Raw genomic sequence first — 72,089 nt, 5'->3', positions numbered from 1 at the left:
ATTCAAGAAAAAATTGTGATAGAAAGCCCCCAAAAGAAGACACTACGAACATAGACTATATTCTTTCATTGAGAAGGCATTTTTGCCTGATTGCAACTGATCCAGATTAAATTCCTTCTCAGTTAGGCTGTTGCTTGAAACTGTTCACAACTAATAATAACCAGATAATAGTAAAACAGTGTAAAATGATTCTTTGAACTATGTGTGGGCTTTAGTTAAACAATATCTTGATGAAATACCTCAATATTTTTATGATAATGCTACTATTATCATTATTATTATTATTATTATTATCGATTCTTCTGAGAAGTCCAAAATATGCATTTGCTCAATAACTTACCCTTGAGAAAGATTGAAAGGATCTCTATTTTCTCCTATTTAGGGACAAATAAGCTTGAACAAGAAGAGATCAAACAACTCTCTTTACTCTTTGTTATTTAACTCAGATCGGAATCTAGACATTCCAGAGCTGGATAACAATTACAGCTGATCTCTAAGGTTCAAGTGTTTTTTTTTTTCCTTCCTCTTTTGGAAATAAAGAATTGCTACCTGTTCTTTTCTTAGAACCATTAAATAATGCATATGATGTAGCCACATATATAAAGGTATCCCAAGAGTAAAAATCTGAATTTTATGACCATAAACAAAAACAGTAATATAATTTATGAATAGATGTGAAATAATGTCTCTGCTTATTTGGTATAAAGTGAACATAAGACAAAAATTCTGAAATATTAGTAAATATTTTTAGGTCAAAGAGAAATATTTTTTTCAATATAAAAATTCATTAAATATAAGGAAAAAAAGAGAAGAAACATGAAGTAAGGTAAGGAAAACGAAAGGGAAGACAGAGAAGGGGCAAAGGATAGGATTGGAAATAATCACCTGTAACTCGATCTTGATGTAGAGATGTGTCCTCCCACAAATTACAGGAATTAACTAACTGGTCATTCTTAACGTGTTCATTCACTCAGTGGATATTAATTAAAGGTATTCACTCCCCTGGCCCCATGCTAAATGCACAGCCTCTCCAAATAACAACACAAGTAATTTCTTGGATTCCCTTTCAATTATTCTTGAATCTGAGTTAAAACTAGTGCATCTAATCAGTGATTCCCAATAGCAAATCCCTGAATCTGTACTAGTCAATGAAACAAACATTAATCAAAATTTTATCCAGATTATTAATATACATAATATTATATACATATTATTTTATACATAATATTATGAATTTTTACTAAGTGTATGTTCTTCCAACTTTTAGTATAAAAACAATCTTCTTTTTATAACATAATGGCTATAATAAGTGGTAGAATTTTTTAAATTTTCCTTTCCAGAAGAAATTAAAATTTGATAACCTTATAGGAAAAATACATTAAAAAACAGACAAAAATCCATCTTAATACAGCTTCTAATTTAATGGTGGAAAAGTAAAAACAATTTTCAATACAATGTAATAAATCCTAGAAGTGAGGATATGGCACTGTGTTGGGATAGAGGAAGAAGGAATGGTCTCTCTTGGGATGTCATGGGAGAATCTGAAAAGGAGATGACACTAATCTGGTTCATGAAAGATGAGTAGAATCCATTATTTAACAAAAGGAAGAATATGCCAGGTAGAAGGAACAGTGCAAAAGCATAAAGCCACAGAAGGAAATGGGTGCATCCCAAGAATGGCTAACAGTTTGATATGGCAGGAGGGAAGGGGAGGGGAGGGGAGGAGAGTGAAGCCAAAATGAGGTCGCACAAAGCTCCTTACAAAATGTTGATTTATTGCAAGTTTGCAGTTAGAGAAGTCATTCTGATGGTGTGTAGAACGAACAAGAGAACTAGACCAAAGATAGAGAACAAGTGGTGAACTATCATATAAAGGATGATAGGGGCCTGAACCAAGGCATCAGAAATGAACTAAAAAGTATTCAAGAGCTGTTCAGAAGGTAGAACAGACAGGAACATGTGAGGAAGTACATGCGAAGATTGAAACCCTGGCAGATGAAACGTATTCAAGAGTAATTGCTGAAGATAATTTTGAAGTTTTAAATCTACTATAAGCAATATAGTAAATAAACTTCAAAGAAGAAAGTTTGTAAGGGCAGTTTTAGACATAGTGAGGTTAAGGCCTGTGGAATATCTGTAGTGTATCACTATATGTCCTTTAGTTAGAGTGGAAGACAATAACAGAAAGACCTCGAATGGCCTACAAAGGCTCTATAAAAGGTAAAAGTAGTAAACATCATTCTGTTTTATACACTTGCACTTCTCAGATATTCTAAAACACAGTTGCCACCTCTTGCTATCTCCTTTATAGTAAATTAATTGCTATAATTCATTAAGCATTATGTTTATGAATGATCTTTGCCTTTGAAAGACTGATTCAAGTTCAAAGTCATGAAACATTTTTATTATGTTCAGTTAGCTAACACACAGTACATCATTAAAACATTTTTAATATCTGATAATATCATGAATTAGATAAAGAAGTACTTGGGAAATTACAAGGAGATTTTATACGTTTTATCTCCTGAATCATCAAAAACCCATGAAATATGAAACAAAAGCAATATCATCAATTACTAATAAGTAGCACTGAGCATATGCAGCACCTGACACATTAAATAATTTAATCTCACATATTTGTCAGGTAGGTGTTAATATTATGTTATTATTTACAGATGAGCAAAGTGTGGCACAGATAGCTTAAGAAAGTTGTTTGGGTCACACAGCTTTTAAATGGCATGTTTTGACCCAGACCCTCTATGTTTGTAACCACTTTGCATTCTATAGTGACTACACATACACACACACACACACACACACACACACACACATTTTTTCCCATTTTAAGGATATGGAACTCAAGTCCAAATTTTTTCTGTTGCTTTTCTATAGTTTTAGACAAAACACTCAAGTTCTGCATAAAAATCTATGCAAAGCAAGTGGTATTAAGAACAGTTTTTAATAAAATTATTAGAATAAGGACAGTAATGATTTACCATTTCCATCATATAATTTTGCTCTAGCCATTTTTAAATGGGAAATTAGTTAACATTGATGGTGATACTTGATTTAATATTATAAGTTAATACATTCCTTAGTACCATTAAATTAACTTTTTGAGAACAAATGCACATACTGTTTTTTAATATGTGTTTTCATGTCTGAATGTATGTGATTATTTTCTTCCCAAGGCATTCAATACAAATCATACCTTCTAGCATGGACTCAGTCTTTGTTATAAAACAATGTGATAAATCCTCCATTCATTTTAGAAATGTAAAATTTAGTGACAGAAAGTTTAATTATGATGCAATAATTTTAATTGTTTTGAAATGTTTAACAAATGTTTATTTTTGGAAATCTAAAAGACTGTGTTTGAAGGAACTATCCTGAGGAAAAAAATGATCAGTTGGAATGTTTAGAAGTAGTATAAAGGTATTTTCACCATGATTATTTGTTTCTGAATGGAAAAAGAATTTGTCTTTTACATTTTCTATCATTTATAACCCAAATCTTGATGAATACGAGTCTAATCAGCAATTGTAGACATTTCACAGTATCATTAATGATCAAATTTGTGTAAAACATAATTTACTTTTGCTCCCTTAAGAAGAAAAGAACAGACTCTTAATATTGATGAATAAAGTACAAACTAATCAGATATTTATTGTATCAGGAACTTTTAGTCTTAGTGTTCACACATATCAACTAAATACATTTTCATCACAATCACTCATTCACAAAAATGCACCTGTATTGTAAATACCAGACTGGTAGAAAAACTTCTGTTTAATCTTGGGTGGTCTCTTTGCCCAGGTTTGATTAAATATGTCTTTTCACAACAGGTGACTTTTTAATTGTTTTCTTATGGCAACCCATTTATTCCTCAGGCTTTGTTTGGCTTGCATTAGTTTTCAGAGTTAATGACCATGTGTGAGAACATGCTGAGTACAGGTGGCCAATGGCTTTGCAGAGAATGTGGGTGTTATAGCAAATGCAGCGGGCAAGTGATTTAACTTTACCAATTAATACAGTGGTGAATAGTTCCCTAACCCTCAAGGCCTTTCAAACAGAAAACAAGCTCAGAATAGGCACTTGGTAATGCAAGTATGAAATAAAGAATAAAGCAGCTTGTTCTTTGTATTTATTAGGCTTCCTTTCTTTAGTGGGCTCTGAGTCTTTTCCCTTGTGCGGCTTAAGGGCTCAAATCAACTTTTTCAGAGTGGCTTCTTTTCTGTGTGGGCAGTTCTATTAGTAAACTGGGCATTTTCCTCCCTCTGACTTTTTGTATCCTATTATTCTTCTGGAAGCCTGTCAGGCAGGACAGCAGCTTGAGTTCCTGGGGCTGCCTTGTATTTCCTCTTAAGCAATAGACACGGGAATAACAATAATGAAGAGCATTATGATCCCTGGTACCCAAGATAAATTCTAGTTATTAGCTATCCTCAAGATAAATTCAGTTGAAGTTGAATTAGTAGCAAAATAATTATGCATAGGCCATCCCGACTGAGAAGAACCAAAAGGAATGCTGAGATCTTTGGACTACTTTGGTTGCGAGAAACTAACACCAAACACAGATTTTTTTTTTTTTCCACTGGGTTTAACATTTTCCCCCCTTTCTGACAAAAGGAACATTTGTTTGCAATTAGCTTAGGTAAAGGAAATAGCATCTGAAGTTTTGTTTTCCAACTGGAATGACCCCAATGACCAGCTATGAAGACACTTGGAGTATTTGTTCAGTCTTGGTTAGGTATGCATGGGGGCGGGGCTACTTTAACAAACGCAAGTGTCTTTGCCAAGGATTTGTAAATTTCAAAATTATGCCAAGTACGAATAATGAAAAATATATATATACTTAAAAATGTTTTACGTGAAATTTACTGAATTCAACTACAGTGCCATCTCAGGATTGTAAAAACCCTTTGTGTTTTGTGATGTGTGATAAGTACCAATAAAGATAGCACATTTCTACAAATGTCAGTGTGATGACCTGCCAAAAATTGGGGAGAGAGGAAGTTGTAGACAATGCCTACACATAGTTGAGCTTCATTTTAAACCAATAAGAAAATAATCAAAAACCATGTAATCTACTAGGAAATCTATGTAGTTGTACTGCATCTCATTTCCTTTCAGCGCATCAACTAATTCCTCTATTATCAGTGATAAAGAAGGGGTTGGAATTTTATTGGCCTTTTTAATAAGTAATTACATATCTTCAAAATGATTTCAAATGTTGGATTTTCAGATGTAACCGTTCAGATTCTTTATTTGTGACCAAACATTGAAACTTTGAATACAAATAGTATTTATACTATTTTAAAAAAATTTTTAAATATATAGCCTTGGGGCATCTGGGTGGCTCAGTCAGTTAAGTATCTGCCTTCCGCTCAGGTCGTGATGCCAGGGGTTCTGGGATTGAGCCCACGTTGGGTTCTTGCTTCAGAGGGAAGCCTGCTTCTCTCTCTCCCCCTGTTGTGTGCTCTCTCTCTCAAATAAATAAATAATTTAAAAATTATATATGTAGCCTTGAATTCTGACTTATATCAGTTAACTTTAGTTGTTACTTCTTTAAACTTGAATCAGTATGACTTAATGGGGAAAAGAAGGCTTTAATACTAAAATACTCTAAGAAAAACCAAATCTGTTTCCCACCTTCTACTTCCTCCCCTCTTAATTCAGGGTTACATGGACTATATCTGTGCTTCTGAGTATATTCATTTTCTAAACAAAGGAGTAAACAATAAGTTGAGAACAGGAAGGGGTGATTCTTCTCTCCCAGTTGTCTGATAAGAGCATTTCTATAAAGGCTAAGTTAGAACACTGTAGCATTGGGGCAGAAGCCAAGATCTCTCCTTCAAGCTTGGAAATGTTTACTAATGTGACCTCACATGTTCAAAGTCAAAAAATGTTTTTCTTCTACCTTGTTCATAATAGCTATGTGTACCTCTCAGTGACCTCGAGTATTCCCTGCAGTAAATTGGTAGCCAAAACACTCTTGTCTTGAAAAACAACTAATAGAAATTTAGGTTCTACCAGAAATTAAATGAGAGCAGTGTGTGAATCAGGGACAGCAGAGATTTAGTGGCTGAATTGAACACCTGAGACAAACACATTTTAAGTGTATTATACCAACTCTGTTCTAGATCTTCCTTCCTCAGTTCTACAGTTTCTTTGATTTTTTTCATTAGCCTTATTAAAAAGTCACCACTTTTTCCAAGTCGAGTGAGAAGACCTCCAAAACTTCTCCTTCTTTTGCAGGAATGAATTAGTCTTTTTTTTCCTTAAGATTGATTTATTTAATAAAGTAGGGAGGGGCATAGGGAGAGGGAGAGAGAAACTAGAAGACTCCACTGTTAGTGTGGAGCCTAACTTGGGCCTCGATCCTACGACCCTGAGATCACCATCTCAGCTGAAACCAAGTGTTGGAAGCTCAATCAACTGAGCCACCCAGATGCCCCCCTTTTTAAATTTCTTATTGGTCTTTCATTTTTATTATAGAATTTACTAAGCAATTTCCACTAAAAACTTTAAGTATTTTGATGGGGGATTTTAGTAATTCCCTGTAGGTTGAAAAAATTGGTAACTTTAGGATACTGTGTTTTCACAGTTAATAATATATTTGTCCATCAATTAAGTCTTTGTTATTAACTTTCAGTAAAGTTTTAATTTTTTTTATAAAAAAGCTTATATATCTTTTGTTAGATTTATCTGAATGCTCTTTATGTTTGTTACTATTTTAAAGAATATTTTCTAGTCACATTTTCTTATTACAGTTGATAAATAGAACTTCATTGATTTTCTGTATTAATTTGTATCCAGCAATTTTACCAAACTCTTTTTATAATTCTAGAAACGTACCTTTTATATTGGTATTTTGGTTGTTTATGGCTTCATAACAAACTCCTCTAAAACATGGTGGCTTAAAACAGTATTTTGTTATATCTCACAATTTTGTAGGCCACTTTAACTTATAGGTTTCATTCCTCATACTGTGCTACACTGCTTTGATGTCAAAATTATGCTGTCTTCAAAAATGCTAACTGGGGGGATTTCTAGTATCAGCTCCAACATGGAAAGAGCTTGGAAGTCATAATTCTCATTGTCACAATAAGGAAAAAAATGAACAGAGTAGAAATCAATGATTTTTCATAGGCCCCTCAGAGAATTGAGTTCACAAGGCAAACTACCACTTCAAGATCTGGAGTGGTAAATATATATAGTCAGAGCTAAGACCAGCTTACCAAAACCTGAGCACATTGGAGACCATAATCAGACTATAGAATAATAACAGTGGATTATAGCTTAGAGTGTATAAAACACAGACCCTATTTTAGAAGGGTTTCTTAAGGAACCCCAAGGACAACAGGGCAGGAAAAGCAAAGCAAAACAAACAAACAAACAAAACAATAAATCATAAGAAACCAAAGCCTCTGGCACATATAGCAATATCATGCATGAAATACAGCTTAGTTCCCAGCCATAGTCACATAAAGCCTGACAAAAAGCCCTAATTATTCCAGGTCCTATTCCTTGCTACTTCATATCCAGCTTTCAACAAAAATGTACATAATATGTTAAAAGTCAAATAAAAACAGTCTGAGGAGACAAAGTAAACATCTCTGAATCTGTTAAAACTGTTTTTCTTGAATTCTCACATAGGAATTTTAAAATAACTATGATTAACATATTAAGAACCCTCAAGAAAAGTTATGCTGCATGTAAGAAGAGATTTAATGAAAGCAGAAAAAAGAATAAAAAATAAAAAGTAGACATAAAAATTGTTATAACAGTAACAAAAAATACCTTTGTTAGTCTTGTCAGTAGACTGGGCACAGATGAATAAAGAATAAATTTGCTGAACTGTATGTCTGTCCATAGACACTTTCCAAGCTGACATGTATATAAAAAGATGGAAAAAAAGAATATCCAAGAACTATGTGACAATTACAAAAGTATAATATACTTATATATACAAGTAGCAGAAAGAAAAGAAAGAGAGAAGGAGCACAAAAAATATTTGAGGCAATAATGGATGACAATTTTTCAAAATTAATGACAGACACTAAACCACAGATCTGAGACTCTAAATAAACACCAAGCACAATAAATACCAAAACATCTGCATCTAGACACATACATTCAAAGTGAAAAAAATCCTGAGTCAGAGGAGGGCTGGGGGGATACTTTACTTAGAAAAAAATATATATCAGCCTTCTCATCAGAAATGATGCCAGCAAGAAGAGGATTCAGTAAAATAAAATCTTGAAAAAAAAAAAAAGTGAATCCAGAATTCTGCACCCAGTGAAATTATTCTTCAAAAGTGAAAGAGAAGTAAAGACTTTCTCAAGCAACAACTAAGAGAATTTTTTTCTAGCAGAACTGCCTGGCAATAAATAGTAAAATAAATTCTTCAGGGAGAAGGAAAATTACATACGTCAGAAACTTGGATCCATGTAAATGAAAGCATCAGAGAAGGAATGAATAAAGTTAAAATGTTTATGTTTCTTATTCTTATTCTAGACAACTGTTGAGAGAAATAATAACAATTCTGTTAGGGAATTGTGATGTATGTATAAAATTAAATAACACCAATGTGTTAAGAAAGGGGAGAGAGGATTGGGAATACTATATTATAAAGTGACTACTTTGCAATGGGTGACATAAGATTAGTTATATATGGAAAACCTAGAGCACCTACTTAAAAATTTTAAAAGAAGTACAATTGATAAACTAAGGGATGAAAGAAAATGGAATCATGAAAGTTGCAACCAACGAAGGCTAACAGTAGCAGATGCTGGAGAAAGGATGTGAAGGAACAAGAACTCTTATTCATTGTTAAATGTGATGCAAAATGGTACAGCCACTTGTAAGACAGTTTGTCAGTTTCTTACAAAACTGAAAATACTCTTACCATATAATCCAGCAATCATGCTCTTTGGTATTACTCAAAATAGCCTGATTTTTATTTATTTATTTTTTTTTTTGAATGTCATTGACACATAATGTTACATTAGTTTCAGGTATACATTTTAATGATTTGACAAGTTTATACACTATGCTATGTTCAGCACAAGTGTAGCTACTATCTGTCCCATTACATCACTATTACAGTATCATTGACTGTCCTTTTCTCCTTAACCTGTTTTGCCCAACCCCTTCACCCCCTGTGCTCTAGCAAACATCAGTTTGTTCTCTGTATTTATAGTTCTGATTCTGCTTTTGTTTATTCATTTTCTTAGATTTTATCTATGAGTTGAATCATAGGTATTTGTCTTTCTCAGTCTGATTTATTTCACTATACCTCCTAGATCCATCCATGTTGCCTCAAATGGCACAATCTCCTTTTCGTAGCATTGTAATATTCCATGACATATATATATATATATATATATATATATATATATATATATATATATGCGCCACAGTTTCCTTATCCATTTGTCTATTGATGGACACTTAGGTTGCTTCCACATCTTGGCTATTGTAAATAATGCTGCCAAAAAATAAATAAAAATAATCCTGCATATATCTTTCTGGGTTAGTGGTTTCATTTTCCCTGGATAAAAACCCAATAGTGGAATTACTATTTCTATTTTTAGTTTTTTGGGGGAACACTGTACTATTTTCCACAGTGGCTACAATGGTTTACATTCCTGCCAACAGTGCACAAGTGTTCCTTTTTTTTTCCACATCTTCATAAACACTTTTTTCTTGTGGTTTTGATACTAGTCATTTTGACAGGTGATATTTCATTGTGTTTTTATTTGCATTTCCATGATAATTAGTGATGTTGAACATCTTTTCATGTGTCTGAAAGCCACCTGTAGGTATTCTTTGGAGAAATATCTATTCAGGTCCTCTGCCCATTTTTAATTGGATTATTTGGTTTTTTGGTGTTGAGTTTTGTAAGTTGTTTATATATTTTGGATATTAACCCCTTATTGGATATATCATTTGCAAATATTTCCTCCCATTCAGTTAGTTGTCTTTTTTTCTTGATGGATTCCTTCTCTGTGCAAAACCTTTTTATTTTTAATTTTGTTTCCTATAGTTTATTTTTTTTATTTTTAGTTTATTTTTAATTTTGTTTATTTTTTAATAGTTTATTTTTAATTTTGTTATTTTTATTTTTAATAGTTTATTTTTAATTTTGTTTCCTTTGCCTTATGAGACATATCTAGAAAAATACTGCTATTACTGATGTCAGAGAAATTACTTCCTGCATTCTCTTCTGCAATTTTTATGGTTCCAGGTCTCATATTTAGGTCTTTAATCCATTTCCAGTATATTTTTGTGTATGGTGTTACAAAGTAGTCCATTTTCATTCTTTTCCATGTAGCTGTCCAGTTTTTCCAACACTAATTATGGTTTAAAAGACTGTCTTTTCTCCATTGTATATTCTTTTATCTTTTGATATAGATTAATTAATCATATAAATGTGGGTTTGGGGCCTCTATTATGTTGCATTGATCTGTGTGTCTGTTTTTGTGCCAGTATCAGACTGCTTTGATTACTGTAGCTTGGTAATATATTTGAAATCTGGAATTGTGATACCTCCAGCTATTCTTCTTTCTCAAGATTGCTTTGATTATCTAGGTCTTTGTGGTTCCACACAAATTTTAGTATTATTTGGTCTAGTTTTATGAAAAATGTTCTTGGTATTTTGATAGGGATTGCATTGAATCTGTAGATTGTTTTAGGTAATATGGACATTTTAATAATATTAATTCTTCAAGTCCATGAGCATGGAATAAATTCTATTTGTTTGTTCTGTCTTTAATTTCTTTCATCAGTGTTTCATAGTTTTCAGAGTACAAGTCTTTCATCTCTTTGGTAAACTTTATTCCCAGGTATTTTGTGATTTTTGGTGTAATTATAAATTGGGCAGGGTTTTGTTTTTTTTTTAATTTCTCTTTCTTCGTCATTGTTGTTAGTGCATAAAAACACTACCAACTTCTGGGTATTAATTTTGTATCCTTTACTGAATTTATTTATTACTTTACTAAATTTGTTTATTACCACTTTACTGAATTTGTTTATTACTTTCACTAGTTTTTTTGGTGGAGTTTTAGGATTTTCCAATAAATAATACCATATCATCTATAAATAGTGAGCTTAAAGTCATCTTTACTACTATGAATGCCTCTTTTTAATATTTCTGTTCTTTTTCAGTTTTTCACCATTGAGGATGATGTTATGCTGTGGATTTTTCATATATGGCCTCTATTACATTGAAGTATGTTCCCTCCAAACCCATTTTGTTGAGAAATTTTATCATGAAGGATGTTGAATCTTTTCAAATGATTTTTCTGCATCTTGAGATGATTATATGATTTTAACCTTTGTTTTGTTGATGTGGTGTATGACATAGATTGACAAATATTGAACCATTCTTTCATCCCAGGAATAAATCCCACCTGATCATGGTGAATGATCTTTTTAATATTGTTGCATGTGGTTCGCTAATATTTTATTGAGGACTTTTGCATTATGTTTATCAGAGACATTGGCCTGTAGTTTACATTTTTTTGTGGAGTCTTTGGTTTTGGTATCAGGGTAATGCTGGCCTCATAGAATGTATTTAAGCTTTCCTTCCTCTTAAATTTTTTTTGGAATATTGAGGAAAATAGACTTCAGCTCTTTTAATTGTCTGGTAGAATTCACTTGTGAATCCATTGAGTCTTTTAGGGTTTGTTTTTTTTTTTTTTTTTTTTTTTTGGTTTTTGGCTTTTTCGTTTTTTGGTTTTTTGATTACCAGTTTAATTTTGTTACTTGTTATCAGCTTGTTCAGATTTTCTATTTCTTTCTGGTTCAGTTTTGGAAGAATGTATGTTTCTAGGAATTTATCCATTTATTCTAGTTTGTCCAGTTTGTTGGCATATAATTATTCATAGTGTCTGGAGCTGTGATTGCATATGCTTGTTACTCTTTTAAGCCATGGCATGTCTTCATCTCTCTGACTATTCTCTTGCCATTCTCTCTATCTTTGGTTGTTCAGTAACTGTTCAGTCAGCTCTCAGTTCTTCAGGAGAAGTTGTTCTATTAATAGGTGTAATTTTGTGTGTTCCATGGAGGAGTTGAATTCAGAGTCTTCCTATATCAGGCGTGTCTTGAACCCAAAGTGGGCATTTTAGATGACATGGACAAATTTATCAATAATTTCATAATTTTTTCATTCTTCCTCCCATGCTCTCTGTCAGTATATTCTCAGCACAGCAGCCAAAGTGATCCTATCTTGGATGTTCTCTGAGAACAAAAAATATTTCATTTCCACTGGATTTGACATACAGATGTTCAGTGCCATGTGTTGGTTGAAAAAATTATGCCCTCTTGAGTTTAACTTCATGCAGCCTATGCTTTCCACCTATGAGTCTCCAGTATTGAGCTGCAAGTCTCCAAAGTAGCCTGAGTTTTATATAAGCAAAGACAATTCAGTGGGGGAAAGGATTGTCTTTTTAACAAATGGTGTTAGAACAATAGGAATCTACATCAAAAGAATAGGAGAAAAAAGAATCTGGACACAGATTTTATACCTTCACAAAAATTAATTCAGAATGGACCATAGAGTGAAATGTAAATTAACAAGTTGGACTTTATAAAATTAATTTTTTTCCTATAAAGGGAGATACTATTCAGAGAATAAAGAGGCAAGCTGAAGGCTGGGAAAAGTGTTTGCAAAACATATCAATAAAAGCCATGCATCCACAATTTATAAATAATTCTTACAATTTAAGAAAATAAACAACCACATTTAAATATGGGGAAAATAAACACCTCCTCACAGAAGATATACAATGCAGATGGCAAACAGATCTATGAAAAGATACTGAACATCATATGTCATTAGGGAATTTTAAATTAAAAAAAAAAAAAGAGATGTCACTACACAGCTATTAGAATGGCAAATTCCAAAACACTGAAAACAAAAACAAAAACAAAACTAACCTCTCCAAATTTTGGTGAAGATGCAGAGCAACAGGAACCATTATGCATTAGTGGTGAGAATTCACAATGGTTCAGTCTTGCAACTCATACCTTGGCGGTTTCTTTCAAAACTAAATATAATCATACCATATGTACCAACAATTACATCCTAGGAATTTACCCTAAGATGTATCGAATTAAAAACTTTTTTTCTACATGAAAACTTTCACATAATGTTTATAGCAGATTTATTTATAATCACCAAAATCTGGAATCAAAGAAAACGTCCTTCAGTACGTGAGTGGAAAATTATGGTATATCCATACAACTCAATATTCAGTGATTAAAAAAAATGAGTTATTAATTCATGAAAAGACCTTAAATGCATATTGCTAAATAAAAGAAGCAAGTCTTGGGGCGCCTGGGTGGCTCAGTGGGTTAAAGCCTCTGCCTTCGGCTCGGGTCGTGATCCCAGGGTTCTGGGATGAAGCCCCACATCGGGCTCTCTGCTCAGCGGGGAGCCTGCTTCCTCCTCTCTCTCTGCCTGCCTCACTGCCTACTTGTGATCTCTATCTGTCAAATAAATAAACAAAATCTTATCAAAAAAAAAAAAAAGAAGCAAGTCTGAAAATGCCATGTATTCTATTACTCCAACGATACGACATTCTGGAAAAGGCAAAACTATAGAGGCAGGAATAAGAATAGTGGTTTCCAGGGATTGGAGGGTGACAGGATAAATAGAAAAAAATGCAGGAGATTTTTTGGGCTGTGAAACTATGATATTTTAATAGTGGAACACGGCATTATGCATTTGTCAAGACCTATAAACTATACAACACAAAACGTGAGCCTTAATATAAACTATGAACATTAGCTAATGATGGGCTCATTTATTAATTGTAACAAACACCACAATAAAGCATAATGTTACTAATAGGGGAAATTCTATGGGGTGGGGGATGGTGGTGTATAGGAACTCTCCATATTATCTGCTCAAGTTTTTGGTGAACCTTAAACTGTCCTAGAGACTAAAGTCTGTTTTTGTTTTTGTTTTTGTTTTTTATTAGAGAATAAAACCACTTTTTCTGTTATTCTTAAGAATATATTAAGAGCTTGGCTGAGCAATTCCTTGCTCCATATATTTTAACTATGGCCATGTATTAATGTTCTGCTGGCACAGGGGCTGGTTGGAAATGTCCAAAATGGCTTTGCTCCCATGTCTGGAGTCTTGACAAGAATGAATGAGCAGCTGAGCTTATGTGTGACTACCCATCTGAATGGGGATATATGGCCTCCCCAGCAAGCTGTTCTCAGTGTAATTCAACTTATGTGGTGACCAGAGCACCCAGAGAGAGGATTGCACAGTAGTGGAAATGGAAGCTATTGGTTTTTTAAAGCCTGGGCCCAGAAACTGGTGTATCCTCACTTCTGCCATATTCTTCACAGAGCCTACCAAGATTTAAAGATAGGAGACATAGAACCTAGCTCTTGACAGGAAGGGTGTCAAGCAATTTATGACCTTCTTTAATCTACCACATTGTTAATGAGAATGTTAACATTATTTCATCTTAATTATAATATTTACTTCAGATATTATAAATGATTTTATGCCTTTTACTAACTTAATGAAATTTTCTTCCATTCCTAATTTGATATTTAATGAATCGATGTTGAACATTTTTAAATGCTTTTCCCTTATCTACTAAGATGATCATATGGTTTTTCTTCTTTATGATATTAATGTGGTGTATTACTCAGTATATAGATTCAGTAACTGTAAGTGAATCTCAAGTAAGAATTGCTTAAAGAAAATAAAAGTTTATTTTTTTCATATTTAGTAGACCAGGCATGAGGAATGCCTTTTGCCTCCATTCTTCATTGTGTTTACAAGAGTATTGTATTGATATCAACATTTTTCAAGCAAAAAAGGAAAAAAAAAAAGTTGAAATTAGGTATGCTGCTGCTCCTTTTTATTTAAGAGGACTGAAGGGAAGTTAAATGCATCACACCATCTGGCATCCTTTTGGCCAGAATTTAGACCTAAGACAGCATGTATTTGCAAAGAAGCCTGGGAAATTAGTGTGCTGTTCTGGGAAAGTACATGCTCACACTAAAAAAATTAAAAATAAATTAAAAAAAAAAACACTGTATTTCTAGAAATGCATATTTCTTGGAAAAATTTCCATTTATATGGAAGAAGGGGAAAATAAATACTGGGACAATAACTAGTCTTGACACATATGGTGACCTACAGGAATCAGTTTCCTAACATTAATCCAAGGTTGCAATTCTGTGATAAATGCAATTAACTCATGCTGAATCATTTTTTAATAGTGCTGATTTGATTTATTGCTGTTTGATTTAAGACTTTTTTAATATGAGAAACTGGCCTATATGTTTCCTTTCTTATAGAATTCTAGTCTGTTTTAATATCAAAGTTATGGCACTCTTAAAAAAATTAATTTTGGACTAAAAAGATTTTTTTTTAATTTCTCTTTTTCATATACATTGGTATTAATTCATTGAAGTTGGGTCTCTTTATTTCATGGTTGTACTACCAACCTAAAATCACTTTTTTTTCTGAGTATAGAGATAGCCTATATGAACACAACCTGAAATGAGAATTAGTTGTTTCTCTTCTCCTCCAGATACCAAGTTGAAGACAGATTTTCTTTGCTTTGTTAGTTTTTCTGTCACTTTCTGTTTGGCAGCTTTGTTTGCCTCTTATCCTTCCAATGCCAATGAAATCCCTTTTTTTCCTAGCTTTATAGTGGGAGTCCCTTATATGGCTCTCTCTCTCAAATAAATAGATAAATTTTTTAAAAATCTCAAAAATGGCCTCAGTGCATGTTTCTCATGCATATAGTTTGAGCTACTACACAGAACAGTCCACATTGTTTCATGAAAATACCTTCACTGACTTGCCTTGCTGCCTGTGATACTGAGATACTCTCTACCTGGATTGAGTTTTAATCTTACATACACCTATTAAAATCTTACTTTCTATTAATGCCTCAGTCATGTTGCAGATCCATTAGCCATATGTAATAACTCCTCATACATATTTCCAAAACTAATTTTCAAAAAATTTTCAAAATGAACTAATCTTATGATTCATATTATAATCTTTATTCAGTATTGCCTACCTGTCTCTCTAAACCATATCACTTCTGAGGACAGAGATCATGTGTCGATCACATTGTGATCTCCCTAAGGAATCTAGAACTCCACTCATTAGTGTACTTGTCACTTACTGAATTCAGTTGTCTTTCCTTCTTTCTGCTTCTGTGAAATAACAGTGCAATAAATATAGATTCCTAAAGTTATCTGTGTCAAACATTGGAGATATTTTCCACTGACAAACTTAAATAAAACAGAATAAAACAAAAAAATAAATAAATAAAATAGCAAGCAGAGAGGACACTCTCACAAGACAATAAGGGGAGTTTCATGAGTGGAAGGATTTAACCTGAAAGGCAGGCGTCTCTGTGGGCCTCTTGGAACTCTGCAGCTGTACTTCTGGCTACAGTCTACAGTTCACGAGATATTTTCTAAGTCTGTTGTTTTTATTAATTTGAGGAGAAGAGGTCTCTGTAGAGGAAAAAAATCCAAGATTTTTTGTTTCCTTTTCCATCACTCACAGTCACTGTAATGTCAACACCATTTAGGTCAAATTTCAGGCATTCAAAATGTGCAGCTTCATCCAGCTGCAAGAACTAAAACTTTGCAAGAGCACTACAGCCTGACCAATAAAATATGTCTGAAGGTGTTAGTAACAATTAGCAGGTGTGTACCTTCCCCAGAAAGTTTTCATATGACATGAAATGTATAAAGTAGTATACTTAGATTTTATAAGAATTACATATAAACAAATATATATCTGTTTTTACTAAAGGATCTCAAAGAACTGGAGTTATTCAACCATATGTGTTACAAAGAGGCACCTCAACCCTCATCAAAGATTCCTTCTTGGATAAGGTCACTGGGCTCTGCTGCCCAACAACGTGCCCTTGAATCCCTTCTCTTCCATTACCAGAAGGATTAAAATCCTCTTCAAGTTACTTAATTTATACAGCTTTTGGTTTCTTCACGTATAAACTGGAGGTAATGATATCAAACTGATGGTGTTATTATGAGAATTCAACACAGTAACACAAGTATTGGTTCTACGCCAAGATGAGCAATCACTAAATGTTAGCAATTCTTTTTTAAATCATGTTATCATTATTAAACTACAGACAGACTGTTGTCCTTCTGCCTCTCTCATGTCTTCTCTTCTGTCTTCATCTTCACCATTCTGTCTAGTAGCTTCAGCATGCACACTCCTTCTGGGCCATGAACCACACCCTTGCTCTCTATTCTGCCAACACCCACACAATTAATCAGGTCCATAATGCACTTACAACCCGCTTACCTCTCCCCCTTCTTTGTTCTCCAACTATTTCCACCTTACTAATCCCCACATTTCACTAACCCCTACTGCCCAATTTCTCTTTCCATGTTTGTAAACTAGACAATAGTGACCAAGCCAAGTGACCTCAACTGGGCTCTCATTGTATCTCAGCAAATCTTTTATTTATCACTTGTTGACTCCCTATTGCATTCCTCGCCACAGCTGTTCCAAATGTTTCCGCTGCACTCAAGTCTCTAATCCCAGTGCTCCTCCCTGGCTTCTTAGCAGCACATAACCTCACCTCCTACTGAGAAAATTGAAACCATCCCAACCTAAGCTTACCCAATTGCCTCTGCTTCAACTCAAAAAATCTGTGCATCTCTCCCTCTTTGCTTTTACATTATCTTGAGGAAATCATTTCCTTTGCAAGAAAACAGCATCATGCTGTGGTGGAATGTGTTGTGTTGGAGTCAGACAAAGTTAAATACTCTTTGTTGACATGCTGTGACCCTGACAAGTTTTCCAGCTTCACAGCCTCAATGTCATGATCTCCAAAATGGATGTGCAATTTTCTACCTCACAGGGTAATAAAGGGTGATTAACAGATTTTTGGCAGATTGTAAACATTTAACAAATTATGGCTATTATTATTATTTGAGAAGCTGAAGCTCTTCACCTGCATTCTTGAGTCTATTCTAAGAAATATAGCAATGATAATAATGATGGATGATGGTGATAAAGGTAAATAGTAATCTCCATGCCTTTTGTAGTTAAGTTTCTTCCTCAATTAATCTCTATTCTTTCTTAATTCTGTAACTCAACCCAGTTCACTGAATATTTCTTTCTACTTTATATGTGGTCAAATCTTCCTTTTCCTTTGAAAGAAAAATTAAAAGCCTGCCTTCCTTTCAAGTTAAAATTCCATTTTTCAAACTTTTTTAAAAAAAGATTTTATTTACTTATTTGACAGAGAGAGTGAGACAGCACAAGCACAGGGAGCCGCAGAGGAAGAGGTGGGGAGCCTGATGGGGGCTCTATTCCAGGACCCTGGGATCATGACCTGAGCCCAAAGTAGACATTAACCAACTGAGCCACACAGGCACCCCTCATTTTTCAAGCTTTGGCCAAAATCCTTGAAAAAAGTTTGTGCCCTAGCTCCCATTTTGTCTTTTCCAAATAGTTCTTAAAACTCTTTAATGTAACTCCCCTATCCTACTCCAACTGCTCCTTGAAAAACACTGTTGAACTCATACTCCTACATACTGAACACCATCATTTCCTCAGCTGCCAACCTCAGACTCTTTTGTAGCTCTTGTTCTGACTCATGCGCTCCCTTCTGTGGCTTCTATAACTTTGTACAAACATTGCTCTCTTCTTTCTCTCTAGCCTTTATATGCTATTATTGTTCATTCTACTGCCAAAATTTAGCCGTTCTTCAACGTTCAGTCCTTGGTTTTATTCCTGTATTTTTCTTGAGCAATCATATTAATTCTAATAGCCTTAATGATTGGATTCTCATAGTGGATGCTTATGGTTAGGCAATTTTGTGTTCTCTGCCACATGTTTTTTTTTTCTCCTTATCAATGTAAGACTACTTGTATTTTAAGTTTGTATTCGTTTTAATGTTCCCTTTTCTACTTTTTTAAAGCTTCATGCTTATAACTGCTTGGAAGTCCTATCTAAATTAAAACTGAGCATGAAAATATATTTATCTTATTTCCTGGAAAAATTGTCTTTTCCTTTTAGATACTTATTACTATCAATAATTATTTCATATTCTAAGTCAGCCAAGTTTGAAATAGTGAAGATATTAAATTGACAGCAATTAATCATTGATCTCTACTTTGTGGCAGATCTGGGCACACAGCAGTGAGCATGACAGAATAGTTCCCAAACAGTCTAATATGAGGATACACACTGAGCAATTAATACAAGTGTTACCAATATCAGAAAGGGAAGTAAAAGATGCAGTAAAATTTTAGATAGGAGTGAGACTTAATTAGTCTGGAAAGCTAGCAAAAAGGTGTCACTGAAGGTTACCTGAAGGTAGAGCTATGCATAGTGAAGAAGCAGAGAAAGTTGAAGAATGAAAGCAGAAAGAAGGCTATCGTGAATCCCTTAGTTTCTTTTTTAGATATTCGGTTGCTATGTATAGAGATGAAACTGATTTCTGAATATTGATTTTATATCCTTCAACTTCACTGGATAGTATTAATTAGTCCTAACTTTTTGGTGGAGTCTCAGGCTTTCCATATAAAAAATCATGTTATCTGAAGACAGAGACAATTTTACTTTTTCTTTTCCAATATGGATGCCTTTTATTTCTTTTTCGTGCTTTATTGCTCTGGCTAGGACTTCCGTTACTGTACTGAATAAAAATTGGTGAGAGTGGGTACCCTTGTCTTGTTCCTGATCATATAACAAAAGTTTTGACCCTTCAGAGTTAAGTATGACACTAGCTGTGGGTTTGTCATATAGGAACTTTATTATGTTGAGGTACATTCTTTCTATACCCAATTTGTTACAAGTTTTTATCATGAAAAGATGTATTTGTCAAATGCTTTTTCTGCATCTATCAAGATGACTATACAGATTTTATCTTACATTCTATTAATGTGATGTATTTTTTTTTATTTTCTTGGGTTGAATCATCCTTGTATCCCAGGGGTAAATTCCACTTGGTCATAAAGTATAGTCCTTCTGTTGTGCTGTTGAATTCAGTGAGCTAATATTTTATTGAGTACTTTTTCATCTATAATCCTTCAGGGACATTGACCTATAGTTTTCTTTTCTTAGAGTATCCCTATCTGGCTTTGGAATCAGGATAATGCTAGGTTTGTAAAATGAGTTTAGGAGTGTTTTTCCCTCTTCACATTTTGGGGAGAGTTTGAGAATTAGCATTTACTCTTCTTTAAATGTGCAGTAGAATTAATGTAAGAAACCTTCTGATCATGCGTTTTTGTTTGGTGAGAGGTTTTTGATTATTGGTTTAATCTCCTTACTTGTTATTGGTTTGTTCAGATTTTCTATTTCCTCCTGATTCAGCCTCTCTCTTTTTTTCTTGGTTAGTCTGGCTAAAAGTTTGCCAACTTTGTTTATATTTTCAAAGAACCAACTCTTGGTTCTTTAGTCTTTGGTTTTCATTAATATTTCCTGTTCTTTATTCCATTTATTTCTGCTTTAATCTTTATTATTTCCTCCCTTCTGTTAACTTTGGGCTTAATTTGTTCATTTTCTACATTTTGAGATATAATGTTGGGTAGTAAATTGAGGTGTTTCTTTTTTCTTAATGTATTTGTTAATAGCTATAAACTTTTCTCTTTGAACTCCTTTTGTTGCATCTCTTAAGTTTTGATATATTGTGTTTAAATTTTCACTGGAGAATGGGGAGGAAGCTGATGACAGAAAGCATTTTTTTAATGGAGAAAACCATAAATTGTAACATTATGAATGTATGGGTATGTGATTAGTATTCCTACCAGCACTCAATAGGTAATGTATAGATTTGAGGAGGAAGGCACAAGGAGAGATTTTGCAGATCCATGTTTTATTGTTGTTGGTCTAAACTGGGTGCAATATAAGAGAGAAACGAAACAGCCTAAAGGTAGTTACTATGAACATATAAAATGAGAAGAAAAAAAATGAAAGGATATTTGATATATAACTGGATTAAACATGTTCAAATGAGAATGGGATTTGAATGGAGAGAAGGAGAATAATGAACTGGAAGAGGTTTGGAGATCATGAGTACCTCTGACTATATTACCAACTCTGATGTATTGAAATATGATACAGCAAGCAGTTTCCACTGTAGAAAAAGAATGACATCATGAGTGATACAGTTTCATGTAAGGCAAGTAGAAGGATGAAATACTCAGAGAAGATTATAATAATACTTCATTTTGCTCTGATGTCTTAATTGGTGTATAGCAGAAGACACTTGTGAGAATGAAGGAGTTATCAAACTTAGATCAATCATAAATTATTGACAATAATTTTTAAAAATTTATTTCTGATTATTTTTAATTGAGGTAGCATCAGAAGTTGTTATAGTATTGTGCCTTTAGATAATAGTAAAAAAGTGGGGAAAAAATCAAGAACCCTCAGATCTCCATGCTTCTTTTCTTTTATTCTAGAATTTAGATAAACATACAAACAGATGTTTATCTTGATAAAGTTGAAAATTATGAATTCTCTTCCAGATCTCAAGTTCAGAAATTTCAAAAATTTGAGCCACAGGAAACTGATGGAAGATTCACATCAGGATAAAATTGCTGAATTACATATGTATGAGTAGATCATTCCAAAATGCTAAAAGAAAGTCAGGAATAAAATTATTATTCACTATATTGTTAAACTGTGAAGAATTATAAAATACAAATTTGTAGTAATATTTAATATTTTTCTTCTAAATCTTGCCTTTATGGCAAGTGCTTTTGAGATCCACTTTATTGAAAAAATAATAGTTTTAATAATAGTTATAACTTTAAAAAAAGCACATTATACAATTTTTGAGACAAATGATGTTTGAAAATATAAACAGTTCTAGTTTGTGCTTTATTGGAAAGCAATAGATCCTGATCTATTGATGTAATTTGTATTAACATGGATTAGGTGTGCTCATTATAGCTGGACTTATCCTAGTGTCCAAGTCTATATGGGCTCTTCACTATGGCAATAATGAGAAGACAGTAGTTAGGATGATCATTTTCACAATATGTCTGTGTTTTTTTTTAAGATTTTATGTATTTATTTGACAGAGAGAGATCACAAGTAGGCAGAGGCAGGGAGAGAGAGGGGGGAAGCAGGCTCCCCGCTGAGCAGAGAGCCTGATGCAGGGCTTGATCCCAGGACCCTGAGACCATGACCTAAGCTGAAGGCAGAGGCTTAACCCGCTGAGCCACCCAGGCACTTCATGTCTGTGTAACATTGATAAGGAGGAGGTACTTCTCTGAACTTTGCTGAACTTTGATGCACTTAGCCTATAGTGTTTTTTTTTTTCTGTAAAATAATAGTTCTTCCCAGTTAGATTAAAGGGTAGAACTGGAAATCAGATGACTTGCTGAAATTCTCTTCTTTTGTGATGAGCATTAGTCAGTGTCCTTTGTTAGGAAGCAGCTTAATAAGTGACTATTGTGAAAAGCACATTACCTGTGTCATCAAAACCCAGATTTCATCCACTTCTGCCATTTATTATATGTATGACCTTGGACAAGTCATTGAAATTGCTAAATTTCAGCTTCTTACATATAAAATGAAGATTCTATTAGTGTAAAAGTTGAGATGAGTTTTAGAATTAATCCAATTATTTACTTATTTACTTATTTATTTTGACAGATGGAGATCAAAGTAGGCAGAGAAACAGGCAGAGAGAGAGGAGGAAGCAGGCTCCCTGCTGAGCAGAGAGCCCGATGCAGGGCTCAATCCCAGGACCCTGGGATCATGACCTGAGCCGAAGGCAGAGGCTTTAACCCACTGAGCCACCCGGTGCCCCATCCAATTATCTTATACTATTTTTTCTATCATAAATATAAAAAAGTAAAAACAAATAACACTTTAAAATCTCATATTTCCAGAAAGAGAGAGAATAAAATAAATTTATCTTCACTGAGGCTGCAGTTTGGCAGTACTCAAGAACACTAATTCCAGAAATTCTAAAAACAAAATGCAAAGCAGTAGATGGTATATACTATGCAAACAGTACTTCCCATGACTGAACTTTCTAAAACATTACACAATACTTCAGGACTGTCTCCAACTAGCACAAAAGCTCAATATGGTAAAATGAACAGATCTGCTACATTGGATAACCAGCCTTCCACTTAACTGCCTTTAGCTTTGTGCTTAGGCAATACCAAACACTAGTTCTCCTTTTCTTCCCAATAAGAGGACTAATGGAGTATAGTTGTCTATCTGTTGCACTGGTTTTGTGTCCCTTTTCACACATCTACTCCCAAAACACACAAAGTGATCACATGGTAACTTTTGCAAGAGCAAACGAGTTATATTGATTTGAGGTTATACATTGAGTCATTTGATTCATGTAAACATCCAATTTAATAAAATATTTATTTCACACCTAAGGAAATGCAAACTAAATTATGAAGCCTGAAAACTACTATAGGAAGGAGTGATTTTTAATTCTGAATTCCTGGACTAGTAAAATGCTCGTAAGTCCAATTTTGGCAATGCCTGAAATGGCCTCTTCCTTAATAATAAATACTTACCTAGGATATCTCTGTGCATTATTCAAGCCAGTTTATATACATCAACTTATTAAATCTTCATAAAAACCCAATGATGACATTCCCTGCTGTGATCAACAAAATCTCAACTCCATCTCTGCCACTGTAAATAATCTCTCTCTTTGCAGCACTCTCAAATTTCAAAGTCCCTCTGGGAATCTATGATTGACTTAGCCTAAATTATGTGTCTAAAAGCTTAGCTGCAGGGAGTGAGAGATTATCTGCTCCCCATTCACCGAAACTAACATAATAGTTTTCCCTAAATAGGATGGTAGTTCAGAACTAGGTGGCCAAAACATGACAGATATCCTGAATAGATACCATCTTTTTGATTACTCAATAGGTACATGCCTCTTTCATAGTCATTTTACTGTAAAGACTCTCATATAATACTTTAAAGTTTCAGACAGTTGAAAATACCTTCTCACACTGTCAAAAGTGAAGCAAAACAGAGTCCAATCGTATATTATCTCTAACTCAGACTACAGAATCTGTAGGTGATAATCAATCCCCTATTTTTGTCATGGCCCTATATCCTACAGTGTATGTACTAAATTAGGAATATAAATATGATAAATAAATCCTACTTACACATGGAGAAATAGATAAAGCAAACTAACTGTTGGGAAAATATGGCGTATTCTTGGGCACCAATCATCTTTGAATAACTTCCTTGTGTTTTAAAAAAATCAACACATTGTGAGTCATGCTATACCAAGTAGAACTGAAATTTTGAATTTCAGACTCGAGGAATGGTAGTAGTAGCAAGATTATATTTCTCATGCTGAGGTGGCATCAGTATTGGGATTAATAAGAGACAATAAGCATTGTAGTAAAGTTGATTTTTTTTTCCATTTGATTTTTTAAAAATTTATTTATTTATTTATTTATTTATTTGACAGAGATAACAAGTAGGCAGAGAGGCAAGGGGCAGGGGGGGAAGCAGGCTCCCTGCTGAGCAGAGAACCCAACTCGGGGCTTGATCCCAGGACCCTGGGATCATGACCCAAGCCGAAAGCAGAGGCCTTAACACACTGAGCCACCCAGGCACCCCTCCACTTGATTTTGAGAGGAGGCCCAGAATAGGTTTCCCTATGAGGTAAATTTGGATCATATTTTTAGATATTCATCTACAAGTTTAACCTCAAATTTTGTTTCCTCCAATTATCTTACTGATCATGTTAAATTCTAATATTATTTAATGTATTATATTTTTCTTAAACTAGCCACCACGTTTCCACTTTTTTAACTATAAAAATGACCGAAAGAATATTGGCCCTGGAAGTGGTCAAAGGTAGTAGGCATTCAATGATAGGAATCCAAGATAGGTTGTTTGACATGCATGGAACTCAACATAGTAAGAAAACAACCACAATCGGAGAACAGTTCTCTAATAGTCCCTGACATGCAGTGGCAAAACAGTGTCTTGTTATTACCTGTGTTTTCCTGGGCCCTGGAATTTAAGTCTTGATTAAATAGCTATTATGATTAAATAAAATGTTGATAATGAAATTCTAGAATCATGGTGTCAGCTTTCCTTTTTGTAACTGACTTGTGGGGCTAAAGAATGAGAACAAAAAGATCAAAGCCCTGATTCTTCAAGACCCTATTGAGTAAGTCTTTATCACTTGTAGCAGAAGCTTGAGGAAGCAAAATGAGTTAGCAAAATAAAATATTAATTATACTTGCAAACATATCCGTTGATCTTAGGAAACAGGTGGGGGGCAGTGAACTGAGAATTAGAATAAACTCATTAAGATTAGGTTATATAAAGGAGTTCACTCTGAATGACTAAATCCTGTGGAGATTCTCTCATCTGAGAAAGCAACTAGTTTCTTCTTGCCTTGTTTGAGGGCTCTGTAATGAATGCCTAAGGCATTTACCCTACAAGGACAAGGAAATTCTGTTAGTGTCCCATTTTTACTGCCTGGCATTACTTTCAAACATATAACTAGAATTCAACTCCAACCTTCTCTGGGAGGAGAGTAGAATTCCAAACCTAGACGAAATGGTTTATATACCAAAAGTCTCAATTTTTAGTTTGTTAATATAGTGAATGACATTATTTGATTATTGAATTGTAAATTATTTATGGATTCTTGGGATAAACTACACTTTATATATTTATGGATTTGTTCTCTAAAATTTTGTTAGGAATTTTTGTATCATGTTTATAAGGGATATTAGTCAACATTTTGTGTTCTTGCCATCTTTGGTTTTGATAGCAGTTGGTAAGCATTTCTCTTCAATTTTCTGGAAAATTGTGTGTAGAGTTAGAATTACACCTTCCTTAATTTTTTGTTTTAATTCACCTAATTTGTTTTAATTCACTAAAGATTTAATTCACTAAAGCAGTCTATATTAAGTTGATGGTCATTTAAGTTTGACCCCATTCTTTACTCCTCTCTTCACCACATTTTAGGTATTTGGTGTCATATTTTACATCCTTTTATTTTGTGTGTTCCTTGGTGGATTTTTTTTTTTTTAACAGAAATATTCATCTTTATTGCTTTTCTGTTTCCTAGCTTCATTCTGTCATTTTTGGTCTTGTGTTTCTACTCAGAGTCCCCCTTCAGTATTTCTTACAAGCATGGTTTAGTGATCATGAACTCCTTTAGGTTTTTGTTTAGGAAACTCCTTATCTCTCCTTCTATTCTGAATGATAGCTTTGCTGGATAAAGTATTTGTGGCTGCAGGTTTTTTCCCTTCAGCATCTTTAATATATCATGCCACTTCTTTCTGGCTTGGAAAGTTTCTGATGAAAAATCTGCTGATAGCTTTATGGGGGTTTCCTTTGTATGTAACTCTCTTCTTTTGCCTTGTTATTAATATTTTTTCTTTATCACCATATTTTGTGATTTTAATTACAGTATGTTTGGTGTGTATATGCTTTTGTTGATTTTGTTGGGGGCTCTCTGAGCCTCGTGGATCTGCATATCAGTTTCCTTCCCCAGATTATGAGAGTTTTCAGATATTACCTCTTCAAATGAATTCCTTATCCCCTCTTCTCCTATAATATGAATGTTATTATGTTTGATGGAGTCATTGAGTTCCCTAAGTCCACTCTTGTTTTGCATATTTTTTCTCTCTTTTGTTCAGTTTTACTACTTCCCATTATTTTTTCTTCTAATTCATTCCTCTTTTTCTTCCACCCTGTTGTTCATTACATCAAACATATTTCTCATTTTGTATATTGAGCACTTTATCTCTGCCATGTTATTCTTTATCTCTGTGTTAATGGTCTCACTGAGGTCCTTCACTCTTTTCTCAAATCTAGTGAGTGTCCTTATGATCAATGCTTTAAATTCTCCATCAGGCATGTTACTTCTATCTGTTTTTCTTATATCTCTGGGTGTGGCCTTATCTTGTTCTTTCATTCAGGACAAATTCCTCTGTCTTCTCATTTTGTCTAAGTCTCTGTGCCTGTTCCTGTGTGTTAGGAAAGTCATCTATATCTCCCATTCTTGAGGGTAATGGTTTTATGACGAAGAGGTCCTGTAGTACCCTGCCATGTAGTATCTCCTGTTCCCCAGGGCCTGGTGCTTCTGGGAGTGTCTCCAGTGTAGGTTGCATGTGCTCTCCTGTTTTGTCCTGCCTCCTTTATCCTTTAGGCCAATCATCTGCAGAGGCTCTCTTTGCCTATCTTGGGGAGTGTTTAGTCTCTGGCCTGAATATATCAAGTCTTAACTAGCTGTACTCTGATCTGCTTGTAAAATGAGACCCATCACTGCTGCCACTGAAACCGAGGCCTCACAAAACTCCCATGTGGGAAGATGCAGTGTTCGCAAGAGTTTGAGCCAGTCTTTCAGGGGAGGGGGGTCCACTGTGCTGGGCTGAAGCAAATATGACTGGAAAGGGCAGTTCTTCTGGAGCACAATGGAAGGGGGTGCTTCATTTAAGCAAGTTAGGTAGCAAATGTCAGTGCTGCACTGGTCCCTGCAGGTGGCTCTGTGCTCATGCTGAGGGGCGGGGGGAGGGAGATGGCACTGGTGCCATGTCCTTTGTTCCTGGAGGGGTCTCTCTATGAATTCTGCCTTTATGGGACATGCTCCATATTGGACAACTAATCCCCCCCCCTGGGTGCCCCAGTGATTTTCAGCTTACTGTTTCCACACTATGTCTGCATGGTATTTGCCCTGCCTTTTCTTCAAGAACAGCCCCAATGTCCTCTGAGTTCGTCCACAACCAAGAATGTTGATCTTTTAAAACTCTAGGCTTTAAGCCCCACTAGATGCAAGCGCTCACAAAATTCAGACCGTCTCTCACTTTCCAAGCCAATTGCTATGAGGATTTGTTTTCTCTGAGCTCCCCTGTGTACTCGTTTGTTTCTCACCCTTCTCTGTGACTTTGGTTCCTTTGGCTCCTTTGCTACCATAGGGGCCATGATCTGTTTCTCTCCCAAACTGCATCTCTGCACTTCCTACCTTCTTCCATGTGGCCTCTTCTCTACCTTTAGTTGCAGAGTTTGTTCTGCCAGTCTTCACATAGATTTCTGTGGTATTTAGGATGATTTGATAGTTCTTTAGTTATATTTGTGGGACAGGGTAACCTGGGGTCCTCCTATTCCACTGCCGTCTTCCCTTCCCAACTGTTTTATTGTTTGCATTCTTTCCAGCAAACTATCTTTGTTCTCCTAAACATAATGTGTTTTTTCCCTCTGTCTGATTTTAAGATTTTCTGTTTATCACTGCTTTGGTCCAATTTAATTAAAATTTATCTTGATTTTTAAAATTATATATTCAACACCTATTCTGAAATATCCTAAATCATATATTCTACTTGTAATAAAAACCAAGTATATTTTTACAGATATAATTGTGTCCCCAAATGTTAATTCTGATCTTAACATTACTATCTACTTACTGTAATGCTTTTAACTGCTCCTTAGAAACTATTAGAATAAGTTTAGTATCTGAAGCATTCAGTGTTCAAATAATTAATTAATGGTGCTATGATGATTTAGTAAGTGATGCTTCAGTGTTTCATTTAGCTGGACTATATTTCTAATGTTCTTGGAGTTAGTGGAGATTTTCAGAACTGTTAAAATTTTTGGATAGTTTAATCAATCTGGAAATTTTTATGTCATTATGTCTTCAGATATTCTTTCCTGCCACTTCCCTTTCCCCACCTAAGCCAAATTTTATGCTTCCAATTGCAATTATAATTTTTAAAATTTGTCCCCAAACTCACTAATATACTGTCTTTAGTTATAGATCTTTTCCCTATGTATTTCATTTTGCGTAATTTCTGTTGCTGTGTCTTCGTATTCACTAATCATTTCTTCTGCAATGCATAGTTTGCTGTTAATAACATCCAATGCATTTTTCAACCCAGACACTGTAGTTTTCACTTTTATAAGCTTGGCTATATTTTTATGTCTTTTCTGTCACTACTTATGTATTCATTTTTTCCTCTAGCTTTTTGAACATATGGAATACAGTTGTAATAACTGTTTTAATGTTTTTGTCTGCCAATTCTAACATGTGGGTCAGTTTCAATTGATTTCATCTTCTCCTCATTATGGATTGCATTTTCCTGCCTGTTTGCATGCCTGATAATTTTTTATTGGACATCAAGCATTGTTAATTTTACCTTGTTGGGTGTTGGATATTTCTGTAATCCTATATTCTCAATCTTTGTTCTTGGATACATTTATGATACTAATACCTAGTTTGAGACTTTAGAACCTTATATTTAAGATTTGGTAAAGTCTGGAGCAGTGCTTAGTGTATAGCTAATTATTCCCCAGCACTGAGGCAAGATTCTTCTGAATACACTACCAAATGTTCAGTGAATTATGAGGGTTTCCAATCTGGCTGATGGAAATACAGTTTATTCCCAGCCCTGGGTAAGCTCAAGTTACTGTATTCTAATCCTTTCAGGTGGTTCATTTCCAAACCTCAGGTAGTTTTTCACATGCTTACACTGATCAGTACTCTGATGCACCCTTGAGGAATCCCTCTGCAGATCTCTAGAATTCTCTCTCTGTGCAGCTTTGTTATCCAAATACTCTATCTTATGAAATCTAGCTACCTTGTTTTCCCTGGACTATTAGATCTGTCTTCTCAATCAGGAAGTCTGCTTAGCTCTATCTGGGTTTTTCCTTTTCACTCTGTAACCTGGAATTTCCCACAAATAAGTAAACTTAGGCAGTTTTAGGGTTCACCTCATTTGTTTTCCCTATCTCAACGGTCTCTGTTTTCTGTTGCCTCGTGCCCAATATCTTGAAAAGCATTGTTTTATTTATTTTGTTTAGGTGTTTCTCTAAGGGAGGAAGATAAATCCAGTCATATTAATTGCATATTAGCCACACATATTGGTCAGAAACAAAAACTTCTCTAAAACAGATATTTAATAATTGGCACAGTCCCCATGTTGCCTTTCCAATTCATGGAATGAGAGCAATTTTGACCACTGAAAGTTCCTGGAATTTACCCTACATTTCAAAATTGCAAGCTAAAAGTAATATTATACTCCTGGGGGAATCAATGATTAATGACATCATTAAAACTTTAAAAGATGCAAGAGTTAAGATACCTATTATACTCTCATTTAAGTAGACTATTGGCTAGCACAGGTGATGATTATTCATAGCATATGCCAGACAGTTATTATAAGCTTAATCAGCTGTTTACTCCAATTTCAAATCAACACAGATCCCAGAACCTATCCTGCATTTATGAATCTTTCAAACACTATAGTGGAAATATCATTCCAATAGGACTTGGCGATTCAGAATTACCAGTTGTCATAGATGACTTTGTAAGTTATATTTATGAATAGGGAGATAAATCTTGGAGCCTGACACCCCTGTAAAGTTGCCAGTGTTCTAATAGTTCTGCCATGTAGGTTAGTTACTATATGGTGAAAAAAATTACTGCATTTTAGTACTATTCACTAGGTATGTTTCTTGGCATTTGAAAGGTTACATATACCACTTTGGATATATTGTTCAGAACAGACTCATCTATCAAGTTGACCCTAAAATCTGCCAACTTTGAGTAAAACCTACCATAAGATAAAGCTCTCCAGCTGGTCCAGGCTGCAATGTTCTGCCACGTGGACCTTTCATAGTTCAATAGCACTTCTGTATGTATTAATAGGAGGCACTTCAGTTTGTGCTTGTATTTTGAAAAAGTAATCAAGGCATGTAAAAGCATAATTGTTTTTTAAAAAAATGGTTCAAGGAAAGGTCAGGGGTGAAACACATACAAAAAAAGGCACACAGGAGACAAAATTAGGGGAGGAATCAAGAAAATGAAAAAAATAGAGGGACAGTGGATTTTTCTAGATGCACATTCCAATCTAAGTCATGCTCCAAACCCAAACTCCATCTGTCCACCTTAGTTTTCTGGAACAAAGTCCCACTCATTCAGACCCACCCGTCCTCCACAAACAACTCCTTTTCCCCAGACAATCTTACCTCCCACACTTAGAGCAACATCACATATCACTTGGAATTTATAATGATTTTTTTATTTTGCACATCACTAAAACATTTGCCTCTTAGGCAACAGGATAATCACTTTGCTCTCTGCCAAATTATGTACTTCTATTTCTCATCCTGAAGGAAATAAAGCCCAGGTTAGGAAACTTGACAGCACTTGCATCATCTCCAGGCAGCACATACAAAATGTGTATCTGTGGACTCTAAAGGAAGGACAATATAATTAGGAATTTTTTGTAAATGGAAGTCAAGAAATAAAAAAAGGTTGAGCATAAAACCCATTTACTTTTTTTAAAAAAGATTTTACTTATTTGGTAGAGAGTGGGAAAGAGCGAGAGAAAGCACTAGCAGGGGGCACAGCAGAGGGAGAAGGTGAAGCAGGCTCCCAAATTGCCCTGAGCAAGGAGGGCAATTTGGCTTGATCCCAGAACCGTGGGATCATGTCCTGAGCCAAAGGCAGACGTTTAGTCAACTGAGCCATCCAAGCATCCCAGTTCGTTTACTTTTAATGATACTGTGCTAGAACTATTTGAAGGGGTTGGGGGAGAAAGCATCTCTGTCTTCAAGAGGAGCTCTTTGGAAAAATAGATTTCATAAAAGGATCTCAGATGGATCTCTTTTGAATATATGTTATGTGCATACCTAATAAGTATATCTAACTTTTCAGGTATAAATAAACGTAAAACTTCATAATGACTTTCTCTGTAGTATTTTAAATATTTAAATACCAGTACTTTTTTTAAATTAAGATCATCATGCAGTAGGCTGTAATACTGATAATATTCACATTCTTAACTTTAAATTGTAATGCCTTTTGGCACAACTTGATAAGATCTTGGTCTCAATAGTCTTGTTTTAAGTGTTGACACTTTTAACATTACATGCTGAAAACTAAGTACAATATTTTTGTTTGTACTTTATATGATGAAAAACAAAATACAGTATGTTTTTACTCATGAAATAAAAGTTCAGTAAAGTAGACACACACTTCTGAAAATGCAGTTAAATAAGTATCAAGTATTGCTATCAGTTTACTTTGTCAGTAAATGTCATGGAAGAAGAACATTTTTGCAGATATCTAGAATTCCATTATACAGAGACCTAATTTATTGCTATATGACTTTTTTCAAAATAGACTTTCTGCTTCTATTCATCAGTTTTTGCAAGAGCATGTAGTGCTCATAACTTATTCTAGAGAATTGCGCAGATCTGGATTTGACATCTAGCATTTTCTTGTTGTTGTTTACAATTAGATCAGATTATATAAACAATTCTGCAAATGGCAGTGGGAATCTGCAGTGCCTACCTGATAGATTATATTATATGCTTGGCTTTGAACCTAGGTCATAGTAACAAACCAATGAATAAAAATGTTAAAGTTTTGATTCTCTTTTCTTCCCCTTCATCACCCTGTTCTTCCTCCTCCCTCTCTCCCTACCTTTTGGCAATCATCATTATTGTTATCCCAAACATTGTCACTATCCTCTTTGTCATTCCTTATTTATTTGCAGTATTATGAAAATAATAATATAATGATAAATGTATCTACCTGTACTTTCTAAACATGAGACATATAGGCTGTGGTTATTAGTAATCCTATCAAAACTATGCATGAGAGGAAACAAGAACCACTTCAAAATGCTTGAGATTTCTGAAGGATAGAAGGGAACAGGTGGAAGTCCAACTGCTCCTGGGGGAACACTGAGGTATCTTTATCTGTATAAAATACAGCACACTGGATTGATAATGCACACTGCTCAGAAACCATTTTGTAAGAAACATGTTAATCTAATTTGCTATATCTGGTCTTTATATATATATACATATATATGTATATATATATATATATACACATACATACATATACTCACACACATATATATATGTATGTATATATATAATGATTTAAGTGTCAGAGAAGTTCACTACAGTTAGATAACTCTCTTTAATAATGACCTGTTAGAGTTCTTGGTAATTTATAAGGACGCTCAACTAATCAAGCATGAATACACCATACTTAGAACTCACATAAATATACAGGAACTATTAAAAAATACATAGAAACTAAAATGATGTATCAGAATCCTGCAGCATAGTTCTATTATTAACCAACATCTCACTAATAAACTTGAAAAAACGAAGCATGTAGCCAGGAATAGCCAAGGTAATAGTTTTATTTGGACTAACCCAGATTCTCTTGCTATTTTCTGGACGTCCTGTGTGGCCAACTCTGACCCTTGATGTTCTTTGAATGTATTACTGACAGAAAGTAAACATTCCATAAATGTCAGTGCTTATTATTGTTATTTGAACTGCTATACTTATTGATGATATGTTTTTATTTTTATGTGGTTGATAAAAATTCATGTTTTAAATACAAAGTACAATTATTCTCCTCATTATTCTAATTTAAGTCATGTACATATGAGAAACAAAGGAGGCACAACTGCTCTAGTACCAAATGTGTTTGGCACAGGCGTGTCTGCAATTCGTTGAGGAAATACTTTCCAGGATTGTGAGGAGAATTGTTTTTAACTCACCTAGTTTTGATGGAAATAAGATTATCTCCCACATTTGGTGTTTGGTCATTGGGTACCCAAATTTGGCTGTACATCAAAATCACTTGCTTAGTGTTTTGAAACTCAAAGATTTCTGATTCTGTAAGTCTGGGGTGGGGCCTATAATGACTGAACTTTAAACAACTTTTCATATGATTTTACTACATAGTAGGAACCAAGTATCAAAAAAACTGGTCTAAAAGTCATTTACATTTTACAAATAAACCCTCTCATACAAGATTGATTGTCATGACCATACTCAAATGATCCCTTATTCCAGGCATTGTGTATTTGCCCTTTGATGGTATTTGGTTATTTCACACAATTATAATCAAATAATTATGGATTATACCTGAAATCTGATTTCTTAAGAGGTACCCTATTTCTACCTCCATGGCTGCAGATTTACAAGAAAAGGCATGGATCACATAGCTAATGTTTTCTTAGATGAATTGGGAAGAATTACCTATCACAGAAATAGACAAAGCTTAACTTCAGCCCAAGAAAATTATTTTGTTCTAAGGTAGACAAAATCACTCATATCTATAACATTGATACGATTAAAAAAAAAAAAGTTTGAAGCAGCAGGAACAAAATGTTTTTTAAAGCTTAATTTACCCAGAGTTATATTCTGATAAACCTCAACACAGTACATAAAGAAGCAATTCATGCCTACATTTAGCTTTCTTTTTTCTTTCCTTTTTTAAAAAGATTTTTAAAATTTATTTGACAGAGCGAGAGAGAGAGAGAGAGAGAGAGAGCTTGCACACAAGCAGGGGGTGTGGGAGAGGGAGAAGCAGGCTCGCCGCTGAGCAGGAAGCCCCATGTGGGACTCAGTTCCAGGAGCCTGGGATCATGACCTAAGCCGACGGCAGGCACTTAACCGACGGAACCACCGAAACATCCCTATTTCTAGCTTTCTGCTTGAACTTCAGAGTTTTGGGAGGGCTGGGATATCTGTCTGACATGGTCATTGGTTTGGTCACAATATCAAGGATCAGACTTGTGATTACCTAAAGGGCTCCAGTCCCTGCTGGAGGACACTGTCAAGAGTTTTAACTGGGTGGGCAGACCAGGAGAGAGATGAGACCCACAGGTAGACTTTCACTAGTAACCCAGACAGCTGTGTAAAACTCCTCCTCTCAAGGCAGTGTCATTGCTCGTCCTGAGAGAAGCTTATTTCTTTGACAACAGCCCTGGACTGAAGCAAAGAAAAGCTGTTTTCATTTATTTGAAAACAGTATGGCCCTCTTTATTACAATAGCTTTTCCTTCAAACCAAGGGTTGCAGACCACAGATTCTATCCAGCTCCAACAACGACACATTTCATCAGGGGGCAATGTTCTCTCTCAGTGTGTTGAAAACTCCCTGGGGTAATACCTATCCCATAGCTTGGATTCTGTGGAATGGCTTTCTTGATATGCACTACTCCTATGTTATATTACCTAGCATTATAGCAGAGGGTTTGTTCGGATGTCTAGAAGGTCTCTAATCTGTGCTTTGACACCAAGATAAGCCTAGAAAAGTGTAAAACTGTCAGATAAATCACTTTGAAATACAATGATTTATCTGAGTGTGTATTCTTCAGCATAATTACTGATTCTGCTTTTAGCACAGGGCGTCCTGTATCCTTTCAACGTAGACCATAGCTAGTGGGTTTTTGATGCTGCAAAGGCAATTAAATTTCCATATCAAGTTCTCCAAAACTACAAATATGTTTAGTAACAAAAGCCAAATGTATTATAAGAGGTCTTAATGTATAACTAAGTACTTTCAACATTTAGCTTAATCCCCATCATGGCATTTTAAGAACAACCATAGAATCCTTAGAACTCTAAAAAAAAATAATGACTCTAGAAAAAAGTATCAGGTAGAAGTTTACTGCCTACCTCTGTTTCTCTAACTACCTTATTTGACTATTTTTATCTCTCTCTCTGAATTGTCTGTCTTAGGTAGGCAGATTATTATTACTTTCTCTTCAGAGTGAGTACATAAACATATATGTGTGTATAGATATCATCCATATATAATTGTTTTTCACATTATTTGCAATTTAAAAGGAGAAATGAAATTCATTTCTATGTGGCATTGGCAAAAGCATCATTCATTGTTTCTAAGACTTTACAATAATAAATAATTTACTGAATATCACTTTCATCTGATGGGAAATTAATATTCATATAATGCCACAGGCCCTGGTTGAAAAGGACCTAGGTGTAAAATAGATTCTCTTTCATTTCCTCTCCTGTGGTACTGATTTTGATTGTGGAACAGAAGGTATGAATTTATTACATGATGTGTGATTGAGTAACAGCTGTCAGTAATTGAATGCAGCAAAGTTTGTAATGAAAACTTGAGTCATGAAGAATTTACCTGAGTTTTGTTTCACTACAAAGACCCCAAATCAGTCTAGGTTATTAAAACATCTGGCTCAAGTTTTCAGTTTTTGCCATTGTGAAAACTCTACCTCAAATAGCTATTTCTACAAGGGGAAACCACTTAATTTTTTTGTTGTTATTGTTCATGAATTTGTGGATTAGAGTTGCTTTTCTGCAGAGTGATAGAATGTTGTGTTAATACGTTTTATATTGAGATATTTGCACTTCCCTGAAACATAGACCCAGATGATTAAAATTATTTTTTCTAGGAATGAGTCTTTGTGAATAAAATAGCACATCAGCTTTCAGGGGTTTTAAACTACACACACACACACACACACCAATTTATTTATTTATTTATAAATATTTAACATTATGTATTTATATATAAATATACATATTATTTATATATATAACTATATATAAATATTTAAACTATATATAAAAATTTATATATTTATATAGAAATATATGTGTGTGTGTATATGTTAGATAGGATTTTTCAACTATTAAACTGTTGCCATTAAATTTCAAAATATTCTTTTCTCCAATGAAGAGGGGATCTTGCCCAATGTTTTCAACCTTGTTAAAATTTGCCCAAATAAGAGACCAATTTTAGGGAGTATATGTTACTATTAAATGAAAAGTCAAGAGATCTGAATTCTTCAATGAATGCCCAAATAATACTTTCACATACCTGCTTTATTGCTCTTTTAAACAGGAAGACTGTTACCTGAGAATCAGAATCAGAGCTACCAAGATAGTATAAAGCTTTCTGAAATCAGGTAAATATTATTGTCTCCAGCATAGAGAGGAAAAGTCCAGAGTAAGGAAATACACAGAATATTAAAATTCAGGTGTCCAAACTTATGAAGAATATAACAGGATCACTGGGTGTGATAAACAACCAGTGTTAACAACCTGGTTAACAATATGTGTTAACAATCTCATATTTTGTTAAAAATGAATGTTACCTTCCTCATCTGATTTACCTTAATAACCCATTGCACACGTAAATAAACATACATATTCCACAAGGGTTCATTATCTTTTGGTTTCTGGAACAAGAACTTTCCAAGAGTTATTTTTATGATGAGGGTAACATTTAGATGCAAGTGCTTTCACTTTATAACAATGTCCTTCCATCTCAGGACTGGAGTTATTAAGCTGATAGAAGCTTGATTCAAATAGACATATGAACATCCACAGAGAATATTTTAAAAGAGGTATTAAAATAGTTGTCAATAAGTCATCTACATGTAAACAGTTTCCCTTGTCTTACATAGCAGGAAAAGACAAGTTTATGGGCTAAAGATAGATTTAGAACCATTGACTGAAGAGGGTAGGCCACTGACAAAAGGTTATGCACATGAAGTGTGACTTAAATTTAATATAATCAGAGTTAGTTCTTTGTTCTCAAGGGCTACAATTTTACAGTTAGACAACCCTCAGTGGCACCTATTTATATAATAGGAAAATAATAGATTGGATAAGATAGGTTTAACTGCCAGGCAAAACTATCTAATTTAACTATAAACTGTCATTATTAGCAAAATAAAGTTTTGAAAAAATCAACCCTTTAGCAGTTAAGACAGACAATAGTGGTTTCTCTTTAATATGTTCTATCATCATTAAACGGTTCAAACAAACTGAAAAATGTAAAGGAAAATATTATAAACTTTACAAACCCATTCAGGTTCAGGGTACCTTAACAAATTGTACTATTTGTCTTGGATCTTTTATTATCTTTGAACTGTTAATGCCTCCCTGATTTTTCTGCCCCCCTGTCTCTCATCTGAGGTATTCAGGAACCTTTACTGCCTCCTTTAACTTTCTAGTCAAAATTCAAGTGCTTTTAATTTAACCCACAAGGCCATTCATGATGATAACCCTGACACTCTAATTTAACATCCTGTTACTCTCCTACCTGAATTCTTACTCGAATTATATTTTCCTCGCTAGTCTATGTGATTCAACTGCCTCTATTCCGTGTTCACCTGGAACCCTGCAAATGCCTTTATCATAGCTACTGTCCCACTAGATTATAAAGATACATTCACTTACCTGTGTTACCTAGTTTAATAAGTTTCCTCGGGATAGAGATTACATAATTATTGGTCCAAATACACTCATAAAAAGTTTAGTGCTTGCTTCACAGGTATATTTGTTAAATGGACATTTCTATATGTAAAATATATGTATTAAAGCCCAAATTCTCAAAAGTGCATAGATACTTGCTAAATGAAGAAGGTTCTAGTGTCATTAAGAACTAAACAAGCACTGAGTAAACATAAGACTTGAAGGGAATAAGAGTGGACATTCAAAATTATTTTAAAATGAGAAGATACCAATTTTATGTTTAGTTACTGTTTTATATCCCCAACTTTAAATGGAGATTATTAGTAGCTGCTTATGTGAAATTAATATTTATAGAATTCATATATATTTATATAAAACAAATATAAGCTGCTAATCAGATATCTGATTTGTACATTCCTAATAATAATCTATTTTCTCTCCAAAATAGAAGGGTCAATTAGATGGTTTTGAAAAGATAAACCACCTAAATTTTTTCACTTTTACTTTTTTGTTTGTCTCAGCTCACTTCTCCTTTTCCTACTAATTACCGTAGACACCCTGAAAAGATTGTTATGGCAAGTAATGAAGTTTTAACTGTAAGGCGTTCAACCCAAATTGAATAAATAATTTGAGAATTCCATGCCTTGAACAACAAGACTAGCTTTATTATTCAAAAATGGTCTGCTTTTACGGATGCTTTATTGCTTCACATGAAAAAACGGGTGGAAAAAAAAAAGACCCGGATACATTCTAGGAACTAATTTTCCCTAAGCTGTGCTTCGGTGCTTTAAAAGAGAGAAAGAAATATATACGGGAACAGCTGTTACTGCTATATCAAGGTACTAAAGTGCGAGCCTAGTAGGGTCCTAATTATTGGTAGTTTACCATAGCACTAGCCTTAGCTTCTGCAAAAGCGCTAGCAGAATTGACAGCAGGAACACACATGATTTATTCATTAAGAATGATCTATAGCTTCCTGCATTTTAAGCTCCGGGCACAAACACTGTACAATGCCATGTCATTCAGCAAGAACTGGTCTGAGACAGGAAGCACTTTAGCATGTTTACAGAAATATCTTTTAAAACAGACTTAACTGTCAGACAACCCCCTTGTAAAGCCCTCACCCTAAGAAACTTGGGTAAAAGATTATCACTCCGCACTCACAAAAATCAATTTTGGAGACTGACAGTTGTTCCAGACTGATGTTGGATTTCCTTTTTTCATTGAATTGAATTTCCTGTAGACTGTGAATATGCTAACATTCACCAGGTGCTTTTTCCTGACTCAAGTGATTTTTTTTTAAGCTATTAAAAATCTCCCTTATGTTATTATCAAGTATCCTATGTATACAATGGAGAAGACTGTGATTGATAGTTGTTTAAGAAACTAACAATTGGTGAAAGGCAAGCCTGCCAATTTTTATATAGATAGTAATAGTGATAACATTAATAATAATATGAAGGAACAGTTGAGGGCATAGTGAAAGCCAGGCATCTTCGCATGCATAACCCATTTAATTCTCAACTGAAACTCTAAAAAATAGTGTTATCTCCAGTTACCAAACCTCCCACTGAGGCTAATATATGCTGAGTATCTTGCCCAAGGTGACAGAAATTTCAAGAGCAGTAATGGACAGCAAACTCTCAGAGACCAAGACCTGAGTTCCCAATTGCTATGTAAAATTACATTCTTATTTTTTTAAGATTTTATTTATTTATTTGACAGAGATCACAAGTAAGCAGAGAGACAGGCAGAGAGAGAGGGGGAAGCAGGCTCCCTGCTGAGCAGAGAGCCCGATGTGAGGCTCCATCCCAGGACCCTGAGATCATGACCTGAGCCGAAGGCAGAGGCTTTAACCCACTGAGCCACCCAGGCGCCCCTACATTCTTATTTTTAATAGTCCTCTCATTCTATGAGGAAATAATACATGAATCCATCACCTAAGCAAGAGAGATTATTTCTATGTGGATGATTTCCAAAGTTGTCTCCAAATCCTAGCACTTTCCTAAGCTGCTGAACTGTGCTTCCCAAAGCCTAAACAGCTCTGACGTCACTGTTCCCCCTTTATACCAACACTGCCCCCACCTTCATCTACTCCCACGTGCTCCATCTTTTCTCCAAACCAATTCAGACTTCAAACAAAACTGATCATGGATCTTCCTCAAACCTCAGATGGAATTCTTTCTTTGATTTGACCAGCCACCATCAGAGGAGATGCAGTAGAAGTGGCAAAGGATGGCTTTGGAGGTCACAGTGGCAGCACTGTCGGGGCCTCTGTCGCCGGTCTCTGTTCTCACTCACTGTTGTGCTCTTCTCTCAGTTCCCAGCGTCTCCCAACGCATAGGTACTTGTACTCTGGTGTCTCATCCTTCTTTCCTCGTATAACGTGCTCTTGGTGAAAGATCCAAAGCAAATGAATGAACCAACAGCAGTCCAGATGCCTGCTCCCATTTACTTTTAGTCCGCTCCTTCTGTATTTGAATTATAAGAAAGGACTAAAAATATGCATCGAATGATAGATTTTTATTTATCACAATCCTGATGGGTAGAGGTTTCACTGAGTGAAGAGCCCTTTGCTTATCTTATTTTACACTTGGAACACATTGATAGATATTTCCTCTTTAGCACATTCTCCATAGAAGACTGAAGCAAGACTAGAAAAGAGATGGAGATGTGAGAAATCTCCAAGAGTTGGTTCTCTTTGTATTGTGTCTCCTACGCAGTGATGTTGGAGGTCATCTGAACAATAACTGAAAGAGACCCTACTGGGTTAAAAATGAGGCTCCTTGAGAATCTCCAAGTGGATGAATGCATTTTAAGTGGTTGGAGAAGAGGCAAATCAAAAAACAAATTGGATTTTAAAATCATTGAGCACCAGGAATGTTAAAGAGGCTGGGGATACAAATGTACATAATAAGAATTTTACATTTTTAATATTATCAGGCCTCCGCTCCTGAACATTTCTTGAGAAATTCTCCCAAATGTACAGATTTGTCTGGTCATAAATGTGTGGTTGTCAAATCAACTGGGGATTTAATGCTTCTTAATAATCTCTGACTTTCGGGGCACCTGGGTGGCCAGTGGGTTAAAGCCTCTGCCTTCGGCTCAGGTCATGATCCCAGAGTCCTGGGATCGAGCCCCGCATCGGGCTCTCTGATCAGTGGAGAGCCTGCTTCCCCCCTCTCTCTGCAGGCCTCTCTGCCTACTTGTAATCTCTGTCTGTCAAATAAATAAATAAAATCTTTAAAAAATAATAATAATCTCTGACTTTTCCTTAAGCAATTTTCTTTCTGTCTTCCTCAAAAATTATTTCAAACTTTAAAGTTTTCCTACAAGCTTTTCCTTCTCCTGTTCCCTATCAGTGCTCTTTGTAAAGGTATTGGGAAAGTTCTCAGCTTACATAATGTAAAGATGATGTTTGGGAAAGATATCTCTATGAAGTCACCCAGAAACACTTCACACAATGTGTATGACTCTTTATATTTATATTCATTAAAAAAAAATAGTGGCAAGACTGAAAATGAAGGGACTTGATGAAATTTGACTCTAATTCTCATATTCAGTTACTGAGACATTTTAGATGTTTTCCTTATTTCCTATTATTTCCTATTCTGTTTTCCTTAGTATCAGTTTTTAACATCTTTTCAGCTCAATTCTTTTAGAACTTATAAACCCTTACACAAAATTTAGTACCTGATGGTACACTATCAGATAGGATTCTCTGCTTATTTTCTGTTTGCAAACTTCACTCCTCAATGAGATTGCAACTTTTTGTATGTTTCTCAGAGTAGCTGGCATAGTGTTAAGCAGGTGGCCGTCAGGGCTGATTTAAGAAGTCTGTCTTTTGGGGTTCCTAGGTGACTCAGTCAGTTGAGTGACTGACTCTTGGTTTTGCCTCAGGTTGTGATCCTCAGGGTCATGAGATCGACTCAGAATCTGCTTGAGATTCTCTATCCCTCTCCCTCTGCCTTCCCACTCACGCTCTCTATCTCTAAAATAAATAAATAAATCTTAAAAAAGAAAGAGATCTGCCTTTATCTTAGCTTTATTTCTGTCATAATGTTAGCTGATAATCTGATGTGTAATGAGAACTCACTTGGTTAGATTTACAAGGGTAGAATTTCTGAAACAAAGCCAAACTTTTTGCATAAGTTGAAGGATTTGCCCTCTGAATTTCATGAATATCCTGTGACTTAGTTTGTCAGTTTCTTACAAAACTGAAAATACTCTTACCATATAATCCAGCAATCATGCTCTTTGGTATTACTCAAAATAGCCTGATTTTTATTTATTTATTTATTTTTTTGAATGTCATTGACACATAATGTTACATTAGTTTCAGGTATACATTTTAATGATTTGACAAGTTTATACACTATGCTATGTTCAACACAAGTGTAGCTACTATCTGTCCCATTACATCACTATTACAGTATCATTGACTGTCCTTTTCTCCTTAACCTGTTTTGCCCAACCCCTTCACCCCCTGTGCTCTAGCAAACATCAGTTTGTTCTCTGTATTTATAGTTCTGATTCTGCTTTTGTTTATTCATTTTCTTAGATTTTATCTATGAGTTGAATCATAGGTATTTGTCTTTCTCAGTCTGATTTATTTCACTATACCTCCTAGATCCATCCATGTTGCCTCAAATGGCACAATCTCCTTTTCGTAGCATTGTAATATTCCATGACATATATATATATATATATATATATATATATATATATATATATATATGCGCCACAGTTTCCTTATCCATTTGTCTATTGATGGACACTTAGGTTGCTTCCACATCTTGGCTATTGTAAATAATGCTGCCAAAAAATAAATAAAAATAATCCTGCATATATCTTTCTGGGTTAGTGGTTTCATTTTCCCTGGATAAAAACCCAATAGTGGAATTACTATTTCTATTTTTAGTTTTTTGGGGGAACACTGTACTATTTTCCACAGTGGCTACAATGGTTTACATTCCTGCCAACAGTGCACAAGTGTTCCTTTTTTTTTCCACATCTTCATAAACACTTTTTTCTTGTGGTTTTGATACTAGTCATTTTGACAGGTGATATTTCATTGTGTTTTTATTTGCATTTCCATGATAATTAGTGATGTTGAACATCTTTTCATGTGTCTGAAAGCCACCTGTAGGTATTCTTTGGAGAAATATCTATTCAGGTCCTCTGCCCATTTTTAATTGGATTATTTGGTTTTTTGGTGTTGAGTTTTGTAAGTTGTTTATATATTTTGGATATTAACCCCTTATTGGATATATCATTTGCAAATATTTCCTCCCATTCAGTTAGTTGTCTTTTTTTCTTGATGGATTCCTTCTCTGTGCAAAACCTTTTTATTTTTAATTTTGTTTCCTATAGTTTATTTTTTTTATTTTTAGTTTATTTTTAATTTTGTTTATTTTTTAATAGTTTATTTTTAATTTTGTTATTTTTATTTTTAATAGTTTATTTTTAATTTTGTTTCCTTTGCCTTATGAGACATATCTAGAAAAATACTGCTATTACTGATGTCAGAGAAATTACTTCCTGCATTCTCTTCTGCAATTTTTATGGTTCCAGGTCTCATATTTAGGTCTTTAATCCATTTCCAGTATATTTTTGTGTATGGTGTTACAAAGTAGTCCATTTTCATTCTTTTCCATGTAGCTGTCCAGTTTTTCCAACACTAATTATGGTTTAAAAGACTGTCTTTTCTCCATTGTATATTCTTTTATCTTTTGATATAGATTAATTAATCATATAAATGTGGGTTTGGGGCCTCTATTATGTTGCATTGATCTGTGTGTCTGTTTTTGTGCCAGTATCAGACTGCTTTGATTACTGTAGCTTGGTAATATATTTGAAATCTGGAATTGTGATACCTCCAGCTATTCTTCTTTCTCAAGATTGCTTTGATTATCTAGGTCTTTGTGGTTCCACACAAATTTTAGTATTATTTGGTCTAGTTTTATGAAAAATGTTCTTGGTATTTTGATAGGGATTGCATTGAATCTGTAGATTGTTTTAGGTAATATGGACATTTTAATAATATTAATTCTTCAAGTCCATGAGCATGGAATAAATTCTATTTGTTTGTTCTGTCTTTAATTTCTTTCATCAGTGTTTCATAGTTTTCAGAGTACAAGTCTTTCATCTCTTTGGTAAACTTTATTCCCAGGTATTTTGTGATTTTTGGTGTAATTATAAATTGGGCAGGGTTTTGTTTTTTTTTTAATTTCTCTTTCTTCGTCATTGTTGTTAGTGCATAAAAACACTACCAACTTCTGGGTATTAATTTTGTATCCTTTACTGAATTTATTTATTACTTTACTAAATTTGTTTATTACCACTTTACTGAATTTGTTTATTACTTTCACTAGTTTTTTTGGTGGAGTTTTAGGATTTTCCAATAAATAATACCATATCATCTATAAATAGTGAGCTTAAAGTCATCTTTACTACTATGAATGCCTCTTTTTAATATTTCTGTTCTTTTTCAGTTTTTCACCATTGAGGATGATGTTATGCTGTGGATTTTTCATATATGGCCTCTATTACATTGAAGTATGTTCCCTCCAAACCCATTTTGTTGAGAAATTTTATCATGAAGGATGTTGAATCTTTTCAAATGATTTTTCTGCATCTTGAGATGATTATATGATTTTAACCTTTGTTTTGTTGATGTGGTGTATGACATAGATTGACAAATATTGAACCATTCTTTCATCCCAGGAATAAATCCCACCTGATCATGGTGAATGATCTTTTTAATATTGTTGCATGTGGTTCGCTAATATTTTATTGAGGACTTTTGCATTATGTTTATCAGAGACATTGGCCTGTAGTTTACATTTTTTTGTGGAGTCTTTGGTTTTGGTATCAGGGTAATGCTGGCCTCATAGAATGTATTTAAGCTTTCCTTCCTCTTAAATTTTTTTTGGAATATTGAGGAAAATAGACTTCAGCTCTTTTAATTGTCTGGTAGAATTCACTTGTGAATCCATTGAGTCTTTTAGGGTTTGTTTTTTTTTTTTTTTTTTTTTTTGGTTTTTGGCTTTTTCGTTTTTTGGTTTTTTGATTACCAGTTTAATTTTGTTACTTGTTATCAGCTTGTTCAGATTTTCTATTTCTTTCTGGTTCAGTTTTGGAAGAATGTATGTTTCTAGGAATTTATCCATTTATTCTAGTTTGTCCAGTTTGTTGGCATATAATTATTCATAGTGTCTGGAGCTGTGATTGCATATGCTTGTTACTCTTTTAAGCCATGGCATGTCTTCATCTCTCTGACTATTCTCTTGCCATTCTCTCTATCTTTGGTTGTTCAGTAACTGTTCAGTCAGCTCTCAGTTCTTCAGGAGAAGTTGTTCTATTAATAGGTGTAATTTTGTGTGTTCCATGGAGGAGTTGAATTCAGAGTCTTCCTATATCAGGCGTGTCTTGAACCCAAAGTGGGCATTTTAGATGACATGGACAAATTTATCAATAATTTCATAATTTTTTCATTCTTCCTCCCATGCTCTCTGTCAGTATATTCTCAGCACAGCAGCCAAAGTGATCCTATCTTGGATGTTCTCTGAGAACAAAAAATATTTCATTTCCACTGGATTTGACATACAGATGTTCAGTGCCATGTGTTGGTTGAAAAAATTATGCCCTCTTGAGTTTAACTTCATGCAGCCTATGCTTTCCACCTATGAGTCTCCAGTATTGAGCTGCAAGTCTCCAAAGTAGCCTGAGTTTTATATAAGCAAAGACAATTCAGTGGGGGAAAGGATTGTCTTTTTAACAAATGGTGTTAGAACAATAGGAATCTACATCAAAAGAATAGGAGAAAAAAGAATCTGGACACAGATTTTATACCTTCACAAAAATTAATTCAGAATGGACCATAGAGTGAAATGTAAATTAACAAGTTGGACTTTATAAAATTAATTTTTTTCCTATAAAGGGAGATACTATTCAGAGAATAAAGAGGCAAGCTGAAGGCTGGGAAAAGTGTTTGCAAAACATATCAATAAAAGCCATGCATCCACAATTTATAAATAATTCTTACAATTTAAGAAAATAAACAACCACATTTAAATATGGGGAAAATAAACACCTCCTCACAGAAGATATACAATGCAGATGGCAAACAGATCTATGAAAAGATACTGAACATCATATGTCATTAGGGAATTTTAAATTAAAAAAAAAAAAGAGATGTCACTACACAGCTATTAGAATGGCAAATTCCAAAACACTGAAAACAAAAACAAAAACAAAACTAACCTCTCCAAATTTTGGTGAAGATGCAGAGCAACAGGAACCATTATGCATTAGTGGTGAGAATTCACAATGGTTCAGTCTTGCAACTCATACCTTGGCGGTTTCTTTCAAAACTAAATATAATCATACCATATGTACCAACAATTACATCCTAGGAATTTACCCTAAGATGTATCGAATTAAAAACTTTTTTTCTACATGAAAACTTTCACATAATGTTTATAGCAGATTTATTTATAATCACCAAAATCTGGAATCAAAGAAAACGTCCTTCAGTACATGAGTGGAAAATTATGGTATATCCATACAACTCAATATTCAGTGATTAAAAAAAATGAGTTATTAATTCATGAAAAGACCTTAAATGCATATTGCTAAATAAAAGAAGCAAGTCTTGGGGCGCCTGGGTGGCTCAGTGGGTTAAAGCCTCTGCCTTCGGCTCGGGTCGTGATCCCAGGGTTCTGGGATGAAGCCCCACATCGGGCTCTCTGCTCAGCGGGGAGCCTGCTTCCTCCTCTCTCTCTGCCTGCCTCACTGCCTACTTGTGATCTCTATCTGTCAAATAAATAAACAAAATCTTATCAAAAAAAAAAAAAAGAAGCAAGTCTGAAAATGCCATGTATTCTATTACTCCAACGATACGACATTCTGGAAAAGGCAAAACTATAGAGGCAGGAATAAGAATAGTGGTTTCCAGGGATTGGAGGGTGACAGGATAAATAGAAAAAAATGCAGGAGATTTTTTGGGCTGTGAAACTATGATATTTTAATAGTGGAACACGGCATTATGCATTTGTCAAGACCTATAAACTATACAACACAAAACGTGAGCCTTAATATAAACTATGAACATTAGCTAATGATGGGCTCATTTATTAATTGTAACAAACACCACAATAAAGCATAATGTTACTAATAGGGGAAATTCTATGGGGTGGGGGATGGTGGTGTATAGGAACTCTCCATATTATCTGCTCAAGTTTTTGGTGAACCTTAAACTGTCCTAGAGACTAAAGTCTGTTTTTGTTTTTGTTTTTGTTTTTTATTAGAGAATAAAACCACTTTTTCTGTTATTCTTAAGAATATATTAAGAGCTTGGCTGAGCAATTCCTTGCTCCATATATTTTAACTATGGCCATGTATTAATGTTCTGCTGGCACAGGGGCTGGTTGGAAATGTCCAAAATGGCTTTGCTCCCATGTCTGGAGTCTTGACAAGAATGAATGAGCAGCTGAGCTTATGTGTGACTACCCATCTGAATGGGGATATATGGCCTCCCCAGCAAGCTGTTCTCAGTGTAATTCAACTTATGTGGTGACCAGAGCACCCAGAGAGAGGATTGCACAGTAGTGGAAATGGAAGCTATTGGTTTTTTAAAGCCTGGGCCCAGAAACTGGTGTATCCTCACTTCTGCCATATTCTTCACAGAGCCTACCAAGATTTAAAGATAGGAGACATAGAACCTAGCTCTTGACAGGAAGGGTGTCAAGCAATTTATGACCTTCTTTAATCTACCACATTGTTAATGAGAATGTTAACATTATTTCATCTTAATTATAATATTTACTTCAGATATTATAAATGATTTTATGCCTTTTACTAACTTAATGAAATTTTCTTCCATTCCTAATTTGATATTTAATGAATCGATGTTGAACATTTTTAAATGCTTTTCCCTTATCTACTAAGATGATCATATGGTTTTTCTTCTTTATGATATTAATGTGGTGTATTACTCAGTATATAGATTCAGTAACTGTAAGTGAATCTCAAGTAAGAATTGCTTAAAGAAAATAAAAGTTTATTTTTTTCATATTTAGTAGACCAGGCATGAGGAATGCCTTTTGCCTCCATTCTTCATTGTGTTTACAAGAGTATTGTATTGATATCAACATTTTTCAAGCAAAAAAGGAAAAAAAAAAAGTTGAAATTAGGTATGCTGCTGCTCCTTTTTATTTAAGAGGACTGAAGGGAAGTTAAATGCATCACACCATCTGGCATCCTTTTGGCCAGAATTTAGACCTAAGACAGCATGTATTTGCAAAGAAGCCTGGGAAATTAGTGTGCTGTTCTGGGAAAGTACATGCTCACACTAAAAAAATTAAAAATAAATTAAAAAAAAAAACACTGTATTTCTAGAAATGCATATTTCTTGGAAAAATTTCCATTTATATGGAAGAAGGGGAAAATAAATACTGGGACAATAACTAGTCTTGACACATATGGTGACCTACAGGAATCAGTTTCCTAACATTAATCCAAGGTTGCAATTCTGTGATAAATGCAATTAACTCATGCTGAATCATTTTTTAATAGTGCTGATTTGATTTATTGCTGTTTGATTTAAGACTTTTTTAATATGAGAAACTGGCCTATATGTTTCCTTTCTTATAGAATTCTAGTCTGTTTTAATATCAAAGTTATGGCACTCTTAAAAAAATTAATTTTGGACTAAAAAGATTTTTTTTTAATTTCTCTTTTTCATATACATTGGTATTAATTCATTGAAGTTGGGTCTCTTTATTTCATGGTTGTACTACCAACCTAAAATCACTTTTTTTTCTGAGTATAGAGATAGCCTATATGAACACAACCTGAAATGAGAATTAGTTGTTTCTCTTCTCCTCCAGATACCAAGTTGAAGACAGATTTTCTTTGCTTTGTTAGTTTTTCTGTCACTTTCTGTTTGGCAGCTTTGTTTGCCTCTTATCCTTCCAATGCCAATGAAATCCCTTTTTTTCCTAGCTTTATAGTGGGAGTCCCTTATATGGCTCTCTCTCTCAAATAAATAGATAAATTTTTTAAAAATCTCAAAAATGGCCTCAGTGCATGTTTCTCATGCATATAGTTTGAGCTACTACACAGAACAGTCCACATTGTTTCATGAAAATACCTTCACTGACTTGCCTTGCTGCCTGTGATACTGAGATACTCTCTACCTGGATTGAGTTTTAATCTTACATACACCTATTAAAATCTTACTTTCTATTAATGCCTCAGTCATGTTGCAGATCCATTAGCCATATGTAATAACTCCTCATACATATTTCCAAAACTAATTTTCAAAAAATTTTCAAAATGAACTAATCTTATGATTCATATTATAATCTTTATTCAGTATTGCCTACCTGTCTCTCTAAACCATATCACTTCTGAGGACAGAGATCATGTGTCGATCACATTGTGATCTCCCTAAGGAATCTAGAACTCCACTCATTAGTGTACTTGTCACTTACTGAATTCAGTTGTCTTTCCTTCTTTCTGCTTCTGTGAAATAACAGTGCAATAAATATAGATTCCTAAAGTTATCTGTGTCAAACATTGGAGATATTTTCCACTGACAAACTTAAATAAAACAGAATAAAACAAAAAAATAAATAAATAAAATAGCAAGCAGAGAGGACACTCTCACAAGACAATAAGGGGAGTTTCATGAGTGGAAGGATTTAACCTGAAAGGCAGGCGTCTCTGTGGGCCTCTTGGAACTCTGCAGCTGTACTTCTGGCTACAGTCTACAGTTCACGAGATATTTTCTAAGTCTGTTGTTTTTATTAATTTGAGGAGAAGAGGTCTCTGTAGAGGAAAAAAATCCAAGATTTTTTGTTTCCTTTTCCATCACTCACAGTCACTGTAATGTCAACACCATTTAGGTCAAATTTCAGGCATTCAAAATGTGCAGCTTCATCCAGCTGCAAGAACTAAAACTTTGCAAGAGCACTACAGCCTGACCAATAAAATATGTCTGAAGGTGTTAGTAACAATTAGCAGGTGTGTACCTTCCCCAGAAAGTTTTCATATGACATGAAATGTATAAAGTAGTATACTTAGATTTTATAAGAATTACATATAAACAAATATATATCTGTTTTTACTAAAGGATCTCAAAGAACTGGAGTTATTCAACCATATGTGTTACAAAGAGGCACCTCAACCCTCATCAAAGATTCCTTCTTGGATAAGGTCACTGGGCTCTGCTGCCCAACAACGTGCCCTTGAATCCCTTCTCTTCCATTACCAGAAGGATTAAAATCCTCTTCAAGTTACTTAATTTATACAGCTTTTGGTTTCTTCACGTATAAACTGGAGGTAATGATATCAAACTGATGGTGTTATTATGAGAATTCAACACAGTAACACAAGTATTGGTTCTACGCCAAGATGAGCAATCACTAAATGTTAGCAATTCTTTTTTAAATCATGTTATCATTATTAAACTACAGACAGACTGTTGTCCTTCTGCCTCTCTCATGTCTTCTCTTCTGTCTTCATCTTCACCATTCTGTCTAGTAGCTTCAGTATGCACACTCCTTCTGGGCCATGAACCACACCCTTGCTCTCTATTCTGCCAACACCCACACAATTAATCAGGTCCATAATGCACTTACAACCCGCTTACCTCTCCCCCTTCTTTGTTCTCCAACTATTTCCACCTTACTAATCCCCACATTTCACTAACCCCTACTGCCCAATTTCTCTTTCCATGTTTGTAAACTAGACAATAGTGACCAAGCCAAGTGACCTCAACTGGGCTCTCATTGTATCTCAGCAAATCTTTTATTTATCACTTGTTGACTCCCTATTGCATTCCTCGCCACAGCTGTTCCAAATGTTTCCGCTGCACTCAAGTCTCTAATCCCAGTGCTCCTCCCTGGCTTCTTAGCAGCACATAACCTCACCTCCTACTGAGAAAATTGAAACCATCCCAACCTAAGCTTACCCAATTGCCTCTGCTTCAACTCAAAAAATCTGTGCATCTCTCCCTCTTTGCTTTTACATTATCTTGAGGAAATCATTTCCTTTGCAAGAAAACAGCATCATGCTGTGGTGGAATGTGTTGTGTTGGAGTCAGACAAAGTTAAATACTCTTTGTTGACATGCTGTGACCCTGACAAGTTTTCCAGCTTCACAGCCTCAATGTCATGATCTCCAAAATGGATGTGCAATTTTCTACCTCACAGGGTAATAAAGGGTGATTAACAGATTTTTGGCAGATTGTAAACATTTAACAAATTATGGCTATTATTATTATTTGAGAAGCTGAAGCTCTTCACCTGCATTCTTGAGTCTATTCTAAGAAATATAGCAATGATAATAATGATGGATGATGGTGATAAAGGTAAATAGTAATCTCCATGCCTTTTGTAGTTAAGTTTCTTCCTCAATTAATCTCTATTCTTTCTTAATTCTGTAACTCAACCCAGTTCACTGAATATTTCTTTCTACTTTATATGTGGTCAAATCTTCCTCTTCCTTTGAAAGAAAAATTAAAAGCCTGCCTTCCTTTCAAGTTAAAATTCCATTTTTCAAACTTTTTTAAAAAAAGATTTTATTTACTTATTTGACAGAGAGAGTGAGACAGCACAAGCACAGGGAGCCGCAGAGGAAGAGGTGGGGAGCCTGATGGGGGCTCTATTCCAGGACCCTGGGATCATGACCTGAGCCCAAAGTAGACATTAACCAACTGAGCCACACAGGCACCCCTCATTTTTCAAGCTTTGGCCAAAATCCTTGAAAAAAGTTTGTGCCCTAGCTCCCATTTTGTCTTTTCCAAATAGTTCTTAAAACTCTTTAATGTAACTCCCCTATCCTACTCCAACTGCTCCTTGAAAAACACTGTTGAACTCATACTCCTACATACTGAACACCATCATTTCCTCAGCTGCCAACCTCAGACTCTTTTGTAGCTCTTGTTCTGACTCATGCGCTCCCTTCTGTGGCTTCTATAACTTTGTACAAACATTGCTCTCTTCTTTCTCTCTAGCCTTTATATGCTATTATTGTTCATTCTACTGCCAAAATTTAGCCGTTCTTCAACGTTCAGTCCTTGGTTTTATTCCTGTATTTTTCTTGAGCAATCATATTAATTCTAATAGCCTTAATGATTGGATTCTCATAGTGGATGCTTATGGTTAGGCAATTTTGTGTTCTCTGCCACATGTTTTTTTTTTCTCCTTATCAATGTAAGACTACTTGTATTTTAAGTTTGTATTCGTTTTAATGTTCCCTTTTCTACTTTTTTAAAGCTTCATGCTTATAACTGCTTGGAAGTCCTATCTAAATTAAAACTGAGCATGAAAATATATTTATCTTATTTCCTGGAAAAATTGTCTTTTCCTTTTAGATACTTATTACTATCAATAATTATTTCATATTCTAAGTCAGCCAAGTTTGAAATAGTGAAGATATTAAATTGACAGCAATTAATCATTGATCTCTACTTTGTGGCAGATCTGGGCACACAGCAGTGAGCATGACAGAATAGTTCCCAAACAGTCTAATATGAGGATACACACTGAGCAATTAATACAAGTGTTACCAATATCAGAAAGGGAAGTAAAAGATGCAGTAAAATTTTAGATAGGAGTGAGACTTAATTAGTCTGGAAAGCTAGCAAAAAGGTGTCACTGAAGGTTACCTGAAGGTAGAGCTATGCATAGTGAAGAAGCAGAGAAAGTTGAAGAATGAAAGCAGAAAGAAGGCTATCGTGAATCCCTTAGTTTCTTTTTTAGATATTCGGTTGCTATGTATAGAGATGAAACTGATTTCTGAATATTGATTTTATATCCTTCAACTTCACTGGATAGTATTAATTAGTCCTAACTTTTTGGTGGAGTCTCAGGCTTTCCATATAAAAAATCATGTTATCTGAAGACAGAGACAATTTTACTTTTTCTTTTCCAATATGGATGCCTTTTATTTCTTTTTCGTGCTTTATTGCTCTGGCTAGGACTTCCGTTACTGTACTGAATAAAAATTGGTGAGAGTGGGTACCCTTGTCTTGTTCCTGATCATATAACAAAAGTTTTGACCCTTCAGAGTTAAGTATGACACTAGCTGTGGGTTTGTCATATAGGAACTTTATTATGTTGAGGTACATTCTTTCTATACCCAATTTGTTACAAGTTTTTATCATGAAAAGATGTATTTGTCAAATGCTTTTTCTGCATCTATCAAGATGACTATACAGATTTTATCTTACATTCTATTAATGTGATGTATTTTTTTTTATTTTCTTGGGTTGAATCATCCTTGTATCCCAGGGGTAAATTCCACTTGGTCATAAAGTATAGTCCTTCTGTTGTGCTGTTGAATTCAGTGAGCTAATATTTTATTGAGTACTTTTTCATCTATAATCCTTCAGGGACATTGACCTATAGTTTTCTTTTCTTAGAGTATCCCTATCTGGCTTTGGAATCAGGATAATGCTAGGTTTGTAAAATGAGTTTAGGAGTGTTTTTCCCTCTTCACATTTTGGGGAGAGTTTGAGAATTAGCATTTACTCTTCTTTAAATGTGCAGTAGAATTAATGTAAGAAACCTTCTGATCATGCGTTTTTGTTTGGTGAGAGGTTTTTGATTATTGGTTTAATCTCCTTACTTGTTATTGGTTTGTTCAGATTTTCTATTTCCTCCTGATTCAGCCTCTCTCTTTTTTTCTTGGTTAGTCTGGCTAAAAGTTTGCCAACTTTGTTTATATTTTCAAAGAACCAACTCTTGGTTCTTTAGTCTTTGGTTTTCATTAATATTTCCTGTTCTTTATTCCATTTATTTCTGCTTTAATCTTTATTATTTCCTCCCTTCTGTTAACTTTGGGCTTAATTTGTTCATTTTCTACATTTTGAGATATAATGTTGGGTAGTAAATTGAGGTGTTTCTTTTTTCTTAATGTATTTGTTAATAGCTATAAACTTTTCTCTTTGAACTCCTTTTGTTGCATCTCTTAAGTTTTGATATATTGTGTTTAAATTTTCACTGGAGAATGGGGAGGAAGCTGATGACAGAAAGCATTTTTTTAATGGAGAAAACCATAAATTGTAACATTATGAATGTATGGGTATGTGATTAGTATTCCTACCAGCACTCAATAGGTAATGTATAGATTTGAGGAGGAAGGCACAAGGAGAGATTTTGCAGATCCATGTTTTATTGTTGTTGGTCTAAACTGGGTGCAATATAAGAGAGAAACGAAACAGCCTAAAGGTAGTTACTATGAACATATAAAATGAGAAGAAAAAAAATGAAAGGATATTTGATATATAACTGGATTAAACATGTTCAAATGAGAATGGGATTTGAATGGAGAGAAGGAGAATAATGAACTGGAAGAGGTTTGGAGATCATGAGTACCTCTGACTATATTACCAACTCTGATGTATTGAAATATGATACAGCAAGCAGTTTCCACTGTAGAAAAAGAATGACATCATGAGTGATACAGTTTCATGTAAGGCAAGTAGAAGGATGAAATACTCAGAGAAGATTATAATAATACTTCATTTTGCTCTGATGTCTTAATTGGTGTATAGCAGAAGACACTTGTGAGAATGAAGGAGTTATCAAACTTAGATCAATCATAAATTATTGACAATAATTTTTAAAAATTTATTTCTGATTATTTTTAATTGAGGTAGCATCAGAAGTTGTTATAGTATTGTGCCTTTAGATAATAGTAAAAAAGTGGGGAAAAAATCAAGAACCCTCAGATCTCCATGCTTCTTTTCTTTTATTCTAGAATTTAGATAAACATACAAACAGATGTTTATCTTGATAAAGTTGAAAATTATGAATTCTCTTCCAGATCTCAAGTTCAGAAATTTCAAAAATTTGAGCCACAGGAAACTGATGGAAGATTCACATCAGGATAAAATTGCTGAATTACATATGTATGAGTAGATCATTCCAAAATGCTAAAAGAAAGTCAGGAATAAAATTATTATTCACTATATTGTTAAACTGTGAAGAATTATAAAATACAAATTTGTAGTAATATTTAATATTTTTCTTCTAAATCTTGCCTTTATGGCAAGTGCTTTTGAGATCCACTTTATTGAAAAAATAATAGTTTTAATAATAGTTATAACTTTAAAAAAAGCACATTATACAATTTTTGAGACAAATGATGTTTGAAAATATAAACAGTTCTAGTTTGTGCTTTATTGGAAAGCAATAGATCCTGATCTATTGATGTAATTTGTATTAACATGGATTAGGTGTGCTCATTATAGCTGGACTTATCCTAGTGTCCAAGTCTATATGGGCTCTTCACTATGGCAATAATGAGAAGACAGTAGTTAGGATGATCATTTTCACAATATGTCTGTGTTTTTTTTTAAGATTTTATGTATTTATTTGACAGAGAGAGATCACAAGTAGGCAGAGGCAGGGAGAGAGAGGGGGGAAGCAGGCTCCCCGCTGAGCAGAGAGCCTGATGCAGGGCTTGATCCCAGGACCCTGAGACCATGACCTAAGCTGAAGGCAGAGGCTTAACCCGCTGAGCCACCCAGGCACTTCATGTCTGTGTAACATTGATAAGGAGGAGGTACTTCTCTGAACTTTGCTGAACTTTGATGCACTTAGCCTATAGTGTTTTTTTTTTTCTGTAAAATAATAGTTCTTCCCAGTTAGATTAAAGGGTAGAACTGGAAATCAGATGACTTGCTGAAATTCTCTTCTTTTGTGATGAGCATTAGTCAGTGTCCTTTGTTAGGAAGCAGCTTAATAAGTGACTATTGTGAAAAGCACATTACCTGTGTCATCAAAACCCAGATTTCATCCACTTCTGCCATTTATTATATGTATGACCTTGGACAAGTCATTGAAATTGCTAAATTTCAGCTTCTTACATATAAAATGAAGATTCTATTAGTGTAAAAGTTGAGATGAGTTTTAGAATTAATCCAATTATTTACTTATTTACTTATTTATTTTGACAGATGGAGATCAAAGTAGGCAGAGAAACAGGCAGAGAGAGAGGAGGAAGCAGGCTCCCTGCTGAGCAGAGAGCCCGATGCAGGGCTCAATCCCAGGACCCTGGGATCATGACCTGAGCCGAAGGCAGAGGCTTTAACCCACTGAGCCACCCGGTGCCCCATCCAATTATCTTATACTATTTTTTCTATCATAAATATAAAAAAGTAAAAACAAATAACACTTTAAAATCTCATATTTCCAGAAAGAGAGAGAATAAAATAAATTTATCTTCACTGAGGCTGCAGTTTGGCAGTACTCAAGAACACTAATTCCAGAAATTCTAAAAACAAAATGCAAAGCAGTAGATGGTATATACTATGCAAACAGTACTTCCCATGACTGAACTTTCTAAAACATTACACAATACTTCAGGACTGTCTCCAACTAGCACAAAAGCTCAATATGGTAAAATGAACAGATCTGCTACATTGGATAACCAGCCTTCCACTTAACTGCCTTTAGCTTTGTGCTTAGGCAATACCAAACACTAGTTCTCCTTTTCTTCCCAATAAGAGGACTAATGGAGTATAGTTGTCTATCTGTTGCACTGGTTTTGTGTCCCTTTTCACACATCTACTCCCAAAACACACAAAGTGATCACATGGTAACTTTTGCAAGAGCAAACGAGTTATATTGATTTGAGGTTATACATTGAGTCATTTGATTCATGTAAACATCCAATTTAATAAAATATTTATTTCACACCTAAGGAAATGCAAACTAAATTATGAAGCCTGAAAACTACTATAGGAAGGAGTGATTTTTAATTCTGAATTCCTGGACTAGTAAAATGCTCGTAAGTCCAATTTTGGCAATGCCTGAAATGGCCTCTTCCTTAATAATAAATACTTACCTAGGATATCTCTGTGCATTATTCAAGCCAGTTTATATACATCAACTTATTAAATCTTCATAAAAACCCAATGATGACATTCCCTGCTGTGATCAACAAAATCTCAACTCCATCTCTGCCACTGTAAATAATCTCTCTCTTTGCAGCACTCTCAAATTTCAAAGTCCCTCTGGGAATCTATGATTGACTTAGCCTAAATTATGTGTCTAAAAGCTTAGCTGCAGGGAGTGAGAGATTATCTGCTCCCCATTCACCGAAACTAACATAATAGTTTTCCCTAAATAGGATGGTAGTTCAGAACTAGGTGGCCAAAACATGACAGATATCCTGAATAGATACCATCTTTTTGATTACTCAATAGGTACATGCCTCTTTCATAGTCATTTTACTGTAAAGACTCTCATATAATACTTTAAAGTTTCAGACAGTTGAAAATACCTTCTCACACTGTCAAAAGTGAAGCAAAACAGAGTCCAATCGTATATTATCTCTAACTCAGACTACAGAATCTGTAGGTGATAATCAATCCCCTATTTTTGTCATGGCCCTATATCCTACAGTGTATGTACTAAATTAGGAATATAAATATGATAAATAAATCCTACTTACACATGGAGAAATAGATAAAGCAAACTAACTGTTGGGAAAATATGGCGTATTCTTGGGCACCAATCATCTTTGAATAACTTCCTTGTGTTTTAAAAAAATCAACACATTGTGAGTCATGCTATACCAAGTAGAACTGAAATTTTGAATTTCAGACTCGAGGAATGGTAGTAGTAGCAAGATTATATTTCTCATGCTGAGGTGGCATCAGTATTGGGATTAATAAGAGACAATAAGCATTGTAGTAAAGTTGATTTTTTTTTCCATTTGATTTTTTAAAAATTTATTTATTTATTTATTTATTTATTTGACAGAGATAACAAGTAGGCAGAGAGGCAAGGGGCAGGGGGGGAAGCAGGCTCCCTGCTGAGCAGAGAACCCAACTCGGGGCTTGATCCCAGGACCCTGGGATCATGACCCAAGCCGAAAGCAGAGGCCTTAACACACTGAGCCACCCAGGCACCCCTCCACTTGATTTTGAGAGGAGGCCCAGAATAGGTTTCCCTATGAGGTAAATTTGGATCATATTTTTAGATATTCATCTACAAGTTTAACCTCAAATTTTGTTTCCTCCAATTATCTTACTGATCATGTTAAATTCTAATATTATTTAATGTATTATATTTTTCTTAAACTAGCCACCACGTTTCCACTTTTTTAACTATAAAAATGACCGAAAGAATATTGGCCCTGGAAGTGGTCAAAGGTAGTAGGCATTCAATGATAGGAATCCAAGATAGGTTGTTTGACATGCATGGAACTCAACATAGTAAGAAAACAACCACAATCGGAGAACAGTTCTCTAATAGTCCCTGACATGCAGTGGCAAAACAGTGTCTTGTTATTACCTGTGTTTTCCTGGGCCCTGGAATTTAAGTCTTGATTAAATAGCTATTATGATTAAATAAAATGTTGATAATGAAATTCTAGAATCATGGTGTCAGCTTTCCTTTTTGTAACTGACTTGTGGGGCTAAAGAATGAGAACAAAAAGATCAAAGCCCTGATTCTTCAAGACCCTATTGAGTAAGTCTTTATCACTTGTAGCAGAAGCTTGAGGAAGCAAAATGAGTTAGCAAAATAAAATATTAATTATACTTGCAAACATATCCGTTGATCTTAGGAAACAGGTGGGGGGCAGTGAACTGAGAATTAGAATAAACTCATTAAGATTAGGTTATATAAAGGAGTTCACTCTGAACGACTAAATCCTGTGGAGATTCTCTCATCTGAGAAAGCAACTAGTTTCTTCTTGCCTTGTTTGAGGGCTCTGTAATGAATGCCTAAGGCATTTACCCTACAAGGACAAGGAAATTCTGTTAGTGTCCCATTTTTACTGCCTGGCATTACTTTCAAACATATAACTAGAATTCAACTCCAACCTTCTCTGGGAGGAGAGTAGAATTCCAAACCTAGACGAAATGGTTTATATACCAAAAGTCTCAATTTTTAGTTTGTTAATATAGTGAATGACATTATTTGATTATTGAATTGTAAATTATTTATGGATTCTTGGGATAAACTACACTTTATATATTTATGGATTTGTTCTCTAAAATTTTGTTAGGAATTTTTGTATCATGTTTATAAGGGATATTAGTCAACATTTTGTGTTCTTGCCATCTTTGGTTTTGATAGCAGTTGGTAAGCATTTCTCTTCAATTTTCTGGAAAATTGTGTGTAGAGTTAGAATTACACCTTCCTTAATTTTTTGTTTTAATTCACCTAATTTGTTTTAATTCACTAAAGATTTAATTCACTAAAGCAGTCTATATTAAGTTGATGGTCATTTAAGTTTGACCCCATTCTTTACTCCTCTCTTCACCACATTTTAGGTATTTGGTGTCATATTTTACATCCTTTTATTTTGTGTGTTCCTTGGTGGATTTTTTTTTTTTTAACAGAAATATTCATCTTTATTGCTTTTCTGTTTCCTAGCTTCATTCTGTCATTTTTGGTCTTGTGTTTCTACTCAGAGTCCCCCTTCAGTATTTCTTACAAGCATGGTTTAGTGATCATGAACTCCTTTAGGTTTTTGTTTAGGAAACTCCTTATCTCTCCTTCTATTCTGAATGATAGCTTTGCTGGATAAAGTATTTGTGGCTGCAGGTTTTTTCCCTTCAGCATCTTTAATATATCATGCCACTTCTTTCTGGCTTGGAAAGTTTCTGATGAAAAATCTGCTGATAGCTTTATGGGGGTTTCCTTTGTATGTAACTCTCTTCTTTTGCCTTGTTATTAATATTTTTTCTTTATCACCATATTTTGTGATTTTAATTACAGTATGTTTGGTGTGTATATGCTTTTGTTGATTTTGTTGGGGGCTCTCTGAGCCTCGTGGATCTGCATATCAGTTTCCTTCCCCAGATTATGAGAGTTTTCAGATATTACCTCTTCAAATGAATTCCTTATCCCCTCTTCTCCTATAATATGAATGTTATTATGTTTGATGGAGTCATTGAGTTCCCTAAGTCCACTCTTGTTTTGCATATTTTTTCTCTCTTTTGTTCAGTTTTACTACTTCCCATTATTTTTTCTTCTAATTCATTCCTCTTTTTCTTCCACCCTGTTGTTCATTACATCAAACATATTTCTCATTTTGTATATTGAGCACTTTATCTCTGCCATGTTATTCTTTATCTCTGTGTTAATGGTCTCACTGAGGTCCTTCACTCTTTTCTCAAATCTAGTGAGTGTCCTTATGATCAATGCTTTAAATTCTCCATCAGGCATGTTACTTCTATCTGTTTTTCTTATATCTCTGGGTGTGGCCTTATCTTGTTCTTTCATTCAGGACAAATTCCTCTGTCTTCTCATTTTGTCTAAGTCTCTGTGCCTGTTCCTGTGTGTTAGGAAAGTCATCTATATCTCCCATTCTTGAGGGTAATGGTTTTATGACGAAGAGGTCCTGTAGTACCCTGCCATGTAGTATCTCCTGTTCCCCAGGGCCTGGTGCTTCTGGGAGTGTCTCCAGTGTAGGTTGCATGTGCTCTCCTGTTTTGTCCTGCCTCCTTTATCCTTTAGGCCAATCATCTGCAGAGGCTCTCTTTGCCTATCTTGGGGAGTGTTTAGTCTCTGGCCTGAATATATCAAGTCTTAACTAGCTGTACTCTGATCTGCTTGTAAAATGAGACCCATCACTGCTGCCACTGAAACCGAGGCCTCACAAAACTCCCATGTGGGAAGATGCAGTGTTCGCAAGAGTTTGAGCCAGTCTTTCAGGGGAGGGGGGTCCACTGTGCTGGCCTGAAGCAAATATGACTGGAAAGGGCAGTTCTTCTGGAGCACAATGGAAGGGGGTGCTTCATTTAAGCAAGTTAGGTAGCAAATGTCAGTGCTGCACTGGTCCCTGCAGGTGGCTCTGTGCTCATGCTGAGGGGCGGGGGGAGGGAGATGGCACTGGTGCCATGTCCTTTGTTCCTGGAGGGGTCTCTCTATGAATTCTGCCTTTATGGGACATGCTCCATATTGGACAACTAATCCCCCCCCCTGGGTGCCCCAGTGATTTTCAGCTTACTGTTTCCACACTATGTCTGCATGGTATTTGCCCTGCCTTTTCTTCAAGAACAGCCCCAATGTCCTCTGAGTTCGTCCACAACCAAGAATGTTGATCTTTTAAAACTCTAGGCTTTAAGCCCCACTAGATGCAAGCGCTCACAAAATTCAGACCGTCTCTCACTTTCCAAGCCAATTGCTATGAGGATTTGTTTTCTCTGAGCTCCCCTGTGTACTCGTTTGTTTCTCACCCTTCTCTGTGACTTTGGTTCCTTTGGCTCCTTTGCTACCATAGGGGCCATGATCTGTTTCTCTCCCAAACTGCATCTCTGCACTTCCTACCTTCTTCCATGTGGCCTCTTCTCTACCTTTAGTTGCAGAGTTTGTTCTGCCAGTCTTCACATAGATTTCTGTGGTATTTAGGATGATTTGATAGTTCTTTAGTTATATTTGTGGGACAGGGTAACCTGGGGTCCTCCTATTCCACTGCCGTCTTCCCTTCCCAACTGTTTTATTGTTTGCATTCTTTCCAGCAAACTATCTTTGTTCTCCTAAACATAATGTGTTTTTTCCCTCTGTCTGATTTTAAGATTTTCTGTTTATCACTGCTTTGGTCCAATTTAATTAAAATTTATCTTGATTTTTAAAATTATATATTCAACACCTATTCTGAAATATCCTAAATCATATATTCTACTTGTAATAAAAACCAAGTATATTTTTACAGATATAATTGTGTCCCCAAATGTTAATTCTGATCTTAACATTACTATCTACTTACTGTAATGCTTTTAACTGCTCCTTAGAAACTATTAGAATAAGTTTAGTATCTGAAGCATTCAGTGTTCAAATAATTAATTAATGGTGCTATGATGATTTAGTAAGTGATGCTTCAGTGTTTCATTTAGCTGGACTATATTTCTAATGTTCTTGGAGTTAGTGGAGATTTTCAGAACTGTTAAAATTTTTGGATAGTTTAATCAATCTGGAAATTTTTATGTCATTATGTCTTCAGATATTCTTTCCTGCCACTTCCCTTTCCCCACCTAAGCCAAATTTTATGCTTCCAATTGCAATTATAATTTTTAAAATTTGTCCCCAAACTCACTAATATACTGTCTTTAGTTATAGATCTTTTCCCTATGTATTTCATTTTGCGTAATTTCTGTTGCTGTGTCTTCGTATTCACTAATCATTTCTTCTGCAATGCATAGTTTGCTGTTAATAACATCCAATGCATTTTTCAACCCAGACACTGTAGTTTTCACTTTTATAAGCTTGGCTATATTTTTATGTCTTTTCTGTCACTACTTATGTATTCATTTTTTCCTCTAGCTTTTTGAACATATGGAATACAGTTGTAATAACTGTTTTAATGTTTTTGTCTGCCAATTCTAACATGTGGGTCAGTTTCAATTGATTTCATCTTCTCCTCATTATGGATTGCATTTTCCTGCCTGTTTGCATGCCTGATAATTTTTTATTGGACATCAAGCATTGTTAATTTTACCTTGTTGGGTGTTGGATATTTCTGTAATCCTATATTCTCAATCTTTGTTCTTGGATACATTTATGATACTAATACCTAGTTTGAGACTTTAGAACCTTATATTTAAGATTTGGTAAAGTCTGGAGCAGTGCTTAGTGTATAGCTAATTATTCCCCAGCACTGAGGCAAGATTCTTCTGAATACACTACCAAATGTTCAGTGAATTATGAGGGTTTCCAATCTGGCTGATGGAAATACAGTTTATTCCCAGCCCTGGGTAAGCTCAAGTTACTGTATTCTAATCCTTTCAGGTGGTTCATTTCCAAACCTCAGGTAGTTTTTCACATGCTTACACTGATCAGTACTCTGATGCACCCTTGAGGAATCCCTCTGCAGATCTCTAGAATTCTCTCTCTGTGCAGCTTTGTTATCCAAATACTCTATCTTATGAAATCTAGCTACCTTGTTTTCCCTGGACTATTAGATCTGTCTTCTCAATCAGGAAGTCTGCTTAGCTCTATCTGGGTTTTTCCTTTTCACTCTGTAACCTGGAATTTCCCACAAATAAGTAAACTTAGGCAGTTTTAGGGTTCACCTCATTTGTTTTCCCTATCTCAACGGTCTCTGTTTTCTGTTGCCTCGTGCCCAATATCTTGAAAAGCATTGTTTTATTTATTTTGTTTAGGTGTTTCTCTAAGGGAGGAAGATAAATCCAGTCATATTAATTGCATATTAGCCACACATATTGGTCAGAAACAAAAACTTCTCTAAAACAGATATTTAATAATTGGCACAGTCCCCATGTTGCCTTTCCAATTCATGGAATGAGAGCAATTTTGACCACTGAAAGTTCCTGGAATTTACCCTACATTTCAAAATTGCAAGCTAAAAGTAATATTATACTCCTGGGGGAATCAATGATTAATGACATCATTAAAACTTTAAAAGATGCAAGAGTTAAGATACCTATTATACTCTCATTTAAGTAGACTATTGGCTAGCACAGGTGATGATTATTCATAGCATATGCCAGACAGTTATTATAAGCTTAATCAGCTGTTTACTCCAATTTCAAATCAACACAGATCCCAGAACCTATCCTGCATTTATGAATCTTTCAAACACTATAGTGGAAATATCATTCCAATAGGACTTGGCGATTCAGAATTACCAGTTGTCATAGATGACTTTGTAAGTTATATTTATGAATAGGGAGATAAATCTTGGAGCCTGACACCCCTGTAAAGTTGCCAGTGTTCTAATAGTTCTGCCATGTAGGTTAGTTACTATATGGTGAAAAAAATTACTGCATTTTAGTACTATTCACTAGGTATGTTTCTTGGCATTTGAAAGGTTACATATACCACTTTGGATATATTGTTCAGAACAGACTCATCTATCAAGTTGACCCTAAAATCTGCCAACTTTGAGTAAAACCTACCATAAGATAAAGCTCTCCAGCTGGTCCAGGCTGCAATGTTCTGCCACGTGGACCTTTCATAGTTCAATAGCACTTCTGTATGTATTAATAGGAGGCACTTCAGTTTGTGCTTGTATTTTGAAAAAGTAATCAAGGCATGTAAAAGCATAATTGTTTTTTAAAAAAATGGTTCAAGGAAAGGTCAGGGGTGAAACACATACAAAAAAAGGCACACAGGAGACAAAATTAGGGGAGGAATCAAGAAAATGAAAAAAATAGAGGGACAGTGGATTTTTCTAGATGCACATTCCAATCTAAGTCATGCTCCAAACCCAAACTCCATCTGTCCACCTTAGTTTTCTGGAACAAAGTCCCACTCATTCAGACCCACCCGTCCTCCACAAACAACTCCTTTTCCCCAGACAATCTTACCTCCCACACTTAGAGCAACATCACATATCACTTGGAATTTATAATGATTTTTTTATTTTGCACATCACTAAAACATTTGCCTCTTAGGCAACAGGATAATCACTTTGCTCTCTGCCAAATTATGTACTTCTATTTCTCATCCTGAAGGAAATAAAGCCCAGGTTAGGAAACTTGACAGCACTTGCATCATCTCCAGGCAGCACATACAAAATGTGTATCTGTGGACTCTAAAGGAAGGACAATATAATTAGGAATTTTTTGTAAATGGAAGTCAAGAAATAAAAAAAGGTTGAGCATAAAACCCATTTACTTTTTTTAAAAAAGATTTTACTTATTTGGTAGAGAGTGGGAAAGAGCGAGAGAAAGCACTAGCAGGGGGCACAGCAGAGGGAGAAGGTGAAGCAGGCTCCCAAATTGCCCTGAGCAAGGAGGGCAATTTGGCTTGATCCCAGAACCGTGGGATCATGTCCTGAGCCAAAGGCAGACGTTTAGTCAACTGAGCCATCCAAGCATCCCAGTTCGTTTACTTTTAATGATACTGTGCTAGAACTATTTGAAGGGGTTGGGGGAGAAAGCATCTCTGTCTTCAAGAGGAGCTCTTTGGAAAAATAGATTTCATAAAAGGATCTCAGATGGATCTCTTTTGAATATATGTTATGTGCATACCTAATAAGTATATCTAACTTTTCAGGTATAAATAAACGTAAAACTTCATAATGACTTTCTCTGTAGTATTTTAAATATTTAAATACCAGTACTTTTTTTAAATTAAGATCATCATGCAGTAGGCTGTAATACTGATAATATTCACATTCTTAACTTTAAATTGTAATGCCTTTTGGCACAACTTGATAAGATCTTGGTCTCAATAGTCTTGTTTTAAGTGTTGACACTTTTAACATTACATGCTGAAAACTAAGTACAATATTTTTGTTTGTACTTTATATGATGAAAAACAAAATACAGTATGTTTTTACTCATGAAATAAAAGTTCAGTAAAGTAGACACACACTTCTGAAAATGCAGTTAAATAAGTATCAAGTATTGCTATCAGTTTACTTTGTCAGTAAATGTCATGGAAGAAGAACATTTTTGCAGATATCTAGAATTCCATTATACAGAGACCTAATTTATTGCTATATGACTTTTTTCAAAATAGACTTTCTGCTTCTATTCATCAGTTTTTGCAAGAGCATGTAGTGCTCATAACTTATTCTAGAGAATTGCGCAGATCTGGATTTGACATCTAGCATTTTCTTGTTGTTGTTTACAATTAGATCAGATTATATAAACAATTCTGCAAATGGCAGTGGGAATCTGCAGTGCCTACCTGATAGATTATATTATATGCTTGGCTTTGAACCTAGGTCATAGTAACAAACCAATGAATAAAAATGTTAAAGTTTTGATTCTCTTTTCTTCCCCTTCATCACCCTGTTCTTCCTCCTCCCTCTCTCCCTACCTTTTGGCAATCATCATTATTGTTATCCCAAACATTGTCACTATCCTCTTTGTCATTCCTTATTTATTTGCAGTATTATGAAAATAATAATATAATGATAAATGTATCTACCTGTACTTTCTAAACATGAGACATATAGGCTGTGGTTATTAGTAATCCTATCAAAACTATGCATGAGAGGAAACAAGAACCACTTCAAAATGCTTGAGATTTCTGAAGGATAGAAGGGAACAGGTGGAAGTCCAACTGCTCCTGGGGGAACACTGAGGTATCTTTATCTGTATAAAATACAGCACACTGGATTGATAATGCACACTGCTCAGAAACCATTTTGTAAGAAACATGTTAATCTAATTTGCTATATCTGGTCTTTATATATATATACATATATATGTATATATATATATATACACATACATACATATACTCACACACATATATATATGTATGTATATATATAATGATTTAAGTGTCAGAGAAGTTCACTACAGTTAGATAACTCTCTTTAATAATGACCTGTTAGAGTTCTTGGTAATTTATAAGGACGCTCAACTAATCAAGCATGAATACACCATACTTAGAACTCACATAAATATACAGGAACTATTAAAAAATACATAGAAACTAAAATGATGTATCAGAATCCTGCAGCATAGTTCTATTATTAACCAACATCTCACTAATAAACTTGAAAAAACGAAGCATGTAGCCAGGAATAGCCAAGGTAATAGTTTTATTTGGACTAACCCAGATTCTCTTGCTATTTTCTGGACGTCCTGTGTGGCCAACTCTGACCCTTGATGTTCTTTGAATGTATTACTGACAGAAAGTAAACATTCCATAAATGTCAGTGCTTATTATTGTTATTTGAACTGCTATACTTATTGATGATATGTTTTTATTTTTATGTGGTTGATAAAAATTCATGTTTTAAATACAAAGTACAATTATTCTCCTCATTATTCTAATTTAAGTCATGTACATATGAGAAACAAAGGAGGCACAACTGCTCTAGTACCAAATGTGTTTGGCACAGGCGTGTCTGCAATTCGTTGAGGAAATACTTTCCAGGATTGTGAGGAGAATTGTTTTTAACTCACCTAGTTTTGATGGAAATAAGATTATCTCCCACATTTGGTGTTTGGTCATTGGGTACCCAAATTTGGCTGTACATCAAAATCACTTGCTTAGTGTTTTGAAACTCAAAGATTTCTGATTCTGTAAGTCTGGGGTGGGGCCTATAATGACTGAACTTTAAACAACTTTTCATATGATTTTACTACATAGTAGGAACCAAGTATCAAAAAAACTGGTCTAAAAGTCATTTACATTTTACAAATAAACCCTCTCATACAAGATTGATTGTCATGACCATACTCAAATGATCCCTTATTCCAGGCATTGTGTATTTGCCCTTTGATGGTATTTGGTTATTTCACACAATTATAATCAAATAATTATGGATTATACCTGAAATCTGATTTCTTAAGAGGTACCCTATTTCTACCTCCATGGCTGCAGATTTACAAGAAAAGGCATGGATCACATAGCTAATGTTTTCTTAGATGAATTGGGAAGAATTACCTATCACAGAAATAGACAAAGCTTAACTTCAGCCCAAGAAAATTATTTTGTTCTAAGGTAGACAAAATCACTCATATCTATAACATTGATACGATTAAAAAAAAAAAAGTTTGAAGCAGCAGGAACAAAATGTTTTTTAAAGCTTAATTTACCCAGAGTTATATTCTGATAAACCTCAACACAGTACATAAAGAAGCAATTCATGCCTACATTTAGCTTTCTTTTTTCTTTCCTTTTTTAAAAAGATTTTTAAAATTTATTTGACAGAGCGAGAGAGAGAGAGAGAGAGAGAGAGCTTGCACACAAGCAGGGGGTGTGGGAGAGGGAGAAGCAGGCTCGCCGCTGAGCAGGAAGCCCCATGTGGGACTCAGTTCCAGGAGCCTGGGATCATGACCTAAGCCGACGGCAGGCACTTAACCGACGGAACCACCGAAACATCCCTATTTCTAGCTTTCTGCTTGAACTTCAGAGTTTTGGGAGGGCTGGGATATCTGTCTGACATGGTCATTGGTTTGGTCACAATATCAAGGATCAGACTTGTGATTACCTAAAGGGCTCCAGTCCCTGCTGGAGGACACTGTCAAGAGTTTTAACTGGGTGGGCAGACCAGGAGAGAGATGAGACCCACAGGTAGACTTTCACTAGTAACCCAGACAGCTGTGTAAAACTCCTCCTCTCAAGGCAGTGTCATTGCTCGTCCTGAGAGAAGCTTATTTCTTTGACAACAGCCCTGGACTGAAGCAAAGAAAAGCTGTTTTCATTTATTTGAAAACAGTATGGCCCTCTTTATTACAATAGCTTTTCCTTCAAACCAAGGGTTGCAGACCACAGATTCTATCCAGCTCCAACAACGACACATTTCATCAGGGGGCAATGTTCTCTCTCAGTGTGTTGAAAACTCCCTGGGGTAATACCTATCCCATAGCTTGGATTCTGTGGAATGGCTTTCTTGATATGCACTACTCCTATGTTATATTACCTAGCATTATAGCAGAGGGTTTGTTCGGATGTCTAGAAGGTCTCTAATCTGTGCTTTGACACCAAGATAAGCCTAGAAAAGTGTAAAACTGTCAGATAAATCACTTTGAAATACAATGATTTATCTGAGTGTGTATTCTTCAGCATAATTACTGATTCTGCTTTTAGCACAGGGCGTCCTGTATCCTTTCAACGTAGACCATAGCTAGTGGGTTTTTGATGCTGCAAAGGCAATTAAATTTCCATATCAAGTTCTCCAAAACTACAAATATGTTTAGTAACAAAAGCCAAATGTATTATAAGAGGTCTTAATGTATAACTAAGTACTTTCAACATTTAGCTTAATCCCCATCATGGCATTTTAAGAACAACCATAGAATCCTTAGAACTCTAAAAAAAAATAATGACTCTAGAAAAAAGTATCAGGTAGAAGTTTACTGCCTACCTCTGTTTCTCTAACTACCTTATTTGACTATTTTTATCTCTCTCTCTGAATTGTCTGTCTTAGGTAGGCAGATTATTATTACTTTCTCTTCAGAGTGAGTACATAAACATATATGTGTGTATAGATATCATCCATATATAATTGTTTTTCACATTATTTGCAATTTAAAAGGAGAAATGAAATTCATTTCTATGTGGCATTGGCAAAAGCATCATTCATTGTTTCTAAGACTTTACAATAATAAATAATTTACTGAATATCACTTTCATCTGATGGGAAATTAATATTCATATAATGCCACAGGCCCTGGTTGAAAAGGACCTAGGTGTAAAATAGATTCTCTTTCATTTCCTCTCCTGTGGTACTGATTTTGATTGTGGAACAGAAGGTATGAATTTATTACATGATGTGTGATTGAGTAACAGCTGTCAGTAATTGAATGCAGCAAAGTTTGTAATGAAAACTTGAGTCATGAAGAATTTACCTGAGTTTTGTTTCACTACAAAGACCCCAAATCAGTCTAGGTTATTAAAACATCTGGCTCAAGTTTTCAGTTTTTGCCATTGTGAAAACTCTACCTCAAATAGCTATTTCTACAAGGGGAAACCACTTAATTTTTTTGTTGTTATTGTTCATGAATTTGTGGATTAGAGTTGCTTTTCTGCAGAGTGATAGAATGTTGTGTTAATACGTTTTATATTGAGATATTTGCACTTCCCTGAAACATAGACCCAGATGATTAAAATTATTTTTTCTAGGAATGAGTCTTTGTGAATAAAATAGCACATCAGCTTTCAGGGGTTTTAAACTACACACACACACACACACACCAATTTATTTATTTATTTATAAATATTTAACATTATGTATTTATATATAAATATACATATTATTTATATATATAACTATATATAAATATTTAAACTATATATAAAAATTTATATATTTATATAGAAATATATGTGTGTGTGTATATGTTAGATAGGATTTTTCAACTATTAAACTGTTGCCATTAAATTTCAAAATATTCTTTTCTCCAATGAAGAGGGGATCTTGCCCAATGTTTTCAACCTTGTTAAAATTTGCCCAAATAAGAGACCAATTTTAGGGAGTATATGTTACTATTAAATGAAAAGTCAAGAGATCTGAATTCTTCAATGAATGCCCAAATAATACTTTCACATACCTGCTTTATTGCTCTTTTAAACAGGAAGACTGTTACCTGAGAATCAGAATCAGAGCTACCAAGATAGTATAAAGCTTTCTGAAATCAGGTAAATATTATTGTCTCCAGCATAGAGAGGAAAAGTCCAGAGTAAGGAAATACACAGAATATTAAAATTCAGGTGTCCAAACTTATGAAGAATATAACAGGATCACTGGGTGTGATAAACAACCAGTGTTAACAACCTGGTTAACAATATGTGTTAACAATCTCATATTTTGTTAAAAATGAATGTTACCTTCCTCATCTGATTTACCTTAATAACCCATTGCACACGTAAATAAACATACATATTCCACAAGGGTTCATTATCTTTTGGTTTCTGGAACAAGAACTTTCCAAGAGTTATTTTTATGATGAGGGTAACATTTAGATGCAAGTGCTTTCACTTTATAACAATGTCCTTCCATCTCAGGACTGGAGTTATTAAGCTGATAGAAGCTTGATTCAAATAGACATATGAACATCCACAGAGAATATTTTAAAAGAGGTATTAAAATAGTTGTCAATAAGTCATCTACATGTAAACAGTTTCCCTTGTCTTACATAGCAGGAAAAGACAAGTTTATGGGCTAAAGATAGATTTAGAACCATTGACTGAAGAGGGTAGGCCACTGACAAAAGGTTATGCACATGAAGTGTGACTTAAATTTAATATAATCAGAGTTAGTTCTTTGTTCTCAAGGGCTACAATTTTACAGTTAGACAACCCTCAGTGGCACCTATTTATATAATAGGAAAATAATAGATTGGATAAGATAGGTTTAACTGCCAGGCAAAACTATCTAATTTAACTATAAACTGTCATTATTAGCAAAATAAAGTTTTGAAAAAATCAACCCTTTAGCAGTTAAGACAGACAATAGTGGTTTCTCTTTAATATGTTCTATCATCATTAAACGGTTCAAACAAACTGAAAAATGTAAAGGAAAATATTATAAACTTTACAAACCCATTCAGGTTCAGGGTACCTTAACAAATTGTACTATTTGTCTTGGATCTTTTATTATCTTTGAACTGTTAATGCCTCCCTGATTTTTCTGCCCCCCTGTCTCTCATCTGAGGTATTCAGGAACCTTTACTGCCTCCTTTAACTTTCTAGTCAAAATTCAAGTGCTTTTAATTTAACCCACAAGGCCATTCATGATGATAACCCTGACACTCTAATTTAACATCCTGTTACTCTCCTACCTGAATTCTTACTCGAATTATATTTTCCTCGCTAGTCTATGTGATTCAACTGCCTCTATTCCGTGTTCACCTGGAACCCTGCAAATGCCTTTATCATAGCTACTGTCCCACTAGATTATAAAGATACATTCACTTACCTGTGTTACCTAGTTTAATAAGTTTCCTCGGGATAGAGATTACATAATTATTGGTCCAAATACACTCATAAAAAGTTTAGTGCTTGCTTCACAGGTATATTTGTTAAATGGACATTTCTATATGTAAAATATATGTATTAAAGCCCAAATTCTCAAAAGTGCATAGATACTTGCTAAATGAAGAAGGTTCTAGTGTCATTAAGAACTAAACAAGCACTGAGTAAACATAAGACTTGAAGGGAATAAGAGTGGACATTCAAAATTATTTTAAAATGAGAAGATACCAATTTTATGTTTAGTTACTGTTTTATATCCCCAACTTTAAATGGAGATTATTAGTAGCTGCTTATGTGAAATTAATATTTATAGAATTCATATATATTTATATAAAACAAATATAAGCTGCTAATCAGATATCTGATTTGTACATTCCTAATAATAATCTATTTTCTCTCCAAAATAGAAGGGTCAATTAGATGGTTTTGAAAAGATAAACCACCTAAATTTTTTCACTTTTACTTTTTTGTTTGTCTCAGCTCACTTCTCCTTTTCCTACTAATTACCGTAGACACCCTGAAAAGATTGTTATGGCAAGTAATGAAGTTTTAACTGTAAGGCGTTCAACCCAAATTGAATAAATAATTTGAGAATTCCATGCCTTGAACAACAAGACTAGCTTTATTATTCAAAAATGGTCTGCTTTTACGGATGCTTTATTGCTTCACATGAAAAAACGGG

The sequence above is a fragment of the Enhydra lutris genome, unplaced genomic scaffold, assembly GCF_002288905.1.
Source record: "Enhydra lutris kenyoni isolate GAN:26980312 unplaced genomic scaffold, ASM228890v2 scaffoldscaffold15, whole genome shotgun sequence".
Lineage (NCBI taxonomy): Eukaryota > Metazoa > Chordata > Mammalia > Carnivora > Mustelidae > Enhydra > Enhydra lutris.
Note: the sequence above shows the minus strand (reverse complement) of the source record.